This window comes from Pezoporus occidentalis, unplaced genomic scaffold (genome assembly GCF_034315485.1).
Source record: "Pezoporus occidentalis ecotype Australia unplaced genomic scaffold, CSIRO_AGI_Poc_V1 ctg73, whole genome shotgun sequence".
NCBI classification, from domain to species: domain Eukaryota; kingdom Metazoa; phylum Chordata; class Aves; order Psittaciformes; family Psittacidae; genus Pezoporus; species Pezoporus occidentalis.
In genome coordinates, this window is record NW_026916082.1 from 3,747,443 (window position 1) to 3,818,840 (window position 71,398).

The window sequence follows — 71,398 nt, forward strand, 5'->3', positions numbered from 1 at the left end:
TCTTGACAGCATCCCCAGAGGTGGAGGAAAGCCGAGGAGATAGCTCCTTGCTTTAATTGGTACATTAAAATTCTTCCAAGCCACTACACGACTCTTAATAGGCAACTTAATTAAGCACTAACCCAGTTCATACTTCTACCCTCCAGAGGCTCTTGTTTCAGTTTTTATTTTGTTTTTACTTATTACATCCAAAGCCATGGGGAGTTTTGTCCTAATCATGTAAAACAAGCTGAGGCCAGTGACACCAGGCAACTTATTTAACTCCTGACACCTCTGCCAGATGCCCAGGCCTGCAGTTTCTTCCCTCGAAAGAAGACGGAGTGCTCTGGGAATGAGGTGTGAATTGGAACAAGAATGAATGTCAGTAATCCTTAGCACCAGGAGCCAACACACCCCCACTGACTGCAAAAAGGAGACAGTGCTGGGCAAAGCCAGGTCTTCTCCAGGCATCAGGTACCAACAGGAAGGTGGTTTTTAGACCAAATGACTGAGGAGCCTCATTCAGCCTCTCCTGAGCATCTTCCGAACTGCAGCTGCACTCCATGCTGTCCTCAGCCACACACCACACAGAGGAGACAGCTTAGAGCACCACACAAGAGAGAGGAAGTACCAAAAGAAAGGAGATTCCATCCCCTGATCCCCAGGAGACCTTTAATAACCTTTCATAACCCCAGCCCCTCATCACTACTCACTGTGCGCATCCTGAACGTCAGGCTGGGTTGGTGGGTTTGCTGAGGAGGTCCTCAGCAATGATGCTCTCAGAAGTTTTCTTTTTCTTTCTAAGGCTGGGCTGGGGTAAATCAAAACTTGCTCCAATAGCTGTCATGGAAAAGGATGGGTTTAATAGGCACATGAACAATAGTGGGGCTTCCATTAAAGGTGAGTTATGAGCCATTTAAGTTTAAAAACAACTGGATTTTACTGCTGCCAGGCACACTTAAGGTAATACCCACACACTGAGGAAGGAGGAGTGACTGCAGAGAAGCCAAGTAGTCACCCAGCCTATGGAGGGAAGGAGCAGTTGTTGCTGGTGATGAATACACATGAATAACCTCTGCTTAAGGAGAAATGGTCTATTTGCCTCAAAAGCCTTGTACACCAACAGGCACGTTGACAGTGCACACATCATGATTCTTGATTGAATGGTGAGCCCTATGTGGGTTTTCCTCAATGAAAAATACGGTCTGTCTCCTGTGCAATGTTTTTATTCCAAAGGGAACAAAGAATTCCAGAGCCTCCAAACACAGCAGTAGCAGAGCTGAAGACTTCTGGCACAAACATGGACAAACAACTGGGCAGGGGACAATGAGAGAAGTGCTCTGGTGACATGAGTCAGGGTGGACACATGCACCTTGAGTACAGCTTGCACTTGCTGAAGTCCTGTCCCACGGGTAGAAACAGGATCAGGTGGTGGTGAGGTACAACTACCCACTGAGCTCCTGGGCTAGATGAAATCATCAAGCATCCCTGTAAGAGAGGCTGTGTAGTGAGCAGAAATGCGCTTTGCAGCATGATCTAAACCTATGAGACATCCACTGGGTTAAAAAAACTGCAAAACTGAATGGCTTGAAATAGACCATTGCAAATCTTGTTAATGAAAATGCCCCTTCCTTCCCACAACCACAGAAAAAAAAGCCAATATGGAAAAAATAAATGAAATGACACTTTTCACTTGAACAGTCTAATTTTATGGTATTTTTCTGTGGGTGGCACTCAAACAAAAATAAAACCCAAACCTGACAGGAACTTGGTCTCCATTCATTCTTCTTGCTCCTCTCTTCCTTAACTTTTTCCTTCCACCAAGAGAGGGGAAGGGAAAGACCCCCCAAGGTAAGCATGCACTGATGGCATAAACCAAAACCTGTGAGAAGGGAAACTAAAAAAGGCATCAAGGAAAGTTTAATTCCCATTAGAAACCTGAGGCTCAGAGAGGAAGGGATATAAAATGTAGTTGTGTTTTCAAGGTGTGAACAGGGAGAGAGGCAGATGCCTTGGAGTGAGGAAAAGTGTGTCAACCAGCTCAGTCCATGAAACACACTGTGCCCTTCTGCTGAGGTGCCAAATCCAAGAAAGGGGTGAAGATCTCCAAGCTGTGACATGGCAGATTCCCTGTAACAAAAGCCCTCAGGGGTGATGTGGCATGGAGGGACGAGCTGGGGGGTGAAAGCAGGAGGTATCTGCTGAGGCGCCCTGGGTTAGTGCCTAGAGAAGACAAGTCTGGATTGCTCCACTTCTGGCCCTTGTGTACTGAAGACTTTGGGAAAGAGCAGCGAATTTCTGGGATCCGAGTGGGAATGGCCCCAAGTTGACATCTGACTGAAAAGAGGAATCCATGTGGGGAAAAGGTCTAATAAGGCCACTCAAACCTAGCAAATTGCTTTTGGTGCTGTGCTCCCCCTCCCCATTGAGGTGCCTGAACCAAACACAGTGGATTTGGGTCAAGAGGACAAAATCTTCCCTGGCTGCTGTGTCTCACCATTTGGTAGAAATCCTCCTCTTCCACCTTCCTGTGGGAAGCACCTGCCCTTGAGTTTGAGAAGAGACCTACCAGGGCTGGGTCTTTGCCAGGACATCTGGGACGCCGCTCTTGGGAACATCAGCGGTCAGCAGTATCTGCTTCAGCTTCCACCACTAACCTGGAGAGCAGTTTCCAGCCTCAGAGGTCTCCCACCATTCCCCATTTGTCAGAGCACAACCTGGTCAGACCCCTCACTCGCCCTTTGTCCCCATGGCACAGTCAATACCTAGAGGCAACAGAAGCTGGCAGATACGTTGTCCTCAATCTGTTCTAGTCCACAGCACAAGCTCATGAGACAGTGTGGCCTGGCTGATGTGTGAGCTGGGTTTCCACAGGCACAGCTGAGATGAAAGCAAATACAACCAGGTGGTGAGGGCAAACCACTTGGATATGTGAATATATGCTCGTACCTGCAGGGGCTGCGGTGTGAAAATGACCTTTCCAAGCACTTACTGCACTTTTGGTTTATCACTTTCTTGGATAACATAGCTAGGAACCTAGGCAACTTTATCTTCCCAGGCCTTTTGTGTTTGGCTGCATGATACTGCTTCCAATTTCCAGAACTCCTGAGGGAAATGCTGATTTCTATAAATCCCTACAGAGATTTCAATTAATCTCTCCAGAGATTAGCATTTCCACCTCAGAATTTCTTGGGAGAGAAAGGGGAAGAAAATTCTGTATACAAACATTTTCATATGCACTGAATATCTCTTTAAAATACCAGGAATTTGAGTTGCCGTTACCTGATTGCTGTTTCTAGATAGGATATTGAACTTAGGTTTGATCAAAACACCTTCAGCATGTTAAGAATTACTTCTTTTAATAAACATATTCTTACCGCATCATGTAACATCATGGACGACACTTTGATGCACCTGCACACAGTGATTTTCAGACCACAAAGCACAGAATTTCTCCGGTGAGGGAGCTCTCCTACCTGCTTTTACTTGCAGCAGCTCACTTCACCACTAGATGTCTCTGAGCGCTGCCTGGGATGCGGAGCACAGTTTCTGGTGCCCAAGGCCAGGCCGCTTTCAACCCTTCTTTTGTCCATTGTATGCACTGAGGTTTTTTTAACTTAATAATTGCTTTGTGTCCAGGATGAGCTGCAATTCCATGATACTGCCCACACACCCTGCACTGCCAAGGGTTATACAAGTATAACAATGGACAGAACTGGCCTGGGTGGCCTGCACACATAAACCTCTGCTGAGTGTCACCACGTCCCTGCGCGATCTGTCACAAAGCACAAGAACAACTGACTACTCTGGTCCGCAATATCTGTCCAGTGCCTGGCACTGGGCAGCCCTGCACATGTTTTGTTACTGTCTGAGCTGGATGCACACATAAAGGTGGAATTATCTGGTTCTTGCCCTTCTTCAAGCTGTCACACCCAACACGTCAGACGGCAAGAGAAGGCAGATGGAGCAAAGAGTGGGTTGCAATCTTTTATTCAGTAATCAGTCCTGCTGTGTGGTAGCATCTTAGCAACTGGAACCCAAAAATGCAAAAATACTGAGTTTTCAGCAGTGAAAAAACAGGCAGTATAAAATATTCCAGTATTGCCTCTTAGAACCATTATTTCAGTAAGAGCCCTGTTTCAAAGGCAACATGCTTATTTAGTTTGCTTGCTTTCTATTCTCAATCCCTCCCCCCCAGAATTGTTCAGACAGTAACCTCGTGACCCCCATCCCACCTGCACACATTATGGGGAGCCAAACACTACATGAATCTCCTCCTGATTCCCAAAGGTTTACTGAAGAACGTTCTCCCAGTGGTGTCAACGGTCAAGAAGACACAGATCGTTGTGATACGGAGTGGTCCTGATGTTCTACACACTGCAGACAACCGTGGTGCTACTGAGCTCCGAGGAGAGGCTCCGTCTCCCGAATGAGCCACTGGAGAGCTTCGTGCCGGCCTTGCCTCTCCAGTTCTGCTCCAACTACTTCTCTGCACTTCCAATGGTAGTTGTCCACCCAGTTACGCTAGAGAAAGGGGCGGGTATGACATTCAGCATAACCACAGAGGAGTCGGTGCCCTTACAAGCTGTGTTCAGCCAAACATTTGTAGGCCCTTAAGTGCTTTGGGACTTAGAAGTTAGGCTGGGATGGGATCCTGTCCCAAACAGACAGAGCTCTAATGTATGGAAGTGACTTGTAAATTTGGTATGAGTAGAAACTGAAGCAATTGGTCCCAGGTCTTCAGAAGAGCCAAGGTTCAGTTTAGCTGACAAGTAGTTAAAGCCTCTGCAAATCCCTGTCTCCAACAAGCCAGAAGAGCTACACTGGCATAGTCTAGTAAACAGCTTTGCAAACTTCTAACTGAACAATGCAGCTCTGAGACACAAGTTGCCCTATTGATCAGAACACGTAACCTTACAGCAGATCTTGATACTCTTCACAGTCCTCTTCAGAAAAAGGAAATGCAAACAGGATTGTCATTCAGAAAAGGAGGATGGATTGAGGCAGAATAAAGAATATGTAGAAAAACAAGGCAAAACACTAGTGAAGGTGGTGGGAAAGCTGAACAGTAAGTTTAGAGTATGAAGCTATTCAGGACATAAATGCTGATGAGACTTATCACTGATGTCTGCTCAGAGTCCATAGGTACTACAAAATGTGGTGTGGCTGAATGGGACTGACCATAAGCAGATGAAAACAACATAAGACATAGTGTAAGTCTCTGGGGAGAAAGCATGATAGTCTCACAGAAGTAAATTAAGGCAGGAGTAGGAAAAGAGGAGAGATGATAGCAGCAAAGAGATCCAGTGAACTATCAAACAAATCATTGGAGGGGCCCTTGCTGCCTGTGACTACAGAATAATTTAGATGGGAAAGACCTCTGGAGAGCTCATCGAGTCCAGCCTCCCACCCAGAGCTGGATCAAGTTTAAAATCAAATCAGATTGCTTGTTGGATCAACCAAATTGAACAGAGGCCAGTGGTTTTTATAAGGAGAACAGAAGAAGGTGGCGCTAGTGCAAAGAAGGCAATACAAACCTATTGTTTCACTTACCTCTTTTTGTGTCAGCAAATTAACATCAATCATTTTCGTCTGGATTGGAACCAGGGTTAAGGGTTCAAAAGTCAGGCTCCCTCTGTTTTTGAAATTATACTGCAGCAGAAAGACAAATGGGGTTGTAAATCTTTAGGAACAGCTCCAGTCAGATCACGCTTACCCCGCAGTTCATGCCATCACTACAGAAAAACCCATGTAACATTCAGATGAGAGGGCAGCAACTTACTGTTGAAAATAACATTTTTCTTACAGCTCAAGCAAAGAATCTCAACATAAACCCTAGTTATTTCCTTTCAATAGTCACTTCTTAAAGGTCATGCCCCATGTCACAACTGTACAGGACTGAGCTTGATACTGTACAGTCATTTTCAGTCTGGCATTTCTAAAAGCCAGTCTGGCAGTTATAAAGTCAAAATCTGACTGCAGTTTTGTTTCTACTGTTCTGCCACTGAGGACTCTCTATCAGAGAAGAAAATCCTGACTTCAGAAGACCAGCTAACTCTACAGCAATAACTTCAAGGGGCTGAACAAAGATGTTTTGACACCCACATGGAAAACATTTTGAAAATACTATCACATAGTTGTTTTATATACACATATGTGTTTGAAATACACATTTCAACCTATGGAAACTCTGCAGAAGCAGAACAGAACTGTCATCTGTGTCTCTATTAGCAAGGGAGACTTAGAATCGGTCTTCACCATAGTGAGGTTTTGGAGACCTTGTGTAGGATTCAACTGTCTGCAGCATGGTCCCACCTCAAGTTCCAGTACTTTAAAGGTTTACAACCAGTGAGTCATGGAGAAAGGTGCATCTGGAGCACGTCATTCACCTTGGTTTCAGCAGGGATCACAAGGACGACATTTTCTATTCGGATCCCGAAGGACCCATCTTCATAATACCCAGGCTCTGCAGAAACAGACAGTAATTAACTAAGCCACACAGCTGCACTGTGCAAATACTTACTCCCTATGGCCAAACTTCCACTGCATGGGTTTAGTCTGCTGAAGTCACTAAGCAATCTTGACATCAAGCATCCACAGAGGCAAACAAATTTCTTACTCTACTTAATCTGCACATAAGCCCTAAGCAAGGTTAAAGCAAAAGTTCTCAAAGAGAGGAGAAACAAGACAGACAGCCTTCAAGCTCAGAAAGTCTCCTTGCAAGTCAAGAGAGAGCACAGAGTACATGTGTTCCAAATACCAGATACTAATAGTGCCCTTACAAGTTGCGTTCAGCCAAAGACAATACTAATGCCTTTACAAAAGGCAAGTGGTAACACCTTCCCCAAAACCACTTATTTTAGAGCGCTCCCAACTCCCTGACAAGACTTTGCAGCCCTGAAGGAATGTGCTGTCTCTCAGCAAACCTTAACAGGCTGCTCATGTACTATTGGAAGAATACGGCATGTAAAGATTTAATAGCTGCCTCAAATAGCTCATAGTAAAGACAGGATTAGCTACTGAAAGCTTGGTGTCCAGCTTGTACTGCAGCCAGCTCTTCCACTGCAGAATGGGAGGCAGCATGCCAGAGCCTGGCTGGTCAGCAGCACAGCTCTGCTGAGGCTTGCACTGTAGAGAGCAGGCAGCAGGCTTGCAGCACCCGACTGCAAAGATGCTTTATGGAAGGTGAAAGAGTTAAAATAAGGATCTTTACCTAGAAAGTTTAAATGACAATTAACATGCTGAGGAGGCAGGACTAGAGCTTATGATCCCATCTTTCTTTTACACTGCTGTCAGATTTATTCCTTCTGCATCTTAAAGAGCTTGCTCCTTCCCCAGTAACTAGAGAGAATCACCAGTGATAAATACCATCAGAGACAATCATTCCAGCCTCCAAGGGCTCGTCTGCAAAGGTTTTGTAGCTAATGCCACAAGGACCCTCATGTACATTTAGGAATGAGCCAACTCCATGTCCTGTCCCGTGCAGGTAATCCAAACCACAGTCCCACAAGGCAGAGCGGGCAAAGGAATCTAGAAGGTGACCTGCAGGCCAAAGAGAAGAGACGGACATGGAGAGAGAATGTGATGAAGTCAGGCTCCCACAGAGAAGCTGATAATCACCCTGAAGGTTCAAACCTGGAAAACATGCAAAAAACCCCCCACCATCAACCAAAGAAAGCAAGTCATTGGATTGTTACAAGTTACAGGGTAGACTGGGCAAGCCTCATGTTCAAGCCCTTTCTAAACTAAGAGCCCCTGTCTCTCTGATTGCACAGTTCTTCAGAAGATGGTCTGTACCAGAAACATTGCACTGCTGCTTGCTCCACAGGGGTTTTCATAAAACAATCTAGTGGTTAAATATTGCACTGAGAATTCAGCACCTTTCTTAAAGGTAGCTGCACTAAATAAACTCAAAATAGACGACTTGCCAATTGTATTTGGTGAACTAATCAGCCAGACTTCGTCTGGATGGCCAGTCATTTCAGACTGTTTCAACCTGCCTGTGAACATCAAGCCCGTATGTTCAAGCTCAGACACCCTGCAGTTTTAGTTGGGGTTTCTTGTACCACTATGCAGCTGCTTTTTCCTCACCTACACAAGAATGCAAACTGAAGAAAACTCTAAAAAGTCTTTGTGCAAGGGGTCTCATCAGGGGGAAAATAGCTCTGCAACAAATTCACCAGGGGTGACTGTATGTCACAGCTTCTCCTGCACAAAATCAAAACAGCTCCTTCCTGTGTCATTTTTCCATGCTGCTCACTGACAAAAGAGATTCCACATTAACTGGAACAGAATTACCCTGTCCTTTTGGAGCTGGAAAGTGACCTCTCACTTTGATAGGGCCACAAGGAAAGCATAAAGACAACTTCCAAGGACAGAAAGGTCATCACAGATGTGTTAGAGTGCCACTGAGTGATGAAAGTCACTATCAACCTAAATGCATTTCAAATGCCCTTCAGACTTTCTCCCTCAAAATTTTCAGCACTGGTTGATGTCGAGAGAGGTGGCATCCGTAATCCAGATCCAAAATATTGTGATGGAAACAGACACAGATAGTTACATCAACATCTGCCTAACACATATGGACCTGTCAACCATAATGTTGCTCTCAGACCACCAGTTCTCCAGAGGTCATTGCTGTGGTCAAAACACTCCAACTCACCAACCCACCTTTGGTTCCATTTGGGAAGATGGCTGCACTCACAGCTATATGTCCCTTCAGGACATAGGTGAAGCATTCCTGTCAAAGAAATGTGTGCCATAAGTAAAGAGGGAGAGTCAAAACTTCCCCAGGAATGGAAAGAAAGACTGCATCTTGTGCAAATTGCAGAGGACCTCGGAAGGCTTGCTCATGCTTCCCAGGGGCTGGCAACGCCAAAGCAAACCATGAGCAGAAGGACTTTAAATTACTCTGAAGATATTTCTCTGCTCATTACGGAGAGTGTCACTAACTCAGAGCGCAGGTTTAGCAGCAGGATTCACCTGACCTACTTGACTGATTTTCTCCATGGCTGTAGTTTTCCTTCCTGAGCATACCCTACAGCACATTTTCATCACCCGGTGAACTATAATGATGAAATTAGTTTTAATTAAAGAAGCAATTTAAAATAAACAAAATTACACTGCTGAATTTCCAACACAGACCTCCTCAAGTAAGTCTGTTTTTTTATATGGTACAGTAGACACAAACCACTACTGCAGCCTTGCATTAGACACTGAGCTTTGCACTAAATTAAACCCCCGTGTTGGACAAGCCAGTAACACCTATCTTCAGCCTGCTGATGTGATTATTTAGAGAAGACATGTCACTTTGCAGATGAAAGGTGTGCATTTTAAGATAGAAAGGTGTCATTCTCTAAATCACTTAGTTTATGTTTTGGAAGTATGAAGTCTGACAGCCTCCTTTTCAGTCTTTATCAAGATGCTGTCACATATCATTAAATAAATGATACTTGATAGAGTATTTTGACTATATAGCAATAGGACACATTACTCATTTGTTTAAGTATCTCTCATAATAAGTGTGAGATCACAAGCCACACTGAGATGCCAAATTACCTTTTCATAGGCTGATGGTGTGCCAAAATGCATTGTCCTGGTCACATCTGTTGTACCATCTCTGCAAAGACAAAAAAAGATGCAGGAAGCAGAGGGATGGGGGAGAAAGATCAAAGTGAGAATGCACAAAAAAAACTAGTCGCACTGCAGCAAAGCAACCAAGCTCAAAACTGGGTAAAGTCATCTGCTCATGATGTAACAGCTCTTAATCTCCAAAATTCCTGAACATACACATCCCAGATGTAGCAGTAAGGATTTACAATTCAAAATGTTATCTTTCATCCATAAGCATCCCAAAGCTCTTCGCAAATTAGAATCTAAACTGCTCATAAAAATGATGCTAATTTGAGGTTTAGCAACTGGTACCCATCCATAGAGAACAGAAAAGGCCAAATTTGTATGGAAGATGATTCAACAGCAGTTTAAAAAGATATACTTATGCACAAATGACAGCTACCAGCTCAGGGAAGAGAAATGTAAGGGGGTACAGCGTCCCTTCCATCCTCAGGGAGTCTTGTTCTAAGATTTCTACAAGTTATCCAGCATTTGGATAGGGGGTAGTCTGAGATGTCTGAAACTGGCTCTAAGTTCCTTCTAACAAATATCAATTTGAGCCTGCTGCCAAAAACATAGAGGCTCTTAAACAATGAGTTCCCTTTGAAACACTCCTGTGCCTACGCTCTTCCCCTGCACACACAGGCCATGGTCACAAAGAGCTCACGGTTTAACTTCTTAGCAGGGCCAAGCAGAGCATCCCTGTCACAATGCTGTGGTAAGTGCCATTGATGTTCAGCTTATATTGTATTCAAAGGGCTGCTTTTCACAGTGGCACTAAGGAAATCATTAATTAGGCCATCAGAGGAAGGAAAAAAGATCTCCTTGTAAAAATCTTATCAAAGGATGTCTGTATGGCTCTTCTGCAAAGTTCTTCCTGACTAACAAAAACGCATACCTCTAAAGACAAAAGCTCATCTCAAAGAAGCAGCCAGGCCTGTTCTGCATCTTAGTGAACAAGCCATTTCTCATCTATTTACACTGGTTAAAAACACCACTTCTTTCATTTTCCATGGAGTCAAGAGTTCCACAGTAAACAGCTGCAGAGATTTAAGGCCACTGAATGTCACTGTCAAAACAGTACTGAGTGAGTCAACAGACATATGACGCCCTCCCAGAAACACACCTGAGACCCAAGTATCCACTGCAGTGAGACACCCTGTCTCCGAGTCTCTCTCTGGAAAGGCACAGAACACCACAAACCAGTGCTGTCCTGCCTTGCTCTGGGCAGACCTGGCAGGGGAGGTGCCTCACTCAGCTGTGCAGGCTGCTGTGTAGGCAGCCCAAGCCTAAACAGGGCAGTCAGGCCTGTGCTAGAGCACAGCTACCATTACCCTGGTAATGGGACTTATGTGAGAACTGTACTTTTAGACCTCATCCCCTACCCCAGACAAGGCTTGTCAGCAGCCCCAGTCTGCTGCCCTGAGCCCAGCTCAGAGCCTCCTGTCACACATCAGCCACCCACTGACTGATGCATTTGGCTTTATAAAGGGGATACAATGAGCAGGCTGTGAAATGGCACTGTGCTCAAAACTACATGTTACCATGCCCGCCATAGCAATGGGGAGCTGACCCTGCAGGTGGTCACAGGGAGCAGAAAATATAGCACCATTCATCCCACTCACTTGTATTGTGCTCCTGAGTCAAGGAGGTAGATCTCGTTCACAGACAGCGTCCTGTTGGTCTCAGGAACTGGCCTGTTCAGTTAAACACAAAGCTTTTTGTTCCACAGTTTTAAGGTCTCCAGCCCATGTCTGCAGTCCAGAAACCATATTAAGTGCAAGCTTGGATGTGTTGGCTCTGATTTCTTGTGGCAGTGATGGAAAACACACATGCTGAGCCAGGGATCATACTGAGGAGTGTATTTGTCTATAGTAAAATAGCACTACAGTACAGTATAGCTTTGTTGCTCCCAGCAAAACCCTCAACATCTGTTCCTGGACATATTTCAGAACAGTCTGCAGTTCATACTCCTCTTTCTCAGACTTCTACCCCCAAAATAGCCCTTTTCTATGGCCCCTGAGCAGATCAGCATGATAATACATGCATGCTGTCAGCAGGGAGAGATTTTAATTTAGTAAGTGTGGAAGCTCTGGTGGAATAAAGCGAGATGGCAATCAACATCTCCCTAGAGTACTCTGTTGTGACACCACAATGAAGCCTGACAGCTCCTTCCAACTATGTTTGCTGAAGGATGAAAGGAGAAGCTGTGTTTCTCTTACTTGTAGTGAATGATGGCTCCATTTGGACCTGTGCTTGATATGGTAGCAAAACTCAATTCAACAAAGTCTTTCTGTTGGCTGAAAGAAAAGATTGTGATCACTACAGTACAAGTGAGAGGAGCACACAGGCACCTGAGGTACCTGGAGTGCCCCATCATCAATTTCACATCGCCTCAGCCTTCCCCTTAGCCTTGAAAGCCATCTGGGCAAGCATACTTGGGTAGGAGAGTTGTACAGATTGAAGCCCTATCCTCCCAACCATGTGGAAACCTGATTTCCATCTCTTTCTTACCAGCAGAAAATTCACCACCCAACCCATCTATGGAACACATGTCCTGAACAATTTCTTCTTTGTTATTTATTTACACAAAGGCATTTTTAGAAGTCTTGTTGATGTACGTATGTATGTGAGTATCTCTCAATACAAATGGTGCTCATTCTCCATCAGAAGAGAAGGAAATTTAACTCTCATATCAGCTCCTCTGTGGTAACAAAGCAACTGTCTTATATTTAAGTGTCCTAACCTGTGGCATTCCTCATTGCTATCTCAAAAGAAAACTGGATAGGATCCAGTGGGCTGGGACTTCTACCTCCCAAGAGACCCAATTCTTTCCCAACTCTTTCAAGCATTCAAAGAAATCCTGTAGTAATGGTTTGTCCTCAGACAAAATTTATTTGCGAGTGAGGTGGATTTCTAAGGAATGAAATAAAAACAAAGTATAAAAACACCACCCAGAAACCATCCTTACAGGGGATTTACTTTTTACCTGCGGAACTCCTCTGCTTTGTCTGCAGCAATTATTTCTGTTACTGTTCCTTTTGGAACCTAGTGGACAAAGATGTAGGTTGAATTAGCACACCAAGAAAATGCTAAATGCTTAAGCACTTTGTCTGTGCATTACAAAACCCAATCTTGAAGTGACCTCTTTCCAGGCTTTTTGTCCTCATTCCTCAGTACTGACAAGCACCAACCTAGCAATATTGTGCAGGGCATGTGAGAAGAGGAAGCAGAGAAAGACAAAGCAGTATTGCTGAACCCTGACTAGGAAGCAGTTAATGCAGTGTTAATTTCACTGAGATACGTGCAGAGGTAACATCTCACAAGACAACATCTCTTCACAGACAGGTTACACTAAGCTTAAACAGTTCTCTCCAACAAACCATGGTATTAGCAGAATTTTTATGCTTCTAAATAAGAAATGGAAGCAGTTGCAGGAAAAACAAAGGACATTAAATTTTACTTTAGGCATTTCATAAATTAAAACCTGTGACAACCTCCTCAGGACTGGACAACAAGCAAAGGGAAGCAAGAGCTAGGTTTCATAGCCCCTGAGGCAGACTTCTTGAGGTACTCAGACATGTAAAAAGGTACCTTTGGGAAGCCATCAAGCCATCTCCATAGGTAAAGTCAATGGACTCAGACATGCAGTAGCACAGAAGGAGCATAGCTTAGTAAGTTGCTGTGTAACACTGGGCACTCTGCACCTTCACTGTGTACTTCCAGAGAAAACATGACTAATTTGTCTTTATCCCATTTTCACTGCACATGGGCATGACTGCACCTCTCCATTCATAAACGCCAAATTTGTCCATACTGCCAGACAATACTGATCACCATGAGAATAGTGCTGAAGTATTGCACCAAACTGGGTATTTCTTCATGATTTATACTATCAAGCCAGCACAAGACAGTATTAACACTATATTAAGCCTATTCAGGTCATTTCTCACCTGCTCTGGCTTTGGTCTGTGTAAAATGAACGGGGGCCTTGGATGAAAGCAAGATTGAAATCCCCACCAACAAAAAACAGATAAAACCCCAACTGTTTTTCCACTTTTAGCAAAGGCACTATAAAGACTATAAAATTTTATGCTCATGAAGAATTTTACATAGTAATAAAATCTCCAAGTTAAAAAAAAATGAATACACTACCTCTTTCTCCAGCCAGTTAAAGAGCTCACACAGGGCAACAGCATCTTTAATCTGTGTTAAAATAGGCAGAAGGGAATTGAGAAGACAAAAGATTTATCAAGCCTCAGTATAAACAGGTTTTAAGGCAAAATAATTTAACCTGCAAGTTTCAGAGACGCTAAGAGATGATCTAAGAGGTCTTTCTGGGTTCTGTCTCCTGAAATTAATAAAAGCACTGGAAATGTATCTGGACAACTAAATAAACATTAATAAAAGTTTACTGCTGGAAAGTACCATATTGTGAAGAATTACCAAGTACACAGCAAACCCTACACATGACTTTCAAGTCCCTTGTGCTTCAACACGCAAGACCTTGCATTTCTGCTTGTGGCAGGCAACCACACGACACATCTGGTGATGTGACAGCGGAACATACCCTTTGGGCACATAGCACCACAGTCTGTCACATAGCTTCTGACTTTTCTCTTGCCTGATAACCCCATTTTTTCTTCCTTTTTTCTACATGCTTACAGCATGCAGGGGCAAGGAGACAAGTATACAAGAGCAAGGCACAATTTTGTCCTCAGGTGGCCGGTGACAAAGTGTCTGTTCAGTACAAGTATTTCTACTTCCCATTACCTAACAGGCAAAGAAAAGCACAGGAATAGAAAGTAGCAGTTCCCAAGAAGCTAGCAGAAAATATGGAACAAGTCCAGAACTGCCAGCCCTGCTTTAACTGCCACAGTTCTCCTCTTGTGAAAATTGCTGCTTGAAATTTAGCAGGAAATAAACAAGAGAAAATTTCAGCCCCACCATGAACCTGTTTCATAAGCAGCTTTTTTTGTTTGAAAATATGAAGCTTTCTGGGAAATCAGTCTCATTTCCATTGTGTCATGATGATGACACAAAATCAAGAGTGCTTTGAGGACACTTGACTGCTCCTGAGCATCTTGAACTGTGTTTTGCACCATGTGTCGAAGAATTTCTCTGTGTTCTCTAGGCTGTGTTTATACAAGTCATAACAGTTTGAAGACTCCACTGAGAAAGACAACAGAACTAGCACAGGGGAAAGAACAGCCTTTTAAAGGCTCATACTCTAAACAACACTTCTCAAGTCTGCAGGGTCTTCCAACAGAGCAAGGCTGGTTCCTCACACTATCACAAATGCTGTTCTTCACTCCAAGGGAATGCTAACCAAGCAAAAAACACTGCTTCAGCAGCAGTAGATATGTGACAGAAAACCACTTTCACCCTGCCATCCACATTCTTACTTACTTTTTAGCTGAAACACTAAAACTGGATGAAAAATGTAATTTCTCTCCCTAAATGTAAAACAAACCTCTTGCCATGTGCAAGGAGACTCTCAAAGCTTCACTTACATGTGCTCTTCTCATTCCTTCTGTTTCCGATGCATTCTTCACAGCTTTTGCAATGCAGATGGGAGTATATGCGGTGAGGTATCGGTAAGCCTGCAGTAGAAGGACAGGGATTACTTGTGGATTAGTCAGACGACATAATCCTGCAGGTTTAATAACTCAGCCTGGCCACAATTTGTACTTTGGCAGTCTCTCTCAACCTTCAGAGCTGGGAAATACTGGTTGTCAGTAGGCAGCTAAGTGCACTGGTGAATAAAGAGGAGAAACAGTCCCTGACTGAAGGAAGAACAGCCACAAGGAAACGCAAGGAGCTTGTCATGAAGCAGGGTGAAGATTTGGATATCCTAATTAGAATATATATCAATGTCTGAGCCATGGGTTTCCTACTGCTGATGTACACTAAAGTCCCAGAGACAGACAATGAGAAACACCAATCCCAGGGCTAAGGTGGAATTTAGGCTGTGCAAACAGACCAAAAGTCACCTTGACTTGTTACCTGACTATCACCCAAGTAGCAGGAAGAAAAGGGTATCCAGCCCAAGTTACAAGCACTGGAGTTGAACCTGGTGGGCCCCTCAAGGGTCTGGCTCCTCCACCACTGAGCATCACCACTTCTAATTATCAGCAGTTCTAACAAATACCTCAAGGCCCTAAAAAACATGAAGGGCCTTTGCAAAGCTCTCCACATATGCTGTCCACTTCTGAAAGAAGCTTACATCAGCAGTTTTGAGACAAAACTTTCCTGTGCCTGGATGGGATGGCCCTACATTACAGTAACTGATCCCTTACCACCTCCCCAGACGTCAGCTGTCCTTAGATTAGCAGGAATGCCTGGCTGGTTCTGAACATGTCTTCAGAAATTCACCAACTGAGGTGACTTGCCCAAGCCTTGTCACATTTGGCATCAGAAGAAGGATCAAAGACAAAGTCTTTTGCCCCAGAGTTCTCCGCTCTACTCATTATATATGAGGATAGGGGATGAGCACGTACACAAGCACAGGCTTGGCAGACCTTCAGCAAAGACCAATTCCACACAAATCCTACAGGTCTAAAAATAGCAAGACAATTACACTACGTTATGCAGGAATTAAAGTACTGAAGAAGCCACAAGTCAGGAAAGTTCTTTTATCAGATTCAGGGCAATACTTCTCAACTGTCAGATTCTTAGATTGGTTTGCCTTTTACAGATACTGGCAGGTTCTACTAATATTTACATGCAGCTGTAGGCAAATCTATAAAGGGTTTGCAGATCTGTGTTTAACAATGGACTGGATTTTTGCCAGTGTCAATACCTGGCTTTGATGGAGATAGACAGTAGATGGACTTCCAGCACTAGGGTTCTTCAAAGCACCACAGACCAGCTGCTCAGCTGGTGTAAAGCTGAAGAAAGAAAGCCCAGCATGAGGAACCAGGAAACCTCTGGCTCTTCCAATGACTCTCTCAGTGGTTTTTAATGAAGACATTTCAGTCCTCCCTCTCATGCTTTCTACTGCACAGAACTCCTTGAGGCAGGGCCTCTCCCATTGCAAAGAGAGAGCATGTAGCACTGTAATGACTCAGTACCAGCTGAAATTGCTAACAGGGTAAATAATGTCACTACAACTCATTACATTCCTTAAGCTAGGCCAGATCTGCTGTACTTCTCTATATGGATGCTCTGAGTAAATCATCTACAGCAACTTAGCCAAACTAGGGTTAGTCAATTAACTCCAACTACAGCAATTCTACTCTGAAGTCAAAAGAGCAACAACAATTTAACCTGAATGCTCCCCAAACCATTTGCTTTCTGCTACCCTAAACAAGAGGCCATTTGTACCTAGAAATGGATTAAGGTGTCAGAAGATTTAACCCCGAAAAGGGGCAAAAAAGGGTCTTGCTCACGTACATGTCTTCTTGGTTTTTAGAACAAAAAAAACCCTACAAAAGGCAAACTTCACATTTCCCTCAAGTCAGTGCAAAGGCACAGAGAGCCACATCCTGTATTAAGGGGATACACTGAAAGTAATGAAACTTTCCAGACCTGTTTGTCCTCGTGCACCAAGTGCAATGAATCTATTAAAGTATATAAGTGGATGTCTTCACTGGAGAAAACTCCTTCTAGTTTGGCCATGAGAGCCAAAGAGTGTAAGCAGAGATGTGTGCTGGCATCAAACTGTGGCAGCCTAATGACACACTAACAGACCCTGCTCTTGGGGTTTTGTTTTTCGGAAGACACAAAGCTGATACCACTCTTAAAATCCCTGTATACAGAAAAAGCCTTCAGGCCCCATGAGTTAGCTTTTTTGTCATGGGTATGGCTATATCATACACATACCTTCAGCACACCCCTGCAGTACATGAAACAGGCAGGAAACATCCTTCCCCAAGTATCTTCTTTCATGACTACTAAACATTAGGTGGACTGCAGGACTCCCAGACTGTCAAGTTCAAGGGTAAGACATATCAAGTACAGCTGTTCTGAAATTATTCTGATGTCTCTTAGCAGATGCACTCACTGTATGGACAACCACTGCCTGCAGGTTATCTGTGACCTCACAAGGTTCCCTCGTGCAACAACTCTATTGCCCTGTACTTCCTGTCTTCCATACAGGATGTCACATATTGCCTGATATCCTCAAGCCACTGAAATAAATAAGGAGAACGATCTTCAGACCTTCAGATCAAGCCAAATGCCTGCTCCCGAATGTCCTGCTCAACTTTATTGCTTTAGTTTCTGCAAGTTTCCAGCTCTTACTGCTGGTCTGCATAAGGCTGATGCTCCATCCCTGGGCAGCATGACCCGAGTTCACCCTGTTCCCTCTCTCCCTGTACTGGCCTTATCTTAAGCTGACAATTCTTTGGGTAAATCAGCTTAGCGAGTTGGAAGGGCAGCTCTGTCAAGAGCAACCCCAGGATTAACAACCCCTCAATACTCAGCACGGCTGGATCCTTCCGCACAAGCTCCAGCCTGAATCATCCTTTGCAGACAGGAAGCTGAGTCCAGCTGCCCTCATTAACACCACTCCTGACCATGCTGAGCAGAAAAGAGGAAAGCATTTTCCTTTTCAAGGGCCACTAACCTTGGGAATGGCCTCAGTCAGAGCATAGCTTGCTTTGTCACTGAGCCACACTTTGTCCTTGGGTGAGAGGCCTGCACCAACAGCCTGCAGCTCCGACAGGATAGATCCATAAGGCATCACCTGGATTTTAAACTCAGGCTCCTGGGTGGAATCAAGCTGTAAATGTTCCCTCACAGCTGGGTCTGTCATCCGGTCACCATCAATGAAGAGTCTGAGAAACAAATCAGACAGAAATTATAGGTGGGACCATATCTGACAGTGGTTGGAGTGAAGGAGGGAAGGAGAAACCACTCTGGTGACATTTCAGGGAGAAAGGAGTTTGTTAATTTAAGTGCTACACTTTAACCTATATTGTTTTAACCACTGGCCTTCACACTGCTTAAATCCTGCTTTGAAATTAAGAGGTACCACCCTGCTGAGAGGAAAGGAGCTGACAGCATTTTTGTTTGTACGACACATTCAAACTGGCTGCATCCCATCACTGCCCTTCAAGCAGGAAAGAATAAGACAGGCAAATAATGGCCATTCTTTAATTTTTAAGGGCAACATCTGGAAAGGAAAAGCTAATGTATCACAGAGTTCTCACTTTCCTAAATTGGAAAGTGCAGCTCAACCTTCACATACAGCCTGTACTCACCCAGCTAGGTTTTACACCTCAGACACATCTAACTAGCAGCTTGGAGATGCCTTCAAAAGACTTGTGCTTGCTGAGTTCATTACACAGGGCAGTCACAGGAAAGATGCCTTCTGTCATAAGCCAGTCCTGAAACTTTTCTACACAGTCCCTGCAGTTTTGAAGTTACTCATCAATAACAGTAAAGTTTTCCAACATGCAGCCCAGCATTGGCTCTTACCCACATTTCGCCCAGGGCTTCAAGGGCCGTCTGTGTTATCTCAGAGTGACAGACAGAGGGGTCAGCCATCACGCCCAAGGTCACCCAGCAAGTCATCTGAGGCACTGAGGAGTGCAGCAGAGCCCTTGGCTGCCTCTCTAGCTCTGATCAGGTGAGGAGAGTAATTAAAGTTGAAGACGAAAGTGCTCAGAAAGGACATTAAAGTGCCCAAGCATGGGCATTTTGAAAAGACAAATGTTTCGCTAGAACAGCAATCCCACAGTAAAAAATGCATCTTGGGGTGACAGAAGAGGGGAATACAAGCACCTGATTGTGTTCATTCCTATGACGGCGTATGCAAAAAACACAGGATTGTACTCAACATCAGAGCCTCGGAGGTTGAAAAGCCCTGGAAAATAAGAACGCCAAGAATCACAGTCCTGGTTCATCTGCTGCAACATTAGAAAAAGCCAAAAATAATCTCAGCAAAACACAGTCAAGCAATGAGTCGTCACGGATGCAGGCCGCGGGTCCAGCTCCCACCCAGCTGTCCCGTGTCCTGCTGCTTTGCCAGCAATCCTAAGTTTTTGCCAGGAGATGGCACCAGAACTGCAGTTTAAACGCTCCCATCGGGCAAGAAAATGGGGTTAACTTCTAAAGGAGGGCTGGCTTGGAAGAAAGGTAGAGGCAAAAAAGACAAGGGGAAAAAAAAAAGTAGCGTTTGCCCTTTCTGGCCTGTGCGATGCAATTAAAGTTCACTTCTCAACAGCCAGAAGACTTCAAAGGTACAAGTTATCTCATCCCAATCCTTCTCTTGATCATTGAGGGAAGGAGACGCAATAGGCAAGACTAAAATACTCCCAAAAGGCCTCTCTCTCATTTGGGTGCCTACATCACCTCAGATTCTGACTGCACAGTCTCACTTAACTCCAGGCAAAGTCAAGAGGGGAAGTAGATGTTCAGCATCTCCAAACTCCTGATTTTAGGGTCACATAAAAACCCCAGGGTATCCAATTAGCTGAAATGAGTTACTCAAGGCAACAAGACCAGCCAGCAGGACAGCTGGGAAAAGAACCAACATGTCCTAAATCACAGCCCAGCACTGTATTCACCGAACCGTGCAAATTCTGCCTCAAAAGTAAAAATAGAGTTTGATTCTCCCCAGGGAAGGAGGAGGTCACTTGGAAGCAGGAAAGAGCCACAAAGAACTCTCTACTGCATGGGTACAAACTTCCTCGCTCAGCCGACTCCCAGTGCAGTAAAGAGGCAACAGCCTCCTCTGGGGCTCTCTTTCTGTCCCCAGAAACTTGTCTGGAGTTTCATGCAGTGAACTGAATTAGATGCAATTAAAGACAACTTCTCCCCCTTTCCCCTTTAGGATAGGAAATCAACCAGGCACCTGGCAACAAGCTTCTCTTATAAACTCTGGTCCATCTTAAAACCTTTGATTCATAACCAAGCTTGGCTTTGCTGCAGACATTTAATCTGAAACCACCTCAGGGCATCAATTTATCATTAATTTAATTGGAGATGCACCTGAAAAGGTGAGACACACAATCTCTGCTCACGCAGGCCTCCCTGGGGAGGAGTCATATTCACCACGCTCCAAAGTACTTCTTTCATGAAACAAGCTCTTTGCTCAGTGTCCCAGATCCAGGAGAGCCCACAGACCACAGCAAGCTAGCTTCACCCAGCACCACAGACGCTGAGCTAGCAGTGCTGTTGCTAGAAACACACGACCTTCAATTCTACCTTTTCAAATCATACACGGCACAGGCATTAGCAGCACTCAGAACCTACTCGTGCCGTGTTCCCACTGCACCAGTCTGTGCACTGGTGATTTCTGCACAAAGGATACACAGCACTAGCAACAACAGTCCTGGGGAAACCACTGCTGCTTTTGGCCATCCTCCCTTCCTAGACACTGGGCTGGGAGCCAAGGTGTGCAGACCTAGTCATCCTGGGGCCCCAAACACAGAGGGGACTCTCCAGCAGCACCCCGCGACCCTCAGTTAAAGTGATCTGGGAATACAAGATGAGCCCCAACTTACTTGTTTAACCAAAGCATTTGCCAAACACTTGGAGAGGGAGACTGACTTAAAAAGTAGTGACAATTAGGAAGATTACTGTGAATGTTGTGTACTCCACCCTTGCCTTATGTATACAAAGCTGCATGTTGCATTGCTTTGTTTATAGCCCAGACTCCACAGCAGAAAACAGACTCCATCTCCCCATAGGGTAAGGCAGCATCAGGATATTTTACAGCCAGAAGATCTCACTGGTCTTTTTTTTTTTCCTTCAAACTGCCTCAGGCTTTATATATAACTCCTCTCCCTTTGCCTGGGCTGTTTTTTAAAGGTGGTGATTTACAATTTCCTGGGCCAAAAATGTACTCAGGAGCTGCCCTGGTGTAATAAGGCGCTGTGTAGAAATACTGGCTTGCTGTTTATGACCTGTTATCACCACTGCACATCATACAAGTTAACTGGTCTCTAACAAACACATTGGCTGTCATAAGTGCCTCTCACCCTCGCAGAGGTCTTCCTTTCCAAGGCAGGAAGGACATGTATTTTGTAGGAAGAACTGAGAAAGGAGATGCAAAGACTTACATGCTACTTCATCCAAGGCCGTTACCACAAACCACAGGACTTTTCTCTCAGCCATTTTTGAACGGAGGGCTGCAATTTTGTCTTTCCAGCTGACCCCTGCAAAACACAGTATGAACAGCTACAGTTACCACAGCTTTACTGGGCATGATGATGCAAACACAGACCAACACACTGGATTTTGGAGGTACCCAAAACACACTGTGCTTGTGATAACTGACATGAGCCATATGAAACAAGCTGCCCTCCAGACATACATGGATTTGTTTTGAGGTTATCTAGCTGCTAACAAATGGCTATTTTAAGTTTTGAGGACAGAGGTGCTGCAGTAGTGTTCTTCTCCCTGCATTGTAAGAGGAAAGTAAAATGGGGATAGGGCAGTAGAAACAGCCCCTGTCTATTGAGAGTTAAGTTTTTCACCTGTGTAACTCAAGTCAAGTGTGATGAGAGGCTTGCAGGGGCGCTGAGGACAGTCTGTCCAGATTGTATCTATCAGGTTTTCTTTGACAGGCACAAGATCATGGCCAGCACTTCTCAAGGCTTTGGACATCCTCTTCCACTGGTCTGCCAAAGGGAAAGGAGTCAAGAGTGACGGCTTTGAAGAACACACACTGGTTCAACCACAGCCCTATTCACAGAGGGCAGACTCAAGAATCTGAATCTCCTCCTTTCCTTCCAGCTTCTCCTTCTTCCCGTTCCCTTAAAAACAAAGCAAAAGCTACTGCAATTAGAGCTCCATAAACACAATCACTACAGCCAGCAGCAGGTACAGAACCTCACAGTCCTGGACCCTCACGCATGTGGTGAAGAACTGCTCCAGCTGGAAGACAGATGCTGTACCCCAGAGGGTGCTGTAAGGGTGTCCTCTACTCCAGTGCAGAACCATGCTAGATCTAAGCTAGACAAGAGACCAGATGAGCTTCTGCAAAGCCACAAGACTGATACTTAGTCAATCTGAATCAAGCATATGTCTCCCCTTGCCTCCAGTGACCTTTGAATTGGGCTTAGGGAGGAGATGGATACTTGTTCATCTGATAAAAATGGTACTTCTCCAGGAATGTGCTACCCACAGGGAAAGCTGCAGCTATACCAAGACCACAAAGCAGGAGTAGCAGCATGAGTTTTGCCTGAGTGTTCTGGCTCCCAACCTGGCCAAAGCACTCAGCAACTTCATACTGAAATACCTGTGCCAAGCCACAGCACAGACAAAAAAAGGTAAACCAGGACTCTGCTTTTCAGGTATAGTCACTGCTAGCCCAGAGACTAGCTCTCATCCCTTGTGTTTTGGAGTCAATGCACTGCTATGGAGCTCTTGTGACACATGCCTAAAAACAACATCCAACCTGTTTTGCGTAACAGTCTAACCCACCATCCGATCTGGGCTGAAACACGGTTATCTACATACCATCATACAACAGCTTAGCTAGAGAAGCAACATCTAGTTGCCCAACCCAGAGTTATAAAATGAAGTAAAACCAACCAGCTGGAATAATGAAAGGGTCCACTCCCACCTTCGAGCCTTCCGGAAGGACACTTACTAGCCAGTCCTCTTGAGTTGGTGTATCTTTCAGACCTCCAAGGATTTAAGGGAAGAAAAAGAAAAATAGGTTCAAAGCATCAGTCATACTGAAGCACTCCCACATAACCCACAAAGTCCATGTTAATGCATCAAATATATCTACTAATGAATGTCTAGATCCATGGGCAAGAAGAGTCACAGGACACTAAAGCAGGAGCAGTGTATCCAAGATGTTCCTAAGTCCCTGCATGATGGGAAATTCCTACAGCCCAAGCCATAACCTGTCCAAAGTGACCAAATGGTCTGTGATTGTCCCCTGTTTATCAGTGGAGCAGTATCCCAGCCTCCTGCATACCCATTTTCATGAGTGTCCAGTTGTTATCCATTTGATGTGCAGCTTGCAGGAAGTAGCGTCCATCTGTCCACATGGCTGCATGCTGGTCAGTTACTATGGCAGTACCTAGGCAGGAAGGCAGAAAGATGCAGTGATGTAGAGGTGGGCAGCACCATGCAGAGACACAGAGAGCAGGCAGAGCGTTTGAAATGCACCCCAGTTCCCAGAAAGGCAGCTTTTTTCACTGTTCAAAGGTTAGTCCAGTTTCAGTGGAGATATTGTTCACCCTGCACTACAACTTTCCAGATCCTCTCAGGGATAGTATGCACAAAGATGCAGCTTAATGAATTGCCTCAGACAAATTCAACTTAAGCAATCTCAACCAGTCAGTGGAACTGGGTAAATGGCACTTTCCAAACATTTCCAAACAAATTGTGTAACAGACTGTGGTCTCCATTTGGTTGTCACAGTAACACATACTGTACATCCCTGGATTTCATCCCATCTTTTTGAGGTGAGGAAGCCTGGGCTCTGGCCATCCACAAGAAACAGCTGTTAAAGGCCAGCAGACATGGGTATCACTCCAGCTGTCAGATGCATCCCTTTCCCAAATGTTACAGCTCTAACAGAGATGGCTGAACAGGAAACACAAACATAAACTTCTGCTGGTTTCAATGTCTGTCCCATTCCCCTGACTCCAGATGGAGGGCTGCAAGCAGACAGCTCAGGGGTAGTGACATCTCAGCAAGGCACTCTAGGTGCCTTGCCCTTGGCAATTCAAAAACAAAATGTCTTTTGAATCTCTGCATCTTGCCCACACTCTCTCACACCAGAAACTGAAGCCCAGATTAGCAGAGCAGAGTTTCCAAATAGGAATTAACTGTCTTCTACCAAACTTCCCCAAGACAAACTCCGTTCTAAGCTGCTTCATTCTGCGAAGATGAAGCAAGAAACACAAGGTTGAGCCCCTGGTGAAATCTCACTGCTAGGCGGGGAACACAGACCTTCCAAGAACATAACAAGGACCCAAAATAGAGAAGAAGGTTATGAAGAGGCCATGCAGAAGACGTGAAATTAATACAGGATTCATGTTATCCATTAACAGCAGCTCAGAGCCCCGGATTTATAATAACCTTCCACATGAGGTCCCAGAGTAGTTCATAGGAAGTGGTGACTGGACTCTCCAAATACATAGGTAGCAGTATTTATTAAACCAATTTGCAATTAGAAAGGAAAAGACCTCAAAAGACTAAAGTGACTTTCCAACAACCACACAGCAGAGTAAGCTGCAGAGCTCAGGGCACAGCTACAGTAAAAACTAGGCTTTTGAAACAGACCTATCCTGGAGCCAAGAAAACATCCTGTCTCAGCAAGATAAGCAAACTTTTCCACAGTGTTGTTTCCAAATGCAGTTTCTGGCTGTGTTTAAACAGAGAGGCTAGCTGAAGTCCACCTACTATTCACCCCGCCCAAACGGTCAGTGTAAAAACCTGCACATCAAAAGGAATGACTGTAGGTTACAATCACCACATGAAAGAGTTAAATAGGATTTTACTTTCTGAGAGGTTCATTCAGGGGTCAACCATTTTCTGAAAACTTGTTATTGAGCTGATATTACATAATTCCAGTGGGCAGCCAAGACATAACTCTGCAGATGCTGAAATGGGAAGAAAACAGTTCAAACAAGCTGGATAGGCTTCCTTTTCCATACTGCCTCTGTGTTATGAATGAGAATATTTCTTTATAGGAGCATTATGCACTTAAGCAAGAACCCAAGTTCTGGAAAGGTACCTGCAGAGCCATCAAATCCAGAGATGAATGCCCGTCTGCAATCACAGGGTGCAATGTACTCGCTCTAGGAAACAAAAGAGGCAGCAATTATTTATAGCAGCAGGAGGAGGGGGGGAAATCAGCTGACAACAAAAACTTTGATAGGCTTTTTCTCCTAAAGAACACCACAGAGAGAACAAAATGAGTTAAAAATCCTGGGCTCTACTCTACTGAAACATTTAATCATCTGTGATTAAATTGCATTTATGTCCAACTGCTTTTGGGGTTTTTCTTAAGCTGCAGCACTTTTCTCCCACAAACATCTGTAAACACTGAAGCGTTTCAGAGTTTGCAGATGTTTATTTCACACTCAGCCTCCCCTTTGGGCAACAAACAAATGCTGCCTTTGAAGCTGCAATGTGAAAGGAAGGGAAACCAGAAGCACCCCTTGATCTTGGAGACCAGGGTAATCAGCACATAAAATCTGTGAGATTCACTATCTCCAGTGAAGTCCCCTCACTGGCATTTATAGGAATTGCTTGAAGACTTTTGTTTTCCACTACAATGACATTGAAAGAAAATTATCAAGGTAATAAAACTGGAAAAACTTTAACCTTTAATTAGGTGCTGATCCTCTCACTTTTTCCTTGCCTACTCAAAACCCAACTCCACCATAAACCACCAAGACCATGGTTTATATACTATGCACGACGTGCTGTGTACGGAATACCCCTTTGCCTAGTTTGGGTCAGGTGTCCTGTCTCTGCTTCCTCCCAGCTTCCCCTCCCCCCTAGCAGAGCATGAGACTGGGAAAGTCAGAGTAAGCATTACTTAGCAACAACTAAAAACATCAGTGTTATCAGTGCTGTTCTCAGGCTAAAGTCGAAAAAACAGCACTGCACCAGCTACTAAGAAGGAGAAAAACAACTGCTACTGCTGAACCCAGGACAGTGGGCAAGACAGGATCAAAGATTACCAGTCTATCCTCATCCCAAACCCCATCCCAACCTGTGTTTGTGGACACATCTGTTGCCAGCGTTACAGACAAGTCTGAGAATGCACAGATATCCAACATCCACAGATTAAAATTAAAGGAACTGTACCTTGAAGTGGCTCACACACCATTTTTATGGGATACCATTTTGGCAAGTTGGGAGGTCAGAACTGCTGAGTAGGGCTGGTAATTAACTGGTGCAACTCAGCACATCAGCTTAATCCAGGCTGACAGCACTGATGTTTGAGCTGCAAAACCCCTGCATTTGTGTCTTACAAATGATCTGAAGCCAAAGCCTGTTCTTCTGCCCATAAAGCTTCCCTGCATTCAGCTGTGCTATGGGAAAAGAAACATTTTAGGGACTGAGCTGAGAAATCACAGCCCAATTCTCAGGTGGTTTTAGTTCCTACTGTGACAGATACTGCATCTGCCTGTCTCTGGCCAGGGCTATTTTAAAATCACCTGACTGTTAGAAAATACTCCCTTCAAACCTGTTACTCTTTACTGCTCTTAAGGAAGGCAGAGGGTTCAAAGCACAGGAGGGAGTGTGAAGCACAATTTAAAGCACCTAGGGCCAATTCTTTATTTCTGCTTCACATCACCCCATGGTCAAAACCCCTCAAGAACAGCGATGCCTCTCCCCTAACAGGAGACACCACAGGCAGCAGCGATTAACCATTCACCACTAGTTTTGAAACTGAGCCTTGGAATAAAACCCATGGCCCAAAAGAGGATCTGGCTGAACAGTATTTGCTCCTGGCTGCCAGGGAAGACTCCTGGGAATATCTTGGGATATATTCCCAAGAAATCCTCTATTTTAACCAACCACTAATGAAAGTTGGCAGAAATGAGACAGGTATTGAGAGCATGGGCACCCTCTTCTCTGAGCTAGTCCAGTTCCCTATGCCTTGTCCTGTCCAGCCTCACAGACTCCACAGGGCTGTGACATATACTCAGCAGCTGTAGGGATAAGAGGGGTCAGGATACCTACCTCAGGAAGGGATGACTGCCCTCTGCACACCTCTGACTGGATCCACCTCAGCCCACCACAGCACCACTAACCCCCTTTAATGTAACAACATCAGCAGATCAAGAGGACAAAGTCAATCAAGAAAGGAATCAAGTGCTCATTTCTCCAGCTGCCTATCTCACAGCAGCAGGACAGAACATGAAGGCAGAGCCATGTAGATCTGAGAAGGATTCCCCATTTTAACTTTTCCTAATGACTATTCAGCCTGTGAACTGCTACAACTCCCCCTTCTCCTGCAGATCTCAACTCAAAGCTGGGACACAACCTCCCAGGGTCAGAAGCCTAAAGGGGACGCTCAGAATTTCCCATTGTGGATCATACCACTAAGTACAGCTCAAATCAGACCAGCAATTTCTCTTCCCTTTCTCTTGACCAACACAGCAGAGACTACAGGCTAGTTTGCTTGTGCAGACAAGGGATCTCACATTCATAGGAAGGGTTAACACTGAGCTGGCTACATTAACAGCACAGAACAATTAATTAAAACAATTAAAAAGAGAAATCTTAAAGAAAAAAAAAAAAGAATCCCATCAGTTTTAGACCCAGTAAAAGCTGACCTAAGCTAATAAAGACCTTGGCTGTGTGGGAAATACCTCATGCTGTCTCACTTACAGACAAATCCAGGGAATGTTTTGAGTTTACAATGAGGCAGATGGGCTTTAAAAAGGAGTATGAGGGATATGGAGGGGAAGATGGTTCATTCATCTGTCAGTCTGAATACTTGCACACCCACCTGTTCTGTTCCATGCAGCAACCCCCACTGTGCAAAGATGAGCCCATGTTTTGCATAAGCTAAAATTACAAGGGGAACACCTGCGTACGCCACACAAAGTACAGGCCACAGCAGTCAGAACAAGGTATTTCCCTGGGGCTTGTCTTGCAGATCTGATGGCCTTCAAACTGGCTCTCCTCGGGCCTTTCATGTCTGCTTTGCACCACACCTGTCAGTCTCTGACACACAGACAAAACTGGGGCTGCATCACAGAAACCCTCACCTAAGCCAGGAAGAAGCCCAAAGAAAACCAGTGGTGCTGATCACCAGAGCCAGCCAGGTTGGGCCATTAACATATTGAAGCTTATTCTATCCTTGTGTCAACCAAGATCATCAATGAACACTGAAGCTCACTGCCCTTACAGCTACAACACTGATGCCATTAAAGAACAAACACTGCTGTGTACTTGGAGGGAGGTCAGTATTCACTGCCAAAAACCTAACTGCATTGGCAAGATCTAGAACAGGTCAGTACAACCTGCGCACAAGCCATCTCTTGCTTTATAACTTTGCTGATTCCTTGGCTCTGAAAAAGTGTGTCTCAGAGGAGCCAGCCCTGAGCAGAAGACAGCATCTCTGCCAACTCAGAGGCCCTGAGCTGGGCAGGTGCTTCCTTGATGTGGAAGACCAGCCAGATCTGACCAAATTTGTTTTCACCGAGTCAAGGCCTAGGGGTGGAAGCCAGCCCCAGTTAAGCTGTGACTGGCTCCAAACCCAAGCTGTAATCCAAACATCATTCCCTCCCATTAAGAAGAAAGCTCCTCCAATCTCTGAATATTCCCGTATGGGCAAACTCCAGATTCAATGTAAACCGAGTGACTTAACATAAATTGGATCCTGCATTTACCACTGCAACATCTCAAAAGCTCAGAGAGGCAATTTTAACCAAACCATAAAGGATTTAGGTACCTCATTCCCAAAAGCATAGCATTTCACCCCTTCCTGATCCTTTGAGACCTCCAGCCACAAGATCCACCTAGAACGCCTGAAAGGAAGCAGGCTCTTTCTAAGGACTTCAGCCCACTTTTGCCTGGGACTGCCCCCCTTGTTCACCAGCCTTTAGACCACCAACATCCCTAAGGAATCAGCCTGCTTCTTCTGACTTCTTATCAAAAATCAAAGCAAGCCAACATTCAGGGCTGGCTGGAGGAGCCACAAATCCACGGTATTAGCATCCTCGGTTAAATCAGAGTCAGAGCCAGATGTGTTTGAGAAGCTCTGCAAGTCCTTCAGCTCCTTACACAGCTATACATGGGAAGCAAAGGACACAGCTGGTGGCAAGCAGCCTGGCAGTATTATAACCTAAGCCTTCTAGCCTTGGCAGGAAAACCAATACTGAAGTACCACAGGGCTCAGAGCTCAAACACTCCTGATGTTACAAAGAGAAATTAGTAAGTTGCAGCATTGGGGTGTATCAGCACCAGTGCAATCCAGGAGTTCCTTTGCAACCTAGAAAGGAATGTTTTCCCTAATCTTAACCCCATGTTAACAGCAGAGGAGGGAAAGTCCTCTTTGTTGACAAGGACTCTGATCCCAGGACGGCCTCAGGAACAGCTGACTGAGGCAAGGACAGCAGTAAGTAGCTTGGACTGTGCAGAAGAAATGGCTCAAGCCACCAAAATTTGGCTATCATTAAACTGCAGCCTTCTGAGTCACAGAGGAAGCTGCCCAAGAGCAAAAGCTGACTGCAGGGCTGTAAAGTTCCTATTTGTGTACAGGAAACAAACCTTTGCTTGGAACATGGGGAAGCTGCAAATCTCAGCTCATCACAATTTACCTGGAATCAGTAAGTCTGCTGTGGGATCAAGAGGTTCCTGCCAATGCCTAAAATTGCACTAATTCCCAAAGCCCACAGACAAAATCCTGCACTAGCTATTCAGGAGGCGCCAGAATCAGCAGCTTTCAGTAATCGTTTCCATTCAGATAGATTCGGTCTGTAGAGAAACCTGACCAACTCGCCTGGCAGGAAATAGCAACATGGGGTTCTCTGCTTAACTGCACTCTGTCAAGGAAAAGCAAGCAACAGAAAACCCCAGAAGTCCTGAGGGTCACATTCTTCAACTCACATGACAGCATTTAACGTCTAGTGAAATGAAACCAGAGTTATATATGGACAGAGGCAGCTTGAGGCAGGAATGCAGCAGACAATAGCAGCTGCAGAAAAAGCCTTCCCTCTACCTGCCTAAGTTTGGATCTCCCTAGGAGGAAACACACTGCTGCACATACAGTCCCAAGGCACAGGCAAGTCTGGGCTCAGCTCACCCCAGTGCCAAGTCAAGGGCAAAGGTTCCGATTCAGTTGCATTTTGCTCTTGCACACCCTGGGGTAAAAGGGAGCTTTGGGTGTGAGCCAGGAAAACTTCAGGTCTTTTGTTTCCTGAAAATGGCTGAGGAGGGAAAAACCCTTGGCAGTTCTTGGGTCTCCTAACAGAGTGAGCAGAAGAGCATGTGAGCAGGCAGGCGAGGTAAAAGGCAGTTCAGCCATTTAAAATTCATGTCATGGACTATAAAACTCTTACCAGTGGAAGCAGCACGCAACAATTAATGCCACAAGTTACCACCCAGAGCCCCCACTTTCCTCCTGGCTTTAGTGCTCAAAACAAGCTGATGAAGAGTAGCACTGAAGGGGAAGTGTTGGCACGGCCTGCTCCTTCCCTGCCTCTCCCTGTCCCTTCCCTGCCCCTTCCCTGCCTCCTCCCTGTCCCTCTGCATGGGATCTGAAGGGCTTTTGTATAAGACAGCAAATTCAACCAAGAACTGGATCTAGCAAAGGGAGAGCTTTGCAACTAATCCTTTGCCACCTCACTTAAGAACATCTGTTGATCAGGAGGTGCTAATGGGGAAACTAAAGGCTAGATAATGTCTTTTCCTTCCCTACTAAATCCATTCTTCCCAACAGCCAGGAAAGGGACAGCAAGTGCTCTGGCAAGCTCCCTTCTTTTGGAGCATGAGCTCCCTGGAAACAATCTGATGAGAAGTTGCTGGTGGAACATCCACGCTGATTTGTTACAAGAACATAAAACCTCAGCCTCCTGAACAGACTCCAGAGACCTTTTCCAACACGATGTTTCTCAGGTTACCCAGGCTTTTATGCTAGAAAAATTAAAACTGCAATCATGAGATGGCCGAGTTTGAGATCCTCAGGACAGTGAGAAGAGTGTGCAGCAAGCTCACTGCCTTGGACTTCAAGAGAGCAGACTTTGGCCTCTTCAGGAACCTGCTTTGTAAGGTTCCATGGGATACAGCCCTAGAAGGCAGGGGGGCCCAAGACTCTTGGTTGATATTCAAGGATCACCTACTGCAAGCTCAGAAGTGTTGCATCCCAACTAGAAGGAAGCGCAGCAGGAGGGCCAGGAGACCTCCTTGGATGGATAAGGAGCTCCTGAGGAAAATTCAATTGAAAAGAGAGGCTTATAAAAGGTGAAAGCGAGGACAGGCGGCCTGGGAAGAATATAGGGATGTGGTCCAGGAAACTAGGGACCAGGTTAGGAAAGCTAATGCCCAGTTAGAATTAAACTTAGCTAGGGGTGTGAAAGATAACAGGAAGGGATTCTGTAAGTACGTAGTAAATAAAAGACAAACTAGGGACAACACAGGCCCCCTCTGGAAGCTGTCAGAACTGGCTACACTGGATTTGGAGAAGGCTGAGGTTCTTAATGACTTCTTTGCCTCAGTCTTCACTCGCAAAGGCTCTGACCACACCACCCAAGTCTTGGAAGGCAGATGCAGGGACTGTGAGAATGAAGACCTTGGGACCACTGTAGGAGAGGATCTGTTCGAAACCATCTTAAGGACCTGAACATGCACAAGTCCATGGGACCTGATGAAATCCATCTGCAAGTCCTGAAGGAGCTCGCAAATTAAGTTGCTAAGCCACTGGCCATCATATTTGAAAAATTATGGCAGTCAGGTGAAGTTCCCGATGACTGGAAAAAGGGAAACGTAACCCCATTTTCAAGAAGGGGAAAATGGATGACCTGGGGAATTACAGACCAGTCAGTCTCACCTGTGCCTGGCAAAATCTTGGAGCAGATTCTCCTGGAAGGCATGCTAAGGCACATGAAAAACAACAAGGTGCTTGGTGACAGCCAGCATGGCTTCACTAAGGGGAAATCCTGCCTGACCAATTTGGTGGCCTTCTATGATGGGGCTACAGAACTGATGGACAGGGGTAGAGCAGTTGATGTCATCTACCTGGACTTGTGTAAAGTGTTCGACACTGTGCCACACGACATCCTTGTCTCTCAATTGGAGAGACATCAATTTGATGGATGGACCACTTGGTGGATAAAGAACTGGCTGGATGGCCGCACACAAAGAGTTGTGGTCAATGGCTCAATGTCCAGCTGGAGACCAGTAACGAGTGGTGTCCCTCATGGATCGGTGTTGGGACCGGTCTTGTTCAACATCTTCATCACTGACATGGACAGTGGGATTGAATGTGCCCGCTGCAAGTTTGCCAATGACACCAAGCTGTGTGGTTCAGTTGATACGCTGGAGGGAAGGAATGCCATCCCGAGGGACCCTGACACACTTGTGAGGTGGGCTGATGCCAACCTCATGAAGTTTAACCATGCCAAGTGCAAGGTCCTACACCTGGCTCGGAGCAATCCCAGGCACAGCTACAGGTTGGGCAGAGAAGAGATTCAGAGCAGCCTTGTGGAGAAGGACTTGGGGGTGTTGGTTGATGAGAAACTTAACAAGCCAGCAGTGTGCGCTCGCAGCCCAGAAAGCCAACCGTATCCTGGGCTGCATCAAAAGGAGCGTGACCAGCAGGTCGAAGGAGGTGATCCTGCCCCTTTACTCTGCTCTTGTGAGACCTCACCTGGAGTATTGTGTGCAGTTCTGGTGTCCTCAACATAAAAAGGACATGGAGCTGCTGCAACAAGTCCAGAGGAGGGCCACAAGGATGATCAGGGGACTGGAGCACCTCCCGTATGAAGACAGGCTGAGGAAGTTGGGGCTGTTCAGCCTGGAGAAGAGAAGGCTGTGTAGAGACCTCATAGCAGCCTTCCAGTATCTGAAGGGGGCCTATAGGGATGCTGGGGAGGGACTCTTCATTAGGGACTGTAGTGATAGGACAAGGGGTAACGGGTTCAAACTTAAACAGGGGAAGTTTAGAGTGGATATAAGGAGGAAGTTCTTTACTGTAAGGTTGGTGAGGCACTGGAATGGGTTGCCCAAGGAAGTTGTGAATGCTCCATCCCTGGCAGTGTTCAAGGACAAAGCCTTGGGTGACATGGTGTGAGGTGTCTCTGCCCATGGCAGGGGGGCTGGAACTGGATGATTTTAAGGTCCTTTCCAACCCTAATTATTCTATGATTCTATGTTTCTAAATGAGTGAACAAAGGATGACTTTAGTTATCCCTGGCTTTTATTTTTTGCAGGGAAGGAAAGTGCAATCACTCCCTTAATACATCCATACCTGGTGGGCATCTCCAGAGGGCACTATGTAGGCTTGGACAGGCTCCTGGACATACTTGGGACTCTTCATCACCTGCCGCAGTTGCTTCAGCAGTTCTGTTGTAATTTTTGGATTCATCTTCCTACCTGTAACTAAAAGAAAACACAAAACTTCAGAGCTTCTCCAGCCATCCCAGGCCACTCATGCATACAGGCTAGAAGCAGTCACTACTGGAATCTTCTCTTGAGGACAACTGTGCCAACATCATCCCTCTCAGCCCAGAATTTCTTCTGTCTTGTCTCTTCATTCATGTTCCTTGAGCATGAGGGATCAGGTTGAGGCCAGAAAGTCAAAACTGATTTATCCTGTAAAGGACCACTCCCACCCATAGAAGGACTGGCATCCCAGTGGTGATACACACAAGCTCAGCAGGCTTGCCAACCCTTCCTACATGTGGACAGCAGCAGGAACCAGAGCACCTCAGACGTGCCTTATGCCAGCCAGGAAAGGTCTTGGCATGTGATGTTGATGGTCCCAAGCACCCACAGACCACAAGCAGCCCCACACATCATGTGCCCAGAGAGAAACTTTCAGTCTTTTCATTTGGGGGGCAGAGATGCTGTGGCTTACATGCCACAGGAGCACAGGCTGCTGGGAGAGTAAGCCACAGATGTAGGAACTCAGAAATGGAACAGTTAAGAATGCAATTTTTACAAGTTTCACTATAGCCCAGGGTTTCAGAAAAAAAGAAATCTGCCAAGGACATTCACAGGGATGTGTTCACTGGCCATATTTACCTCAGGGCTACATGTTAATTCATGTAGCAAGAACACAAGGATAACGGGAGGAACTGCCCGTTGAGCTCTCATAAGTGACTGCCAGAGAACAACTACAGAGGCTTAAAGGAACCTTCTCTGAAGACCTTTGGCAAATGCTCTGCAGATCTGAGCTGGCGGCAGGCAGGCAGGGGTGGGGCACGGCTGGATGGAAGGCAGCAGATTAGAGGGGAAAACAAAGGCACAGGCCAATCCCTGTCCCTTGCTGTGGTTTTGCAATGGATGTACCTTTGGCACTGCAGTGAACACCAGCCTCTCAATTTGCTACCCAGAAATCATCAGCAGCTGAGGCCTGCTGTGAGCACCACACACTGTGACACAGCAGAGCACGCTGCCATGCTGGCACAAGTGAAGGCTGCAGTGGAAGGCACCAGCTGACTGCAGAGGATGTTCAAGATGGGGGCAGGCCTGGCCTGAAAACCTACGAAAATCAAGAAACCTGAACCTCTTCATAGGTTTTCTCCAGCTTTTCTTCACTCACATCTCCAAAGGGTGCCCAAAGTGGGATAATCCCCTTCCTGGTTCTCCACCGATTCCTCTCAAGTTTTTAAGAACATGCTGGGATGTTGCAAGTTTAATGCTGTCACTGTCCAGGGCAAGGTCGATAGGCTCTGTGCTGCCTGAATGCCATGCTATGAAGTATTTAACTCTGACCAGCTCATTTCACAACTCATTTCACAGCCATGTCCACAAACAGATCATACATGGGAGCAGCAAATAGCATGCAAGTCTCCAACATTTTTTGCTTATCCAAGTATTTATTCTATTTAAACCTCAGTAACTACCAGGAGTCCCAAGGGACATTACGGTCTTACGCCAAAACCCAGTAAAGCACAGCCCCTCTCTGTGATATCTGCCATCTAAACACGAAGGCAGAAAGCTCCCTCCATTTCACAAACCATAGGAAGACATGATTTGACCAAGGTCACCAAGCATCGCTGTGACCAAGTCAGGAACTGAACCAAGACCTGATACATTTCAGGAGTAAAAATCTCAGCCCAACACCACCACATGTCTCACCACAGGAAGTTTGGAGTACACCAGACTTGCGTGTGACTGATTGTCTGTCCACAAGTACAGTGTGTTTTAAAATCCGAACCACCAGAAGCAAATCAAGCTCAAAAGGCACCACACACTAAGTCCTCAAAGTGGTATCTTGACTCCAATGGGATAATACCTCAGATTTATTTCCAGGACAAATTTCATAGTTTATACAGTGTTTGCAAGATACACTGGACTTTATTATAATATGATTGTTTCTATCTGTCGTTTGTGACAAGCTGCTGTAGCATTCTATAACTTTGCTGCTGATGTATGTCCAAAGGAAAAGCACAAAGGAGAGAAAGCAACAACACAGCGACCAGCCAGTAAGAAAGAATCTGACTCATAAGGACACAGCTTCCTTTCTTGACCTGTGCTTTGTTTCCACAAGCCTGAAAGTCTCATTCAAACAGGCAAGGAATGACAAGGCTTTCCCTTTTAATAAAGCTCCTTGCTGACAAGCCATGGTTTTCTTAGCAAGCAAAAGAGTCTCTCAAGGGCAAAACTAAGTACTCTCACTGCTGAAAGATTTGCTTTCAATATTAAAACACAACTAAGCCAGATTACCAACAAAACCCATATTGAGGAGGACATCTATTTTAGATGTCCTACAGTATAAGAAATGGCTTTAAGAAAAATCCTTCACAATCTTTCCAATAGAATTGTCTTCAGCTTCCAGAGAAAGTGAAGTTCTTTTCTCCTACATCTTTGGTAGTCATTTACTCTGGTCCACCCATAATTTTTAACAAGTGACCTTTCCTTTCCAGGTCATAATTATAATCCTCTACAAAGTTAAAACTTGTTCCCTATAATTATTTAATCACCCCAGTGATTTAACACCAATCACAGCTGAAAGAAGTTCTTTACTGCCCAAAGAAGTGGTGAATGCTCCATCCTTGGCAGTGCTCAAGGCCAGGCTGGACATGGCCCTGGGCAACATGGTCCAGGGTGAGCCACCCCTACCCATGGCAGAGCATTGGAACTGGATGATCTTAAGGTCATTTCCAACCCAAATCATTCTATGATTCTATGATTAGCAGTGCAAGAAACAGTCCCATTCCCTGCCCTTTCTCCAGTGTGTCACACTCCCATGTTACCTGCCTCTGTAGTTCCTCAAGTCTGGATGCCTCTTGCCTCTCCTCACACAAAATACCATTCAGCTTTTTGCTTGGTCTTCATAAGCTCCACTGTGCCTGAGAAAGCAAAGGGCAAAACTGAAGCAGCTGACAAACTTTGCCCTCCATAAAATATTCTAATTCTCAAAGAGCTAGAAGTCCATTAACACTATATTCCACTGGCCAGACTGGAGATGCATGGAGGGTGAACCATGGGGGAGCAGGGAGTGTCAACGGCCAGCCACTTGACTTTACTTGTCAAGACTTATAATTAAATCTTACAAGCATGTGTTGGTTTATGCCAATTTATTTCACAACCATTATGTCAGAGGCAAGTCCCCACTTTACAGATGGGGAAACTAAGGCAGAGCAGAAGTAACATGTGAAGTACCACTGCAGCATGATGACAGAGTTGGATCCCAAAATCTGTCACTGTCTAGACATATATTATCTACACCTCACTAGACCACAGGAGCCAGCTCTCCAAGGGCCCTGGCCGGATCCTGCCTGGAGAACATGTCTATCAGACACACAAGTCAAACAGCAACCATGAAAATGCTGCTGGAGGAACCAGACGTCTCCTCCTGCTTCCCACATGCACACAGAGCGATGGGCTGCTGCAACCCTGGGTGCAGGCCATGGCTGGGGACATGAGGCCCATGGCGGGGAAGGGAGGCAAGAACAGGTGAGGCTACATCTGGATTTGCCTGTGTCTGCGGCATTAGACCACCCCGAGTGGTTATGTTGTTTGCTTCACATACACTTATTCCTCTGATAATTTCCTCTTCGTTTTCTTTTATGAATACACTTGCTCATATAATCATAGAATAGTTTGGGTTGGAACGGATGTTAAAGCTCATCCAGTTCTAACCCCCTTCTAAGGGCAGGAACACCTTCCACTAGACCAGGTTGCTCCAAGCCACGTCGAACCTGGCCTTGAACACTACCAGCGATGGGGCAGCCACAGCTTCTCTGGGCACCCTGTGCCAGCGTTCAACATCAGTATGTCAGCTTGTATCACCAGGAACCAGCGGCACTGCCTCAAAGCCAGGCCCTCCTGCCCGGGCTGGCTGCATGCAGGGCAGCCCAAGCACTCGCAGCCCTGCACTGAGGCACAAACCCCAAAGCTTGCCCCCCAGTACCCTGCACACCAACCTCACCGAGAGCCCCAGCCCTGCCTGCGCCTCCCCAGCCCCACACAGGCTGACGGGGGCCCCTTGGGCCTGGACTCCCTGACCGGGCCTGCCTAAGAGGGCCTGGGTACCCCGGCAGGGCCTGGGCACCCCGGCAGGGCCTGGGCGCCCCGGACAGCCGGAGGGGGAGCGGCTGGCGGTGCCGGTTCTGAGGCCGTGCGGAAAGCCCTGCACACCCGCCCGCCGTGCTCCACCATCACCCCGCAGCACCCACCCGGGCCCAGGCCTTCCGCTGCCCCCGCCCCGCCGCTCCTCACCTGCAGCCGGCCCGCCCGCCCGCCCGCCGCAGCGCAGCGACGTCAGCGATCACGTGGGCAGCTGCGGCCAGCCGCCGATGACGTGCCGGCGGATGTCACGGACGGGACCGGGACCGGGACCGGGACCGGGATCGGGACCGGGATCGGGACCGGGATCGGGATCGGGATCGGGATCAGGACCGGGACCGGGACGGGCTAGCCCGCCCTATCCCGTGGTCCCAGTCCGGTGCTCGGCGCCCTCCCTGCTGGGGGAGGGCTCTGTGTTCCGGTCCAGGCGGAGGATCGGAGGGTGCTGCAAGCAGCGGGAAGTGTCGGCGTTTGGCCGGTACCGGTGCCTCCCCGCGGTGTAAAACCGGAGCGGAGAGAACCGCTTCGGGGCTGTGTCCACGGAACCTCGGCCCTTGCATCCGCTTCGGGCTGTGACTCCCAAACACACCGTCCGTAGCAGGGATTTGACGCTTGGCTTCTCTCCCTCCCGCCCGGCCTGACTCCGGAGCCACCAGTGCTAGGGAGCGGCCGAGGCGGGCGGGAAGGAGCCAGGGCAGGGCCCGGTGTCCCGGAGGAGCGAGTGAGTGAGCGCTGGCACCGCTCGCTCTCTGGGGCTGAGCACAGCGGCAGAAGAACGGCAGCGTCCCGCATCCCATCACTGCTAAGGCCTCAGCACAAGGATCCACCATCTACTTTTCAAGCTAGCTTACCATCAGTTTTGTGCTTGGACGGGAGGAGTAACAGCGCTGTTTGTAACAGTCAGTGGAACTGTTGTAAAATACGGCTGTTTGTCATGCATGTTCCTGATGAAAACACCTTCCACCACTCTCCTCTGCCCCTGGCGGTGTTTTACAGGGGGGCTATAAGTGGACCCTATTGACAAAGCCAGGAGGCAGTTACAGAAATGCAGGAATGAGAAGACCATCACCAAGAAAGGCTATAACAAAGTAAAAAAAGCTGTTTTGTAGCTGCATCTGGGCCGGAGGGGTTTCTTTGCAGCAGTCGGTGCCCTGGGGACCCTCTGTCCCCACGCTGGGACAGTGCTGCAGCCGCCCCTCCTTCTGTGAGGAAGAAGAGAGAAGGAAAATGTGGAGCTCAGTGAAACCCATCTTAGGTCAGGGCCTCCCGTGCATCCTGGGAACTCATTAGGAGAGCAGGTGCTGGGCTGGGCCCTTAGGACTAGGAGATGCTCAGTACTAGCCCCTCAGAGATACACAGGCTGAGCACTACATGCAGCATCCTGCTGGCAGGGGAGAACTGTTTGGATACAAGGTCAACTCATGAAACTGGTCCTTGGGCCTGTCAGCATTTTTCCAGAGGAGAAAAGGTGCAGCCAGCAGCTACTTTGCCCTTCATCCTTCTTCTCCCTCAGTCCACACCAATGGCATAGCCTGCAGAGCTTTACCCACAAACTGACAAATGTTTGCTGCTGTGCCTAGTGAGCCAACACAGTCCAGGCTTTTACTGAGCCACCTGGGTCTCCCTGACTACTGAAGTATTTCTGATGTATTTCCAGGGGAAGCATGAAGCAAAAACAAGATGAGAGACACATAGAATAATTCGGGGGGGGGGGGGGGGGGGGGGAGAGGTTTTTGGAGGTCTCTAACCCAAACCCCTGCTAAAAGCAAGGCCAGCTTCAAAGCTAGAACAGGTTGTTTAGGGACTCTCCTGCTGGGTTTTGTGTGTCTCCAAGCACAGCCTCCCGTGGTAGTGCTGACCACCCTGGAGTAAAACGCTTTATTTCTGATAGCCAAGCAGAATTTGGGGGCTGGAACTTGATGATCTTAAGGTCCTTTCCAACCATAACTATTCTGTGATTCTAATTTCCTCATTGCAGCTTGCCCCTTGCCCTTTTGCTATGCACATCTGGAAGGGGTCTGGCTGCCTCTTTGTTCTCCAGACTGAGCCGTTCTAGCCCCCCTGCAGCCCTGCTGCTGCCTTCTGTGGCTCTCCACATTGTGGAGCTCTGTCTCACACATCTCAGATAAAATCTAGGGCATAACACAGCAATACGTGTGATCTGACAGAAGAGAATAAAAGGTCTGTCCTGCAACCAGTATCCCAGCATTGGGAAAGGCCGTTGGAATGGGCCAGGGCTGCAGGCTGTCCTTGAGGAGGGACAGGAGAGAAAGGGGAAGGCTGGTGACCATGATCGTTACAGCAGGAAGAGTTTTCTTCCCTTGTTAATCTGCTTGGGTGAAGCTAATTGCTGTTTCCTTATTATTCTCCCTCATCTTCCAGCCTTGCCCACAAGGGACTTCTTACACAATTCAGGCAGCCTGGGCTGGAAAGGCCCATTTAGATCATCAAATCAGTGTCCCCCTCAGGGTGAATACATCCATGTTTTGCATTTGTATTACAGACCACGTTATGTTCACCCTGCAGAATGCTTGCTGAGAAGATACATTACTGGGACACCAGCCAGAATCCAGCAGTGCTCATGCTAAAGCACATGTCAGGACATTGTAAAAGCACTGCAGCGCTGGCACTATGATCATGGAAATCATTTGCCAATGGCGAACTCTACAGCTGGATGCAGTCAGGGTTGTGAAAGGGTTCCTTCAGCCTCCTCTGACTCATGGTAATAATTTGGGGTTAGATTTTGCATTTAGCTGCAGCTCTTAATAGAGGGTTGTGGAGAGCTCTGCACCTGCTGAGCTCTGTGCCAGCCCAGGGAAAGGGAATGGGGCAGTGTTGTGGTTTAAGCCCAGCCAGTAACTCAGAAACACATAGCCGCTCGCTCACTGCCCCCCCCCTCCTCCCCCCCCCCAGCTCCTGGAGGGATGGACAGGAGAATCAAAAGAATGTAACTCCCATGGGTTGAGATAAGAGCAGTCCAGTAACTAAGGTATAACACAAATCACTACTGCTACCACCAAGGATAATAATGATAAGGGAAATAACAAGGGAAGAGAATACAACTGCTCACCACCTGCCAACTGATACCCAGCCTGACCGAGCAGTGATCTAACCCTTCTGGGTAACTGTCCCCAGTTTATCTAGTGGGCATGACGTGCTGTGGTATGGAATAGCTTTTTGGCTAGTTTGGGTCAGGTGTCCTGTCTCTGCTTCCTCCCGGCTTCCCCTCCTCCCTGGCAGAGCATGAGACTCAGAAAGTCCTTGGTCAGAGTAAACATTACTGAGCAGTAACTAAACCCATCGGTGTTATCAGCGCTGTTCCCAGGCCAAAAGACAAAAACACAGCACTGTACCAGCTACTTAAGAAGGAGAAAAAATGACTGCTACTGCTGAACCCAGGACAGGCAGTCCAAAGCACTCCTAATGTCCATCATGTGCCTTTCTAGTTATACCACAGGGATGCCTTTTCCTTACCTATGCTCCTGGCTTGTGCACATTTTACCCAAGGAAACGGGAGACTCCAGCCCTTCCTTGGCATAGCCCACATGCTCCACACTCTCTTTCCAGGGGCAGAGCTAATAGTGCGTGGCCTCTTCCTGCCCTGCTGACCTTTCGGTTTGGCTGAATTCAGGGCAGTGACTAAATGCAAGGTGGTCTTAACACCTGTGCCAGTGGAATTGTTTATTTGATTAATTTTTTGCCAGTGAATCATTATTAAATCAGTTTGGGTTAGCTAATGGGCCGTGGGAGCAGCAGCAATCAAATAGAGAAGGAAAGAAAATGTGCGAGTGCAACTTGGGGACTGTCCAGAGCATGAAATAACCAGGCTGCTCACAGTGTTCAGTGTACAAGGGGAAGGACAGGGCTCAGCATCTTCATTGAACTTGCCTCATTAATTCCTCTAGGCCTGGAGATGACATCCTGCCCGTCTACAGCCAGTCCAAGGAGAGCAGCTACAGTGTGAGAGGAGATCTGTTCTGCCTCCTGGAGCTACCCTACAGCCCCAGAGTGAGAAGGGAGCACACCAGGATGATTGAATTTGATTACCTTTCTCTGCTTTGGTCCTAGCTCAGGGCAGGAATAACAAGCACCACTATGGGCAGACTATCAATGTGATATTGATGTCTCTCTGTAATTTAAAACAAATTAAGCCACCACTGAGAACACCTTACTATATTGTTTGGTGACCAAAATGTGTCCTCATTCTGTCTTCCTGATCAAGATCTTGATTTAATAATGGTTAAAATAGAAAAAAGTCTGCATTCCCGTCTCCTAAAAATGTGCCAAAGGAAGCAGAAAATAGAAGGGAATATATTGAAGTCTGGAAGAGCTTCTTAGTTGCTATTGAGCACCAGGTACTGCAGAGCCATGTTGTGAAGGCTTCTGTACCCAGAGGTTACTTCTAACTGGTTCTGACTCATTGAGCACTAAAATTTAGACTAATTTTCTTCCCTTCCTTGTAGAATAAAGACATACTGATGAGTATTCTGCATGGGAACCTCATTCCAGAAGAGGAATGAACTAGTAAGAAAAGATGGATTCAGGCCAGAAAGCATTTTTCAGACATTTGATGAGGCTCATGACAAGTCCTCTGCTGTAAACAGCCATTTTTCAGGTGGAGGCATGACTGTGCTCCATTGGATGGTGTCCGGCCTGTCTGCAGAGACCTAGGTCTAAACACCATAAATATCCCAGTACCACCAGTGGTCTGACCCAGCAGGACCCCCATTAAGCCCATGGATGAGCCTGGGTGGGGAACTGGAGAGCATAGAGGACTGGTGCTGAGATGTGGCTCATGCAGAGCGTGGTGGATGCCCACGAGCCAGTGGATTGCTGCTAAAGGCTTTGCCCAGATGAGCACAGGAGGCAGCACTATTTATTTTGTTTGAATAATATATGACTATTAAGTTAAATAAGAGAAAGCAGAATGAGCTTTCCAGTTAAGCCAAAATGTTTGATGCTTGTTTCCTGGGCGTTTGGGGTCTCTGGGAAGCTTTGAAGTGGCCCTAATGAACCTACCAATGTAGATAATGTAAAATACTTTAATAATTTATTTAAAAGACAGTGCTGTCTATAATACATAATCTGGAATGTATGAAACTGCCCTTTCTAAATGTCTCTTTGATCTCAGCTGAAATGGTTCAAGTTCTGTTGCAAAGGTGGTTTATGAAAGCACTTCAATCTACCTTGCTGTAACTAGATTGTCCTAATTGGGCTATCTTTTATGTTCTTATAGTGCTGTATTTGCATCAAATTATGAAAGAGGAAGAAAGATCTAGACAAGTAGCAACCAAACTTGCCCGAGACCAGCCTCACTAAGTGACAGAGCCATAAACTCCTTTGTAATCTTTATCTGTATCAAGTGATCAAGGCTGGGAAATAAGCCATAAAAGAACTCCCTTTATCTTATCAACCCTCCTATACCCATGATACCTTTATTGTGGTTGTAACAATTCCATTCACCTTTTCCTGTTGGGCACATGTGAAATTCAGACTCCTGTTTTGCAATCTGATTTCCCAGGCTGACCTCTGCCCACCTCAAGCAAGCCCACAACCTTTTCCTGATGCGAGCTGTTTGACACCTTGGTGAGTCCGTGATATCAGAGGCTGACCAGTTTGTGACTGGGATGCATTTCTTTTGCCCCAAAGCAGCGGTTGTGGTGCAGGATGCTGTGGGAGACAGCAATAGGAAATGGGGATTTGTAGCATGGGGCTGAAGATCTGCATAGCTGTCGCTGAGGACTGGGTATGCTACAGCTCAGTTCACTCTGAGCCTGGCTTTTGGTCCTGCTAGTGGTGGGACATCTCCTGGTGAAAGGATTCTTTCAGCTCCACTTTCCCACTGAGGCCTGTGGGAATGCAAGGGCTGCGGCCATAGGCACCACTGGGCTCTCCCATTGACATGGTCCCACTGTTGCAGCCTCGGCACCGCTTCCAAGACAAGAAATATTTTAGGAGACCCACAGGGGGTTGGGGGGTGGGGGGGGATTGATCCCCCCCTGCCAACACAGGGCCAAAACATACTTTTTACAGTCATAGAATCATAGAATGGTTTTGGTTGGAAGGGAACTTAAGATCATCCCGTTCCAACCCCCCGCCATGGGCAGGAATGCCTCACACTAGACCATGTTGCCCAAGGCTCTGTCCAACCTGGCCTTGCACACCACCAGGGATGGAGCATTTACCACTTCCTTGGGCAACCCATTCCAGTGCCTCACCACCCTCACAGGAAAGAATTTCCTCCTTATATCCAATCTAAACTTCTTACCCCTTGTCCTATCACTACAGTCCCTAAAGAAGAGTCCCTCCCCAGCATCCCTATAGGCCCCCTTCAGATACTGGAAGGCTGCTATGAGGTCTCCACGCAGCCTTCTCTTCTCCAGCCTGAACAGCCCCAACTTTCTCAGCCTGTCTTCATACAGGAGGTGCTCCAGCCCCCTGGTCATCCTCATGGCCCTCCTCTGGACTTGTTCCAACAGTTCCATGTCCTTTTTATGTTGAGGACACCAGAACTGCACACAATACTCCAAGTGAGGTCTCACGAGAGCAGAGTAGAGGGGCAGGATCACCTCCTTCGACCTGCTGGTCACACTCCTTTTGATGCAGCCCAGGATACAATGTTACACATATGGCCAAACATCCCCTCCCATCTGTGTGACAGCACCAGCATTCCCTGGACGACAACCAGCCCACTTGTGTTTGTGTTCTGCAGGCGCTGTCCTGCAAACTGTCACCTACAAGTTCTTTTACTCAGGAAAGCCCTGCAGTGAGTTTGGTCACAATCATGCTTCTTCACCGGCTCAGCAAGCTCACATCCTCCCTGAGGCACACCTATACCCATGTGGGAGACACATACAGCAAGTATGTTAAGTCCTGTTTTCTTCCTATTTCCACCCTAGAAAATTACCTAACAACAAGTAATGATAGTGTTTTGGTACCGTATAACAGCAGTGCTGTAATGTGCCAAGGCAAGGAAAGGCCTGAAAATGGTTTGACAGTAAACTGCTTGTATTTTAAGCTCTCAGCTCCGAGTTAAATGGAAGTTTCAAACATGTGGCACAAGTCCTTTTGGATCACGTTTAAAACAAATTCTGTGTGTTTGGAAACAGTGAAACTGGAAACTGCGACAACACATGGTGTGTTTGGGGGAAAAGATAGCAGGGAGAGAAGAAACAAGCCTATCTGGAGATCTTATCTGAGGTTTTCTTGGGAGGACAATTTATCCAGCCAGGACTGGAAGTTGATCATGGTTGGGTGGTTCCCAGCAGCTGCATTTGGAAAGGAAAGGGAGGCAGCAGCAGGCCAGGTAGATATCTGAGTAGTTCCACGTCTGCTCCCTTCAGTTAAATACCAGATGTTAGGAATTTGCTTGTAAACCATCAGTGACAAGAATGAAAATGAAGCGTTTGCTGAGTTCTCTGCCTGGCTCTGTTTCAACACCAAACTGCACACACATCCCTGCTTACCTGCACTTGCCTGTTTGCAAGTGAAATGTGATCCTCATGGCCATTCCCAGCACTTTTTAGTTTTCACTTGTCTGTTCTAGCAGGACAAAAGATGGGAAAAGCTGGATGTACTGCATGCAAGAGGCCACAGTGGTCAGTGGTGCCCTGGTAAGTGATTTAGAAGCTCATTTGTCCAGCTTGCATAAAACTCCATGCTGCTGAGGAACTATGTCCTGATGAACTGGATATATTTATGTATGTATTCCATATTTAAATATGAAAATTATGCTTATTGCATAACAGAGGCTTTTGTTCAGTTCATATGATACTATTCTTCCTCAAAGTCTTCGCTATCACAAACGATAACAGGGTGCAGTGACCTGCCTGTGTTTTGGCCAGACACCTGGGAAGCATTTTTATTACGCAAGGTTTCCTTATCTGCTCCAGCAATAAAACTAATGGAGCCAGGTGCCTTTGCCTTCCGTAATGCTGCTTCTCTCCCTGTCTGCCCAGGAGGCAAGCTTGGGATAGTGGCGCATCTCTTTCAGGGAACACTAACCCAAGTCTCTGGCACCTGGGATTAGCAGCGAGAGACCAGGTATGGATTTTGTTTCTAATGAACATTTGCAGTATAGTAGAAATCTAATTTTATATATATATTTATAAACATATATTTATAAACATATATTTTTATAAATATAAATCATAGATATTACATAAATATATATATATATATATGGGCCACATGTTATAAGCCCCAACTTGCACCCAAAGTCACTGCCTTTGTGATCAAGACACACTCACCTGCCGAAAAATCCCTTGGGCCTGAATGTGTGGAAATAATTTGGTGTCCTGTGCTATGCAATGTATTAAATGAATCACAGTACAAGAAACAGATGTTTATTCCAGTGGGTGCAGGAGTCCAGACACAAAGTATTGGGTTTCTGTCTGTCTCAGATAACGGGACAGAGTGGAAAAGTTAGGATTAAACATTCTACACGTGTAAAGCTTAAAAATGCAGCCTGAGTCCTGTAACTGGCCTTACCCTGGCACAACCCTGTGTGCTGGCACATGCCCTGCACATTACAGCAAACTCTGAGGCTGTTTGGATGCTTTAGTTTGGTGCCTGGCCACACTTTTTAACTTCAATGCCCAAGGGACAGGGACCCATAGCTCACATCCATGAGATGTCTGGGACCATCCAAGACCACATCTGTGATATTTCAGGTCTTTAGACACTATCCTCCTGAAATCTAACTGCACAACTGAGTCCTAGGCTTTTCAAATGAGGTGTTTTCCTTAAAGCAAAGGCTCCTTTTGTTCAATCAGTTATTTTTACCTGTGAAACCAAAATGTGATTAGCAGTCAGAAAAGATGGTATTTTTTGCCAAATGAAACATGGAATGCAAGGAGCTCCAGAGAAGTTTGGGGGCTGGGGTGTCCCTGTCAAGTTAGCTGCTCAGTTCTTAGCAACTCAGTATGGAGAATGCTTATTCAGAACTCTGCAAGAGCAAGCAAGAGCCTGAAAAAGCAAATGAAGCAATGAAAAGGGTCCCTGTAGAAAGACAGTGCATATCCAGGGATGCTTCTTGCTTGCAACCTTTTCTGTCATGCACTGATTCTGTTATCATCAGCAGGATATCATTGCTCATGTGGGTCCTGTTTGGGTCATTTCTAAGAGACCTGTGGGTCCAGGTGGCGCTCTGTGCTTGGGGTCCCCAAGGGGCCACAGCCTCTGGTCCCACAGGGTGGCAGGAAAGCAGTGTGATACCAGCCCTCCAGCCCTCCTACCACCCACAACCACTGTCCTTCCCTGACAGCAGTTGTGGGGAATGAAAAGCACCATTTTTATAGTTTAAAATCAGTCAAAACAGAGTTTTGCTCAGACAGAGCTCTGCCTCCTCCCACATTTCACTGAGAGCTGTATCACCACCAGTGCTTCCTGGCTGTGGGAGCTGGGCTTCATTCCTAAAGAAGGAAAGATCTGCTGCTTCTCTTCTGTTCCTGTTTGCATCCCTCACAGTGCTTGAAATGTGCTGTATCCTGAGTTATTCTTAAACAAGCCTTCCCATTGTTCGAGTCATGGGTTATGAATTCCATCCCTTTGAAGAAATATGACCCGTGCAATGGAAAAGTGAGAATGATGTGAAGTCTGCACGAGATACTCATGGCGGTGACATACAGGAAAAGGATGAGTGCTTTGCACTGTCCTCATGAATGAAGCCACAGGAAGGAGGTGTGACAGGGCAGCGGGTGAGCTGCTGGGAAATTTCCATGGTTCCTAAAGCCCCACTGGCTCAATTTACATCCTCACCTTGCATTTCCATTGACTGAAAGTGTTCCTCATAAAGGGCTCCTCTGGCACGGAAAGACGTGTCTCTGCTAAGAGGTGGTGGCTTTTCTTGACACCTAACATGAGTGATTCAGACCTAATTTGTGACATTTGTGTTGTGATAGCCTGTGCTGAGCAGGGCACATATACATGAGTACACGTCTCTACCTGGGATGGGGTAATCCTGGTGCTGATCTCCTCTCTTTGGTGACCAGCAACAGGACACGAGGAGATGGAATGAAGCTGTGTCAGGGAAAGTTCAGATTGATCATTAGGAAAAGATTCATTACTGGAAGGGTGGTCAATGACTGGAACAGGCTCCCCACAGCACCAAGCATGCCAGAGTTCAAGGAGCATCTGGAGGATGCTCTTAATCATCTGATTTAGTGTTATGTAGTCCTGCGAGGAGCAAGGAGTTGGACTCAATGATCCTTATGGGTCCCTTCCAACTCAAGATCTTCTATGATTCTATGACAGTCATCAGTCCTTTGCACATCTCCCCACATTAGCACTGCTCCTTTATTCTCATCAGTAAGGCCTGCTGGGTACTTGCAAGAGTGGGAGAAAACATTCGTGCTGCTAGAGACCAACAGTGCCTCTCTGATGGCTGCAGTCTCCTCCTAAGGACACAGTTACCATCCATGCAGGATGTATTTGCCACAGCCAAAGGCCTGGTGGAGGCAGGCACTGAGCATCACTGAATGCAGCCTGCAGCCTGGACTGTTTGGGGTTTGCTGCTGGGGCTCTGTGCCCCGCATTGTCCCTGTGGGCACTTGGCTTTTTGTTCACTCAACACCAGTAGCACCTGCACTTGCTGCCACTGGTTGCAATACCTATTGCCGAGCCTCAGTGACTCGCTCCTGGAGGCTGCTATCATGCAAAAAGGAAGAAGAAAGCAAAACAAGCACAGCCAGGATCCACATAATACTGCCGCAGCTCTGCCAGGAAACGGACTGTAAAAGTTCCTGTATTTAAAGCCAGGAGATGAGTTTTATTGTTAGTGGTTGTTATAGCAACCCGAGGTGCCTGAGAGTAATACATTCTCAGCGCATTGCAACAGACTCTGACAAGTTCAAGGCTGTTGCCTTGCTGCTAAATCTTGTTGCCAAGGCAATGAAACATAAGGCAAGAGCCTAGAGAAATGAATACTGCTGACAGCTCGTGCCAACAGGCTAGGGCTGATTAAAAGGGAACTTTTGAAACTGATGTTAACTTAAACAGCGCAGCAGCAGCAGAAGGGAAATGGGAGCACAGAGATGGAGGAGAGGATCCAGAGGAGGAGCAGTGGGTTAATGTCAAGCAACAGGTAAAGGAAAGCATTTGATTAAAAAGCAATGTATGTGAATAGGATGTCTTAGCCTGTAATGCAAGAAATGCACCACATTCATGGAGGGAGGAAAAAAACACACAAAATTGTAATTTTTTACATTTGTTTCACTTGGGCAGTGCTGCTGTAACTTGAAGGGGAACTTTGGCCTTTTCCCAATGATGTTGACAGCAAAAATCAGGCTTTTTTCAGTCAATTTGTTGAGTGACGCAGGTATTATTGCTGCAATAGTAAAAAGCCAGGAAATAGCTCAGTTGACTTTCAATTTATGTTCATTTCCAGCCTTTTTAGACATGCTTCATAGCAAAACATTAGCTGGAAAAGAGATGAGGCTGCAAGCTGATTATTTGCTCCTGACTATGATTCACTGTTAATGCTGACAGTATGCTCTGAGTTGAAGGAAGAGTACTACCTGAAGGAGCACAAAGTCAAAATAGATCATCAATGCCAAAGCAGTCGGGTAATTAAGCTAATTTCAACTACCAATATAATATTTTGACATGTGCTATGGGATACTAGGATACTAAAATACAATACTACTGAAGTGCCTCAAATAGATACACAGTGATCTCAGATGAACTTGTTGACTTGTCTATTGATTTGTGAATAAAAGCATAATATTTCTTAAACAATTACCACAGTAGTATTCTGATCCACTCTTACTTACGTCTCATGCATTTTACATTCTCATGGACTGTCAATAGCTAAAAACGATCTCATGTTTTCCTATTCAAGGACTGTTTCATCATGTGCATCTTGCAGTACAGCAGCATACAGCAGTATACCTGGGACCACCAAATGCCCTATGGGGGAGTTTGTTCCCCTGGCACCTGGGAAAGTCAGGTTTGCAAATACTTTGTACTATTTTAAAATGGAAAACTAAGACAAGGGAAGCGATTTGCCAATTGTGGAAATTTTTCGTGTACAATCATGGGCAGAGCTGTCTCTATTGACCTTCAGAAAAGGACAGCTTTTCATTAACTGTGAATTATTTTTGTACTAATTCAAAGATCTTAAGCCATGGGCCAGGAAGCAGGCAGGTGACTAGTCATATGCTCATGACCATCATTTGTTTTCCAGCAGCTGAATTATATTCAAAGAAGCTAGCAGTCTGTTACTTGCAACCTTATAACTATGACTGGCATTTTTCCATGGTCACCATAGCTAGCTGTGAGGCATTATGTGGTCAGAAAGAAGAGAAAACCTGGTTCAATTGTGAAGGAAACATGACATTGCCCCAGAGGGTGCTTTAGACTCTCTATGAAGACTGTCTATTAGGCAAATAAAATAAGCATTTTAGAACTGGACATTAGCATTTTCTTTTTAATAGGAAAGCAAAAGGAAACTCTATTTTTAGTCTTGGTTGAATTTCTCTGCTGGTGACTCCACACATGGTGTTACTTCTTAATATATCCAGGAGAAGGTTTCAAAGCCTTCCAGTATATCCTTACTTTTTCTAAGGAGATGCATACACAGAAGTCTGGCTAGTAAACAGGCAAAACCATATGGACAGGTCACGCAGCAACACCAACACTTACTTGAACTGCAGGATCCCACAGCATTTTCAAGACCTGGCTCGCCTATGTGCAGGTCTCATCTGCCCTTGATGTTTGTGACAGTAGGACCCTTCTTGGAAGGTTTCCCAGACCATCTTTACCACCCCAAGCTTGTTGTGCGATGTCTCCTCCAGGACAGATGGGATGCCCAGCGGAAGCTCAGACCTCCCCAGAAGAAACCATGGCTGAATCACACTGCAGCTAAGTACACCTTGACACACGCTCCTAAACATGGAGGCACAACCCAAGGGCATCCTCCTCTGCTTTCTTTTGCCTCCTACCCCTCTCCCCTGCTGTGCCCCTATTTAGTTGTTTGAAGGCCACCCCCAGAGAAGCAATGTGGAGCCGGGACAGTGTGTCATCAAGATAGCTACTGATAGCAGAGTAGACAGAGCTATTTCCAGAATGATTAATACTATTAGCACATGCTGAAGCTTCAGGCTGAACATAAGCTTTAGAGGGATGGATTTTGATGTAAAAAGTGAATAAATGAGACAACTGTCAGAACAATGAGTGATGAACCAAGTAAAGATCAGGAGATGCAAAGCACTGCCTACTGGCCTCTTTTCACTGCAGCTGCTGGTAAAAAATTCCTGTTGCCTTTAAGGCTGGAGAATTAGCCCAGCAATAGCATGTGGCACAGAAGTAACCCAACTAGCAGGCACGAACACTAGTCCCACAATTAGCCATATGGCATTTTAGCAGGGCACAGCAATGGTAATGTCCCAGGATCCAAAGCACTGCTCCCCTCCCAGCCCAAACCATGCACCACTGCTCCTGGAGCATGTTCTGGATATCTTTGTACTGCCCTTTACTGTGCATACCTGGAGTGCCTGCAAGAGTAACAGGCTGAGGGCTTGCCCTGTTGCTGAATAAAAAGCATGTCTTAAAAGAGCCGTCTGATTTACACTATCTTCTCATAATCCCCACTCCAGAGGTCTGAAATGCTATAATTGAAAACCTGCTGTTCATCTTCTGAAAGTGAGGCTTAACCTGCTGTAGGCAGCTCCCAGAAGGACAGTGTTTTGCATAATCAGGTACATTACAGGGAATATGTTTAGCATTTTTCTGGTTTTCTCCTCCTGACACTTCTCTCACAGGAGAGCAAGCAAACAAAATCTAGTCATAGCTGTGCAATATCCTCTTCCCCAATTCCTTTTTTTTAACCCCAATCATCGAGGCTACTTGTTTTCCTAAGAATATCATGTGAAAACCCAGAAATGGGTTTTCATTTCTGTTTTGAAAATGTATTCCTCTCTTTTTTACAGGAGATGTCTTAGCAATAGATGTCTTGAATGGATTCACCAAAATCTGGTGGGTTTTGTGACCTTAGATCCACATCTGCAAAGAAGTCATATGCACAGGGTGTTTCTCTGGAGTAGCTAATTCATCTTGGACTGAGCCATACGATCCCCTTTTCCAGTCTTGCCTTATGGCCTCTGTGGAATGTCACATTGGCTGCAAGGGAATTATTAGGTCTTGGCAAGACATGTTAATACCCTCAAAAAGACTTGTTAGGGACCAAGACTTCAGCCTCCAACTATTTCCTCTGATAAAGCAGAGCATTCACAGCAGTTCATTAGTCTTGAATCACCAGTTTGAGAGAAACTAAAGCTTCTCACAAACCAGAAGGACTCTGCAAGTAAATCTGGCTGGTGTTGCCTGACTGCTAGCTGTCTTTGAAACCAAAGCACAAAGTGTTAAATCCCATTAGAGAAATCAGTGGCTTAGGACACTTCAGTCAAGGGTCGGGAATATGTACACCAAGGTGGAAGATAAATTATGAATTATGGCAACACCTGATGTGCTGGGATTTGAAAGTCCATCAGAACATCTGAAAACTTCAACTCTCATACGTGGGGATGCACATTTGATGTTTTTTCCTGAAGACCATTCATAGACAAAGTTTGTAGCAGCAACAGAACTACATGTTCAGTCCCTTAGAGCTGTTGTTTTGAGTTGTTGGTTGTTTTTTTTAATACTCGGTGTTATCTTTCCATTAGTGTCCAAAATTACACTGATAATCCTGGAAAGCACCAGAGCATGAGTATCATATCTGCAGCTGGATCTTTCTGCTAGGAAGTCAGCTACACAGCATGGAAAGTATTTTTGTTACCTCATTTTGAATCACTGATAACAACATTACAAGTGAAGGGGCTGTATTTTTCATCCATGAGATGGGGAGGAGCTATTCCCACAATCCCAGCACCATCCCAAGCACCCACTCACAAGGCAGAGAGGCAGGATCTGAGTTACGCATTTTGTAAACCAGGAGGAGCTTTCTCAAATGTGGAGGGCACAGCACTGGTGCAAGTGACAGAGGGTGGATCACAAAACAGGTACCTCCATGCCAGCTTCCCCAAGCACTCATATCACTGAGTTGAGCTTCAGAGCACAGCACAGAGGACACACAGTAAAGGAACCTGAGAGCTGGCCCCAGCACCAGCCACCAGAGTACTCAATCTAAGTAAGGGTATCAATCAGATGCTCAGAAACTCCCAGCTGACTCATGGCCCCATTTCTTGGCTGTGTGCTGGCCTCTTTACACCTCTGGTGTTGGAAAAGGAAGTGAAACAGCTGGTTCTCATGTTCTCATTCAACAGCTTTGAAACCCCCCCAAGTTGTAGAAAAATGAAGCAGAGCTGCAAGGTCTGGAGTTGGTTTCCTAACTGAAAGCCAGGCAGGATGCTGGATCCATAGCTGCCGTTTGGTTTGACGGAAGGCCAACTCCAACACCACCATTCTCATCTGCTTTAATGTCAGCTGAACATTTGTGTGCCATTTTCCCACCCAGCAGCACCCAAACCTGTACCAAAGACTAAAGTACCCCCAACTTTCTGTGGAGTGATGGCACAAATTGCAGTTTTGTTCAGTGCCATTTGCTGTCACTCGATCCTTGTTTTTGACACAGGGCTCCAAAGCAGAATCCCAGTTCAGCAGCTACCCTAGGATGTGTCCCATTTCAGCCTCTCTCAGGCTTTGCATATCCATAGTTAGGCGCATGTTTAAATAAATCACTACAGCTATGCTTAAGCCTGGAGAAAAAGTATCCCGGCAGGACAAAAACTGGCTTGGTCAACCATACACAATGAGATGCGTTCAAGCCAGCTAATGGGTAATCCCGTGTCTATGTACCACAAATACACAACATAACTCACTGTCCCACTTGGCAGAAAAGTGTTATTGCCTCTTGGGAAACAAGCATTCCTCATCAAAGACTATTCTTGTAGAATAAAAAATCAAACTAAACTAATGTGTGTGTATATATATATATTTCACATGTTGCATATGCTAATGTCAGTCCATCTGAGGGGGTAGAAACTGATGAGGAAGTTGTAACTACGTGGAAAGAACAGGAATTTTCTGGTGAGCCTCAGTGTGGCAGACAGGCTGTTCTCAGAGGTTGTAAAAGACTTCTGCAGCCTGCTAATTATACACTAGCCAAATCTTATTACAAACAAGTAATAAGTACAGGCACGTTTGTTGGTTTTGCTAATGACATTAATGTCTTTTTTGATGATTTGCAGAGCTACAGGGGGCTACAGACTCAATTTGTACTGATTTATCTCCCACTCTGGTGAAGCTTAGGGAGCTCTGTTGGTGTTTGATAGCTTTTTGCCATCTATCTTTAAACAATCCAAGCTCTGTTTTCTGCACAGTAGTTTGAGCTGCTGCTTCTGCTGAATAACACTTACTTACACACATTCAGACCTCTACTTAGATAGTGGATCTGTGTATTATTTTCTAGTATATAAGTGATGATACGTAGAATTACACACAACTGTTGTTAAAGGGAATTTTTTACTTGTCCATAGCTTCCTTATGTACCTTAGCAAAACAGCTGTGACACTGAAGTCTGCTGTGCAGATTCATTTATCTCTCCCTTGAGGAGTCCCAGGGAGTTCAGATACCCTGGTTAAAACCACTGACTTTGCAGTTTAGGGTAAGTCATCAGCAGGGAAAGAACTGGTTAAAACACTCTGAAGAATTACCAGGATTTGCCAGGCAAAGCAAAGGGTTTTCCTCTCACACACTATCCACATACCTCTGTGACTGATTTGTTTTGAGTTTCCAGTGTCTGTTTGCACAGACCTGATCATCAGTCCCGCTGCCTTTATCCACTTCCTGTCTGAGTACAAACCGAGACAGTCAGCAGCAGCAATCTCATGTCCTTTCGTATGAAACACACTGAACACAGTTTGTCCCGCCAGGGAAATCAATGCTTGAAATATGCAAGTAATCCACTGACTTCATAGGAATATCCCCCGATGGATTTTGAAGCGTGCTCTCGATGGCTGCAGTGACAGAAGGACATTGTGCTGAGCACACGCTTGCACGCTGCCGGCAGATGCCAGCAAGCTCTGCTTAGGCGCTGCTGGCCCATGCTGCTCTTTGGGGCTTTTGACCCGGCCATTCCTAGCATTATGCATCCCTGGGAATACGCTCAGAAAATACAGATGAGGTCATTCCCAAGAGTCTGCTTAGGTATTTGGGGCCCTTGACACTGAGAGGAGCTAAAATCTTGTACTCTATGAGTGGTTTTTAAAGGGAAAGTGGAACTGTTTTTATAGTACATTTGCCATTTGTTAATCTTGCATTGGTAAATTATTAACTCCTCTACAATTTGTTCATCCTTATCATTAGAGATTGTGCTAACATATGTTCTTCTTATTTGCTTCAAAAGAGGCTTTGGGAGTAAGAGTTACCTATGCACAATCCAAACATTATTCGTGAATTAGTAGTATTAACACGTATTAACAAATTTGAGGCTGATTTCATCCCTGTGTGGTCCTTTGAAGTGACCCATCACAAATGAAAAGCAGCAGTTTGCCCAAAAGGCCCTGAATTTGACTTGATGCTCTAAACTTCAAAACTTTTGTCCAGGAAATTGCACCACACGCTCCTCTGCAGGGCCAGAGTTAGAACAACAAGCACAGCATGCAAAGAGGCATCACCACTGAGGGCAAGGGGTGACTCTAGCTTTGTCCTGTGTCCAATTTGTCTTGGGATAATGAAGAAGAAACTGGGAGCTTGCGCTGGAGTCCAGGATAGGTACAGAAGGCCTTGTTCAGAGCTACTGAATCAACACTCGCTTCCCCCAGCTCATGACCTTATGCTCCTGCACTTCCATGTTCCTCTCCCCAGGCAGTTGTACTGGCTTCCCACAAGGTGTGGGTCTGGGAACTGCACACCCCATCAGAAATGGCAATTCAGCTTCAGGTCACAGTTAACACGCTCACAAAGAATCTCTACTTTGTTGTTCAACCCACATAAACCTTTAGTCCCAGTGTAGATGGTGCCAAGCCGCCAAACGTGGGTTTCTTGATGCAAAAGGATGTGCTGTGCTCCAAATGCATCATCAGAATCACAGATTAGAGATGTCTTTTTAAAAATGTGCTCAGAACAAGAGTTTCTGCTTCCAAAAATAACTTGTATTTTACTCATATTAGAAGAGCAGGATGTTCTTTCCTGTCCTGAAGGGATAAGGAGGAAATGAGAACTGTGGGGTTTTTATACGGTATGAGCTACTATTCTTCTGGACTAGTGCTGTGAGTCTTGATTTTTATTTATTTATTTTTCCCCTAGACTTAGCATTTTATTCCCCACAGACCTCATTTTGCGTCCATTCATGCTGATGTTACCCCAGTGAAGCTCTCTTTGATTTCAAAGGCATTACTCCATATTTACAACCTCTCCCATCCTAAGGCATTAGAAGGGAGGCAACGCACTGAAGAGAGCGAATGCTGAATGTCTCAAATCTGTTTTCAAATGAGATAAAGTCAGTCAAGAGATACAAGTGGGGGCAGAAAGCATCCTTTCCTGTCCTCTGTGTTTGAAGGAAAGCGACAGCAGCTTGGAGGAAATGTGAACGTAATGGACTGTACGTTTGTGCCCCATTGTATTGAGGTCTGACAGGAAACACTTGGGGTTTGATTCAGGAAAAAGTAAATAGTATTCCTTTATAATACTCTCATAACCCTGCTTATCCTGCAGTATTTGACTACATCCCTGTCTTTAATGTATATATTCTCACAGCCCTCTCCAGATGACCAGAAGGAAATCTGGCCACCTGGGAGTGGGGGAGGCATGGGAAGAGACTGTGCAGCAATTTCCATCCGACAGCCCTCCTAAGTGACAGCAAAAGGTCAGCAGCTCTGTGCATTTCAAACCAAAGAGACTGGAGCAGCTGCCATTATTGACTGCCACAATGGTGGCTCCTTATGGGAAGAAAGCTGTAACTTTGGGTAACATTGGGTAACATCTGAGCAGCCTTCACCAAGCCCATGAGAGCGCTCTCTCGCCCTAGGATCTTGCTGTGATATATAGATGGTTGTGGCAAGATCTCCCACCACAAGACCCCAGCAGGCACTGGGGAATCCCTTGGCTAGAGGTTCACCCTGCAGCAGCATTGAAAAGGTTCCAGGCCTCAGCATTTAGGAACCTTGTTCCTCATACAGCCATCTGAAGATGAATAGGTCTGTAAGATCAGTGCTGGACCCTGGATATTCCTTTCATTGCTCCTGAGGGATCCTGCCTCCCAGAGCGACCGGGGTCAGGGAGCTGTTACAGTCCTTTGTCCACAGGGAACATGCAGTACCACAAGTGTTTGGCATTTTGTTGTACTGCTAAGGAAGCTGCAAAGACTGCAAAAGAAACTAACACACACACACCCCCCCCCCTCCACTCCATAACCCAGAAGAGACGGGTTGAGGACATAATGCCCTTGATTGAAAAAGGAGGCACCCAGGAAACCTTGTGGCATATATTTCTTTTTAAACTAGAGCTACAGTAATTTGGCATGCATGTCCCCTGAGCTCCTTCCTAAACCACAGCTGCATGAGGAATTATCTAGCTCTTAGCCGAAGTAACTCCTTAAAAATAAAACCAAAATCCACCCTCCATGTAGGTCGTCAAAGTGCTAATAAAAAATGTTGATGAATCTCTGAGCAGTGCTCTGATTATCTCTCTGTGGGGAATGAAGAACTCATTAACATGAGCTCCATGCCACTCCCTCCTCCTTTCTTAGAGTCTGGCATAGAGCAAGGAAACAAATGTTTGTGGTTTGGCCAAGTTTCTAATGAGTGGCTCAGCTCGGGCCAGTGATTAGACACATGGCTTTACAGAGGGTGAAAAGGCTGCAGCACCGTGTAAAGCGGCGAAGTATTTCTGCCAGATTGAGTCCCCAAAACTGAAACACTTTACCTGTTGTGTGGAGTTTTTTTACAATATATTTAGCAGTAAATATACAGAGAGAGGGTTTCATTGACACCGCAGACAGAGAGCAACACTGTGAGGTCCAGAGAGAGTAACAGAGCCGGATGGATGTCTGAGGACCCACTTGCCAAAAATGCAATGTTGGTGTAGCTTCCTATGGGTTTTGTTTCACTCGTTAAGTGTTTGGGGTTTTGTATACACTAAGCTATAGTCTGAACCCCAAAAGAACAGTCCTGGATGTCATCGTGTCCTCCCTGCTCTTCTACTCCACAGAAGGGTGCCTACACAGCAGCCCCTAGGCACCACAGGAGCCCACAGGCAGGCAGCACAGGCAGGGATCTCCATTTGCTGCATCACATGCAGGAGCTGCAGGAGCTGCACAGGCAGAGACCTGCCTAACTAGAACTGTCCCACAGTCCCATTGTCACAGTCACAGGCCAGTGACTCTCCAGGAGCACCTGGCAGTGTTTAAGAAGGAAGGAACAAATCCTCCAGAATTAATGGGAGAAGTTTCTCCCATGCAGGAAAGTTTCTTCTTCATCCCTGTAATCCATTTATAGCCTTATTTATGAGAACTTGTCATCTCCATAATCTTTCCAGGACTAAAGCAAAACTCATCCACATGCCCAGGAGAAGAAAACTCACCCTACAATAAACACAGAAAGTATCTACTAGGCTAAGCAACCTCTGGCTCTGAAATTCAAATCTCAAGGTGTGTGATCAATGTCATGCAGCACCTTAGCACTCAAATCAGCCTACCGAGACATGAAGTCTGTCCCCTGCTGTTGCAGACAATACATCGTATAATGACTTTAATAAACTTCATCTCAAAAGCAGTGAGATTTTTCCATTCCAAATACCTCCCCTGAAAAAAATGAAATTTGATTGCTCTAATGATTAACAACTCTCCTCTAATTTCCAGCTGAAATCTGTGTGTGGCCAGTCCATACCCAATTGCTCATGTGACAGCACGATCTAGCTAAGCAGTTGTCTGGGCCATACAGAGTGCAGAAACTGAAGCAAGTCCCAATCCAACAATTTCATTGCAGTATTACCCTCACTTTCCAAACCACACCTAAAACTTGCTATTTCTTGGCCTTTTAATAAACTTTGTGAAAGTTTATTAAAACATGATACAGATAATAGGAAATAAAAAAGAAGGGATGAACATGCAAGGAACAGTGCTACTGATTCCATGAGTGAATAAATACACAAATGGGAGAAGCCAATTGCTCCTACCTTCATAGCACACTCCACACGTAAGTATATGTTCTTACAGTGCCCAAGGCAGGTTTTAATTTCCTACAACCACCAGATGGTTAGAGGCCTTTATTAAATAACAGATGCCATACCACCTCATCCCATTATTAGTGGCCAGCATTTACAGGTTCCCAAAGTGCTGGTCTGAGCAGGTGGGACCATCTCAGCGCTGGGTATGCATTATATTCTGCATCCTCTCTCTATGCAAACACCCCATGGCTGGATAGTTTGGTGCCTCAAGCACATTTTCCTCCAAGAACCTCTCTAACTTGCAAGGGACATTGCTTGCCTTTCTCTGATGGACTTGAATCTCCTATACTGATGTGATGGCAGCAGCCAGGGGGGCTGGATCCTCTTTGTTGACTCCATCAGAAGAGGGTCCTGGACATGTAGTGCCTTCACCTTGCCTTTGCTCCAGCCCTGCTCATTTCCCCATGATCACAGTCCCCAAGGGGCTATTTAAAAGTGAGCAGTATGCAGAATTAAAAGGTTTTGTCCCCAGACCTCCATAAAGTTGTGTGATTTACACCTGTAAGCAATCCTGCTGATTTCAAAGGGAACTTTTAAGCCTTTCCAGTCTGTTTTAGACAACTTCTTACTTTTAGAGATAATTAAAACCGCAATTAAAGCACAGACATTTCAGCACATAAAGGACAACTATCATCCAGTGCTTCTGGAACTTCAAACGGCTGGCCAGAACCACTCGGAAGTGAGCAAACCAGCCCTGAAACCAAGAAACCGGTAACGTTGGGTGGGGAACCGAGACAGGGATGATTTCAGCTGCGATGCAGAACAATTACAGAAATCCAAGGGGAAAAAAAATGGCTTTTGCCAAAACGAGTTTTGTATTTTGTACAGCTTTTTTTAGCCAGGGCCGCTTTCTCCCTGTGGATGGTGACTTCTTGGCTGCATGAGCCATCTGGATAAGCCTTCTGCTGCCTTTCAGCCTCAATCTCTCTAATTCTTATCTCAAAACAGGTATTATTTTGCGTTTGGGGGGTTGATTTTATTTACTGTTCCCTCATAATACAACCTCATTTTACAGCCCGTCAGCGGCGCACCGGGCATTGCAGAGCCCACCTCCTCACGGCAGACCCTGCTCGCCATGGGGAGCCAAACGGTCCCCGGAGGATGCCTCGCCAGCGCTGCAGGTACAGCCGCGGCTGAGGCGCGGAGGCCGGGCCAACAATGGAGGGCAACCGGGGCGGAGGACACAGCCTGCGGCCGCCGGCCCCCCCTCACCCTCCTCCGGCTTCAAACTTGGCCGAGGGGTGGCGGGGGAAGGGCGGCGGGCTCGTCCCCGCTGGCTGCCAGATAGTGATCCACAGCGGGCGGGCTGGCGCTGTGGGCGGAGCCCAGGTGTCCCTTCCTGCCACATAGTGCACCGCCCCTTTCCCCGCCCGCCCGCTCTCCGCGGTGGTGCTGGGGCTCCCGCCGCTGGCGGGGAGGGATGGACTGAAGCACAAAGGCGCGGGCCCGCAGAGGTAACGCTCCGGCGGTACGCGGAGGGGAAGAGCGGGGGGGGACCCTGCCCGCTCGGCGGGGCTGCGGCCGAGCCGCTGCCGGGGAAGCCGGCGGGAGGCCTGGCTCGCTTCCCCTGGTTCCCTTCGCCGCCTCACGGCTGCGGGGCGAGCGCGGGGCCGCGGCTGAGGGGGGGGCTGCGGTCGGGAGCACTTCTCTTCGGGTGTAGGGCAGCTCTCCGGCCGCGGGAGATGCTGCAGTGCTGTCGTTCTGCCTCGGCGCCGAGCTGGGAAGGATGGAGCTTTAAATAATGCGCCTCTCTGCTCCGAGACTGCTAATCGAGGAAAGCTTGGGGAGTCGTTATTACAGCCGCGGGCTGCCCTTGCTCCACCGCAAAGCTCCGCGCCCCCTACGAGGCTCGGGAAACTTGTTAAAATTTGCGTTCTTTATGGGTTTTGTTTCACGTATTTGATCGCGCACGGCTCCGCATTCGTTGCCGATAGTAGTGCGGGAGCCCGGGAAGGCGATTCCCAAGCGCCCGTATTCTGGTCACGGCGCTCGCCGCGCTCAGGGCCGCGGTGGCCTGGAGCAGTTCGGGATTACCGTCCTTGTGCGCTTGTATCAACCGGGGCGAAACTCACGCAGTTGCTGCGTGAACTTTAGGCTCCAGAAATGAGGATAGCCATGGGCCTTTTGGGAGTTTGTTCCTCGTTTTCTGTTTCACCCCAAGGCAGTTTCCACCTCGCGTTAGAAAGCTTATTTAGGAATTCAGAGCGCATTTATCAACCGGTGTTCATCCCGGACTACAGGGCAGGCATACACTGCATGGCCAAATGATGTGATTTTTAGCAGGGAAGCCTCGGACTGGCTGTATAAGCAGGGCAGAGCATGCCTCAAAAGCAGCACTACTGCAGCCGGTCGTGGAGGTGGGTTGCTTCTGCTTCTGTCTTCCCAGCATCATTACATTACAGGCAGGTTGAGGCTGAATCTGCTGGTTTTCATCCACAGGTCCTGGAATCATGTCTGGAGGGTAGTGATGTGATACCAAGCAGAGGAAAACTGTGTAGGAATCTGTGTGGTGCCACTATGTGGAGGAGTTAAGTTTTAAAACAGGTAGATAAAATCATTGGCAGTGAATATCTGGGAAAAAAAATAGTTGGCCAAGGGTTATAAAAGCATGAACGTATGAAACTGCTGAATTATTAGTAGTGTGGGAGAAGCTGGTTTAAGTCAACTTTGGTACCAGAGGAATGAAGCTGATAAGTGTGACCTCAGCCTTTAAAAAAGGGCTTTGGCACACCTAGGGCAGCTTCAGGCTGTCTCACCTTGCTCCTGGTCCAGTTGCTGATGACTGGAATACAGCCCAGGTGTAGCAGACTATGGCTGTGGGTGATCTGCTGGGAAAAGGCGGTGGTGGAGCAGCGCAAGCTGGGGCAGATCAGCGCGTGGCTGCCTTGGCAGCAGGTCTGCTCTGAAAGGTTCCTTCCTTCACCTCCCTGCCAGGGTTTGCCAGCAGGTCTCTGGTGCCAGGTTGTTCTCTGGTCTGCACACCCTGTCACATCAGTGGCCTGGCTGGAAATGGTGTGTGAACTCGCTCCAGCCTCCTTGGTGGCATCCAGTACTTAGAGGGAAAGAAGGCTCCTTGGCTGTTATGATAAGCTCCTCAATGCTACCTTGAGTAAGGAGTGCATGCGCTCCTCCATGAAACAAAATTATAATTGTGTGATTAATAGCGTGTACCAGTTTTAACTTCAGGAATTGTCGTGTTAACACCTTTAGTGATACATTTGTTTTCAGAAGACATTATTACATGTGTTTAGTTTTTGCTGGGAGATTGTGAAGCCCTGAGCATGGAGGAAGGGGTGGGCTATGTAGGAGCTGAGTGTGTAATGATGGAGGTTAGTAAATGATGATGATGATAAAGCACGTCCTTAATTCTTGACCAATAGATGGAGTGCTGCTACGCTTCAGGATATCTGGGGATTGAATGGTCTCTTGGTTAAATCAGTCATTATCTTTGACTCTTGCCTGAGGATTGAGGCAGATGACTTTTTTATTTAAGGAAATGATGATTTTAGGGTGGTGCCGTTAGGCTGTCATGATCAACCTAAAGAGGAGGTCCAGATGGTGCCATGCACACCAGAGACTTTGCATTGCTGGTAGGGTGAGTGGATTTGAGCAATGTGGGTGGTTGGGGTTGTCTCACTGTGGGTCTCAGAGGTGTACTGCAGCTCTTTAGTCCACCCTTTACTGGATATGAAATGAGCATTGGGTGTTCGACAAGGCTGGATGAACCCAGCTGGATTCAGTGGGACTGCGCTGGAACTGTCCCTGTTGCATGTGATGTTAGAGGTGACATTGCATGTGGGGCTGCCTGCCTTTGTTTGGCTTGACTTGCTACAGGCCATATGACCTGGTGTAAGACACTATTTGTGTGAAAATGATCAGAAATTAACATGTAAGAGACAAAGCATGAAGACTATTTTAAGATGGGCCAATGTTTGTTTCCTTTCATAAGTGTTTTACAGATCAAAAACTGCAATGAAAGAAGGCAGAAGGCTGCTAGATTTTCCCTTGTCAAAATCGTTGTTGCTAGTTAAAACTGCAACAGACATCCTTGCCACACTCTGGGTGGTGTCGGAATGATAATCGTTTAAAAAAAACAAGTTTAATTCCAGAGAATAACTTGTGTGACTTTGAGCTGGTGAATAAAATTGCCTATGCTAGGTTTTAAACTGGATAAAAATTGTTGGTTCTTTAAAAAATGTCCTGTAACCTTAGCAGCCATCGCAACCTCTGGCTGTTATTTCCCTTGTAAATCAATTTTGCATTTTCATAGTGCTGCTGTTTCAAAAACTGAGTCTGTCATTGTTTTGGTATTGATTTAGAGAAATACAATCTATATTCTTTAATAACATTGCTTCCCATTACATCACAGGCTTTTCTTCAAGCTATGTTTTGCAATGCTGATTGCTGCATGAGGGATGTGGACGATGGTGATGTGGCTTTTGGTTGGGTTCTTGGGGGGTAGTTGCCTTTTGTGTAGCACTTTTTGGCAGCTGAAGATGGATAAAAGCTCCTTGACCCCCAGGGAACAAGCAGTAATGTACTCATTGTGTTAGACTCTGTGGCAAACAGATCTACTCTGCTTCCTATATTGAGTCACTTGGTATATGAGGAAACACTTGTATTTCTTTTTTGTATTCAAGATAATGCAAATTATTGTATGTCATAGCAAATGAGAGGAGGTGGTACTTTTAAAGCTATCCTCTCAAGTACAGGAGTGGTTTGTGGATAATTTGTGGTATGGTTTATTAATTAAGACAAATTTAAATAAATTTGGTTACATAAGAAAGTGTCTTTACCTATGGCATGTTCTTAATCTAGGCTGAGGGGGAGGTCACTTCAAAATCAGCAGTAAACTGGAAAATGTTTGGTACTAAAAGGTTGAGATTTTATTCAGATTCATTGAAAAGTTAGTGAAAGAAGGCCTGAGATCTTCAAAGCTCAGGTTGTATTTTTCCCCCACTGGATCTTCACAGTTTAGTAAGTGTGACGTAGGTGTCAATTTAGTAAGGGCTGTGGGAGCATATTAAGTGTAGTATGTGTCTTATGGTAGCAGTGTCAGTTCTGCTTGACAAGCATGCAGTCAGCAGTTACAACGTGCTAATTAGGGAAATGTTATAATAGCCTCATTTATTGTTCCTGTCTCTTAAACTGTTCTGGTCTTGGCTAGGAAGAAACTCTTTTCTTGCCTTGTATTGTTTAAGGTATTGAAATCCTGGTGACATCAAAGCAGCAGGTATTTTTCATGTGAGTTATCAAGTTGAGGTGAAGATCAGTAAATCACAAGCTGGTATGAGAGTTCCAGCTTGCTTTGTAGATTTTAATGGTGTTTTCTTGACCCACAGCAGCTGATGCCTGGTGAATCGCTTCTCCCTTGTACAGCAGAACCATGTACAGCTGAAGTACATGGCAATCTTGAATGCTACAGAGTTGATGGCAGCTTACTGCTGCTCTCATTTGTCACTGTGCTGCCCTGAACAAGTACCTAGCACAGTATTGGCATTAATATTAGCTGGCGCTTCAGCCAAGAGCTGAACTGGCTGCTCTGTTGGCCAAAGAAAGACAATTCTGTGAATTGCTTTGAATCCTTGCTTGCTGTCTTCATCTATACCTGTAATAGTCACCTAGACCTGTAATTGGCTTCAAGATTTATTTTTTATTGTCTCAAAGAGCTATTACACTAAATAAAACATAGTTATGAGGCCAGTTGGATCTGCATCTTATGTTTGCAGATGCACAGTTCTGGAAGCAGGGTGCTTATCACCCAACCAAGTGTTCCTGTGCATGTCCTGCACAGACACAGAGTGCAAAACAGAAAAGCTTGCTTGTTGGATCAGGTTTGCTTTACTTGTTCTAATACAGTAAAAACAAGAAAGGAAAAATGTAATTTGAAATGCATATTCCTGCCCCGGCAAATGTGAACTAGCATTTTCTTGAATAAATGCTTTTTTGATAGGTCTAGATGTCTTGACAGAATGCTGTGGAAGTGATTTTGTCTTTGTGATTCAAATAAATCTAGATCGATAAAAATTATTAGCTGGCTGGGTTCAGGGGAATTGCTGATAGGAACGCAAGTTGTTTCATGGAATCCAGTATCCCAGTACTTCTGTAGCAATCTGTATGACATTTTAGACTTAATGGATTTATACACAAAAAACTTTAAAGAGCGTTAGTAAGGCCACAAATTCAAGTATTTGAAAGCTGGGGAGTGCTTTCCAAAGAAAATATCCTCAACTTAAAATGAAAATTAAATTGTAACTTAGGAAAGCATACTTATGAGCCCTTTTGTCAGGAAGAGCAGAACTGTTCTGGCTCAGACACTTCAGATCTGTCAGACACTTAGCAGAGGCAACCTTCAGCCTAACATATGAAAAATTAGGTGAAAATAGGATTTGGGGACAGAAACAGTGGACAATACGAGACAGTGCATCCAGCTCTGGCTAGAATTGAATACAATGACACAAAAGTAGTAGCCTCAGAAGTACCTCTGTGTTTTCGTGACTCGGATACACAACCATTTTTAGGAGTGCTAATGAAGTGCATAACAATTTCGCCAGGCTCCTGGTCAGTGCTGAAACAGTAGTAGAACACATTTTGAGCCAGCTCTCTTTTAATATACCAGTTGTTGCTACACACCAGACAATATTTGCTGTGTATCCTAATCCAAGAAAACCAAACTTCATTCTTAGAACATACAAACTTTATTTGGTGATTGCATGTTACAGTAGCCTGTGGATGGTAAAATCAAGTAAGTATTCTCTTATGATTGTTTTTCAGCTGTAGTATCTGCAATTTCCATGATGGAAATATGCGTGAAATTTAAGTGTGAAATTTGGGGTGCAAGATTACAAAACTAATACCTGGCACTCCCATGTTAACTGGACATGACATTAGCCCCGCTAATGTAGTATTGCTGCCATAATAAATGAATAAGTAGTCAAATAGATATTAATAAACAAATAACTATTAAATAGATATTTCAATTATCAGGATTAAACTGGGATAGTGCCCACAACAAGCCTATCATCCCGTTTCAGATCTTCCTCATATCTGGAGTGTGTACTAAATACCCAGTAATTGTCTTTGTGATGTTCACAGTTGATCTGCACAATTTCTGGCTTCCTATGACAGCTGTGTTTAAATGCCTGTTTAAAAGTATATGTGAGGGCAAACTCTTCTCGTAACTCAAATGTTTTTTTGACCCCACTGTCAGAGTAGGAAGCAGAAAGCAAAGATGTTCAGGGTCTTCAATTCATTTACTAAATATAAGCTGTTGCCTCTTAAGACAAACTGTGTATGTTCAGGCAAAAGGTTGTATAATTTTCTCATTCTTAAAATTACAGAGGTTGTGAAAAAGAATCTCTGTGTGTGTGTGCATATATGCATGTGTGTGTATATATGTTCTTTTTTGCCTTTTCCATTCCTGTTGATGGACATAACACTGAATACAAATCTGATTCCTTACTGACATGCTGATTGTTATGGGGTGACTCTCCAGAGCCATTTGTCTTTGATGTGCAGCTGACTTGGCATTCTAAGGCCATGTGCATGTTCTGTGTTAAATGGCTTAAGGACTGGAGTGACACAGCTGGAGAGCTTGGTGGATACCTCTGCATGTGCATGATTTGGAACAAAAAAGTCCATCCTCTGAAGCAAAGTGTCCAAAGTAAATCATTCTGTCAAGTTTTCATAAATATTTTTATTGCAGAGATTTAATCCTGAGCAGCTGAGGAAGAAAACTGAAGTCATGATGCATGCTTTAATATTGGTGGTGCAGTGTTCAGTAAAGTGAAGTATGTCTGTAACCACCAAAGCCCTCTTTATATGTTTGGCTTGTTCCTTATCAATCTGATCAAAATGGTGGGTCTGGTATTGAACAAAAAGTAAGACGTGTGCAGAAGAATTTGCAAATACATTGAAATTTGTAGGATTTAAAAATAAATAAAACAACCCCCAAACTTGGTGGTCTGGCGGTCAGGTTCCCCTATTTATTTAGCGGTTTTTACTGTTTCAGACTTTTAGTTTTGCAGCATGTGAAGGGATTGAATACATCTGGGTAGTGCTAACATGAGTGAATCTGCACTCAAAACCAGGTTAGCTTGAAAAAAAAATCTTGAAATGAATCCAGGTAGCTTCCTACTTAAAGCATATCAAATAACATAAAGCATGTGAACTCGAGGCAACTCAGTTTAACTATATAAAATGTTGAAGCTGTAAAACATCAGGAACATTTAAGCTGTAAAACATCAGGAGGGGGTTTTATAGATGCCTGGATAATTTGCCCATAGGTGGCAGGGGGGCAGTCTGGGTTCCCCTTTTACATCAGCTGTTTTCCTGTTGCACCTGGGGGAAAGCTGAAATACTGCTTCCTCTTGAAATGGCTGTTGCATACAAGTTACGCTCTTTGTTTGTGTTCGCTCAAGCCTAGATGTTTTTAAACAGCAGTGTCCCTAATTTTATATACCCTATGCCAACTCCTGGTGAAGGGCTGATTTTTCAAAGGCTGTTTAGTTCTTCTCAAGCACCACACCATTCAAAGTAGAAATATTTGCTGTCTGGTCAGCAGAAGTTGTTCTTTCTCTTGCCATTCCTAATGTAAGCGCTTTATTGCATGTCAGTGCTTCTAATCAAATCAAGTGACTTCTAATGTATTGCCAGGTGGAATCCTGTGTGCTTTAAAATAGCTTGAGTATGAATGTCTCCAGTTGTCTGGATCAAGACCCTGTCTCTTCGGTGACAGACCCAAAGTGGTCAGTGGAGACCATTAAGTATGGTGGGATGTCTTCTGGACCAGAGAAGTGCCCTCCAGCAAAGGCAGTCAACTTTTCAGGCCTATGCTTTCTAGCATCTTTGCAAACTGAGGACAGGCTTGGCAATCTTCACGTTTAAGCAAACACATATGATATGACTCGGAGTGGAAAGGAGGGAAAGCTCTGAGTGGAAACACAGGAAGTAGGAGCACTCTTCTCCATAGACAAGGCAAGCAGGAGCCCCAGCTCACGCGGTGGTTCAAGTGCCAGCAGCTCTGGCTGCCTGGTCTTCTTCTGTAACTGGAAAAATAGACTGCTTAGCTCAAATGTGTCTGCAGAGAAATGTGTATATGGGCAGCCCTTTTCAAGAACCTCAGTTGCTATATGGCACTTGTCTCTAAGCTTGGGTCTGTGAACTGTTTCACAGGAGCCCACAAGACAGAGCAGAGTATAGCAGTCTGGTTGCCCCAATAACTTGTGTAGAAGATTCTGTCTATCCATGGGAAATGTTCTCTGTTCCCCTGTCGAAAAGGGTTGAAATTCTCTGTTGAGAAGGAATAGCAAAAATTTTACAAATCAGCTATATTGCTTCCTTTCCTATTAATATGAGCTTTATGCTTAAGTTGCATAAAAAGCTTTACTGCATGTGCAATGTCGACTAAAAAGAATTAGGTAATGGTGGGGGTGAGAATAAGAGTGTCATATTTATAACCTGGGCTAGCCTTTAACAAGAAAAACTAGCTTGGGGTACACCATGTATCACTAGTGTCTGGCTACTATCACGCATGCTGAAAACGTATAGTAATAGGTATTGTGTGCAGTAAATTTATCGTTGTAGTGGAAACCTGATGTTATTGCTATTCCCAGGGGGTAAGTTGAATTACATTATTACCGGGGCTGAGCTAACAGAGCTTTGCTTATAGTATACATACTATATATATATATGTATACAGACTAGATGGTTCTTCACAGAGAGGTGACCTTTGCTGTATTTTGGTTTCAGATTTCACAGGACCTATTTCAAAGTTTTTTGCTTCAGCCCACACCCTGCTGGCAGTTGGCTGTAAAACTGGCTTTGAAAAAAGGGTAAAAAAAGTCATTTACCCTTTATTGCTTTCATCAAGTTCGATAAAGGTCATTTGTTTACTTTTTTTTTTTAATATACACTGCTGCCACTGTTACTTATCAATATAACTGATAGTTCAAAGATGAAATTAAAGCTGTGGAATTACCGGTTACAATGTGCAAATGCATAGTGTAAGTAATGCTATTTTTATAACTCTTCTGTTTATTAGTTAACTTGAAGAATGTGTGCTAGCATGTATTTCTGCTGGGGAAACTGTTACTGCATCATGTAGTGTACTCCTTCCAAGGTTATTCCACCTGCTCTATAAACTTGTTTTGGGTTACTCTCGCTCTTAAATCAATTCAAAGGAGCAAATTAAAGCCCTGTAATCCTATTTAAGAATCCAGTCAAATAAGAAGTCTCCATGTCACCATTCCAATAAATATAATGACCTCTTTAATACAGTCACTCCTCTCTAGGATTCTGACTTCCATCTGATTAGAATATTTGGGTTGCACATTACAAACAGAAGAGGATATCCTGCTCTTCCCTCCTGGCCTTGTGATCCTGCTGCATGTTCTCTTGTGTAAGCCCTGCTGCTCGCTTAACTTGTGCAATTCACCACAAATTGCAGTAGAATATCTTCCTCTCCCTCTCCCCCATCTGCTTTAACTCTTTGTAAGCTGAATTCGCTAAAGAGAGGGTGAGTGCTAGAGTGGGTGTGAGGTGTCTGAGAACCTGCAGGGAAAGGGGAACTGTCAGCATCAAGCTTCAGGTTGACTCCAGCCCCTTAATCCTTCAGTAGTGACAGCTCTGCAGGGTCCCTCCTGCCCACAGTACTGGGAGACAATGAAAAAATCTAAGTAGGTGTTTGTGAGTTGAGCTTTCTGTAAGGGGACTTGTTTGTAAGAAAGCAAGAATGAAAAAGCTGTTTCTCCAGGCTTTGAGATAACAGCATTGCAGCCATTCAGTTACAAGGTTCCCTTTACCCTCCATGTTCCCCCAGAATCTGAGGGGGAACCGGCATGCTTAACGATAAACTCTTTCAGATAAATGTGACGTTTTGGCTTTGAAGTTATTTTAGTTAAAATAATGTCAACATGCTGGGCTGAGCTGCTCTTTGGCTCCCATGTCATGCACCCATATCCAGCGCTGTGAAGCTACTGGTGGGTGACTACTTTTGGGGGGATTCTATTTCGTAGTTGTGCATAAGAAATGGAGGCTATAGGAAAACATCATTATCAGGTAGGTCACAGTGTCTCTATGTTTAGGAACATACGGAACAAATCACTTTGAGAGGAAAGAATGGGGTTGTTCTTTTTTCTAGTAATCAGCTTATGTATATGTTTACAAGTAAACTTTTTTTATAAAGAAGTAAGAATTGCATTGAGGAAAATGTGAGGAAAAAAAAAGAAAAGGAAAGAAAAATAGGAAGAGGGAGCTACCTCCCAAAATGTTGTGTAGCTATAACCTGCGGTCTCCTATATACCTTCGAAAATGGTATTGCTCACTTATCCGTCTGTTCAGGTTCTCATCAGTTAAATGATCTGTAAGAAAACCTGGTGTTGCTACCAACAAATTTGGCAGAAGAATCATTGTAGAAGTGTATTGCTGAGTTTCCAACAGCAGAAAGCTGTTTGCTGTTTTAAGTTGACTGAAATTGTTCCAGTTAGCATCTGTGCAGGTGGTGAATGACACAAATTCATAGTGTGAATAGCTATCCCACAGCTAGCACTGTAGGGTTGACCGTGCTGGGTCCTCTTAGTTTTTTTTTCTGGATCTCTCTTTCCTTTTTTTCTCTTTTCCTAGTTGCAATGACGCCTTGTCTTCAAAAGATTGTATTTATTTTGTTTGATGTGATATGCAGGCCTTAGTGTAGATACTTAAGGAGTCTTATCAAAATAATACTGGCTCAGTCAGAGTAAAGATGCTTTAGCTAAATAGACTATGGCTGTGTTTAAAAATAACAGCTTGGGCTGTGTCAGCGCTTTGGACGACCTGATACTGACTTCCAACAGAAAGAGCTCTGAAAATTACTTTGCCTGTTGCACGTATCGCCTCCAGTGTGAACTTGTTTTCCGTTGGTAGGATTTCAGTATGAGATGAACCAAAACAGAGCCCCTAAATTTTAAGTGTGATTAGCTCAATGGTTTCAGAAAGAGAGTGTTTTGTTGGGCATCTTTTAAATGCAGGAACAAGAGAGACAGCTCTCAGTCAGATTGTCAAAGCAGTGATGTCTAGGGTTGGATGCAAATGCCATCCTTGTATAAGCTCAGTAGTTTTGGCTTCTCAGCTGTTTGATTTCTGTAGGAAAAGGATGTGCCTATACTCTACAGCCTGGGTCAGTCAGTGTGTGACTGCCATGCTTACACACGTGTAAGCTTCTGCTTTCTTGCAGTACTGAAGCGTGTGGCTCAGTTCCCAAGCAATTGTCTCATCTTGCCCAGCCCTGCTTTGGCTCTGATTTCTGCTGCCTTTCTGAAGACTCATTTGAAGCATTGGTATGTCATAAAGTCTTGGTTAATGAGATCTAAGCCATATGCAGAAAGAAAAAAAAAAAGTTAAAACTTTCTGAAAACATTATGTATATTTGATGTTTATTCCATTTCTTATGGTCCTTGTTCTTGTGTGGGTTTTCTGTCCTTTATTTCTTGGCAAAGGGGACAGTATTACATTCTTGTACCAAGAGGAAGGGTATTAAGCTTACTCA

The 71,398-nt window shown here is 45.4% G+C and overlaps 2 protein-coding genes and 1 long non-coding RNA gene across 5 annotated transcripts in view; 2 read left to right on the top strand and 1 right to left on the bottom strand.

Moving 5' to 3' along the window:
- Positions 1-3,953: 3,953 nt before the first annotated feature.
- XPNPEP1 (X-prolyl aminopeptidase 1) lies at positions 3,954-37,883 on the bottom strand. 2 transcript variants are annotated; one of them, XM_062601901.1, is made up of 21 exons: positions 37,864-37,883; positions 36,396-36,491; positions 33,443-33,573; positions 25,240-25,307; positions 23,474-23,574; positions 23,080-23,172; positions 22,020-22,163; positions 21,603-21,698; positions 19,321-19,402; positions 18,161-18,371; positions 15,105-15,194; positions 13,747-13,797; positions 12,581-12,639; positions 11,814-11,891; positions 11,217-11,288; positions 9,538-9,598; positions 8,650-8,719; positions 7,348-7,521; positions 6,369-6,445; positions 5,533-5,631; positions 3,954-4,503 (listed from the first exon to the last, which is right to left on the bottom strand). In XM_062601901.1, exons 3-21 carry the CDS (start codon positions 33,557-33,559, stop codon positions 4,375-4,377), a joined length of 1,872 nt encoding a protein of 623 aa, XP_062457885.1. In that variant the 5' UTR covers positions 33,560-33,573; positions 36,396-36,491; positions 37,864-37,883; the 3' UTR covers positions 3,954-4,374. The 2 variants fall into 2 exon arrangements, with proteins under 2 accessions (XP_062457885.1, XP_062457884.1); XM_062601900.1 differs by lacking the exon at positions 37,864-37,883 and having other exon boundaries at positions 36,396-36,621.
- Positions 37,884-47,118: 9,235 nt separating this feature from the next.
- LOC134155064 (uncharacterized) lies at positions 47,119-53,619 on the top strand. The gene is made up of 2 exons (XR_009961414.1): positions 47,119-48,793; positions 50,405-53,619. It is a non-coding gene; the product is annotated as an uncharacterized LOC134155064 (long non-coding RNA).
- Positions 53,620-60,184: 6,565 nt separating this feature from the next.
- Positions 60,185-71,398, top strand: part of ADD3 (adducin 3) — a 99,722-nt gene continuing 88,508 nt past the window's right edge. For both annotated transcript variants that reach the window (XM_062601895.1, XM_062601897.1), the window contains exon 1: positions 60,185-60,329. The gene's annotated coding sequence lies outside the window, so the exon portion shown is untranslated. The remainder of the gene's footprint in view (positions 60,330-71,398) is intronic.

Excerpts from the sequence above, each read along its gene's own strand:
- XPNPEP1 (XM_062601901.1), bottom strand. The coding sequence starts at position 33,559 with ATGAATCCAAAAATTACAACAGAACTGCTGAAGCAACTGCGGCAGGTG. Across the intron at positions 25,308-33,442 it reads CCTCTGGAGATGCCCACCAG|AGCGAGTACATTGCACCCTG; the intron begins GTATGGATGTAT and ends TTTGTTTCCTAG. Across the intron at positions 11,892-12,580 it reads AAAGCAGAGGAGTTCCGCAG|CCAACAGAAAGACTTTGTTG; the intron begins GTAAAAAGTAAA and ends CTTTTCTTTCAG.